This window comes from Phoenix dactylifera, chromosome 3 (assembly GCF_051530095.1).
Source record: "Phoenix dactylifera cultivar Ajwa chromosome 3, Ajwa_hap1_PhDact_Kaust_v1.1, whole genome shotgun sequence".
Classification (NCBI taxonomy): Eukaryota; Viridiplantae; Streptophyta; class Magnoliopsida; order Arecales; family Arecaceae; genus Phoenix; species Phoenix dactylifera.
In genome coordinates, this window is record NC_143192.1 from 36,413,513 (window position 1) to 36,474,460 (window position 60,948).

The 60,948-nt window shown below is 38.3% G+C and overlaps 3 protein-coding genes and 1 non-coding gene across 13 annotated transcripts in view; 2 read left to right on the forward strand and 2 right to left on the reverse strand.

The window, feature by feature from the left end:
* LOC103715460 (bet1-like SNARE 1-1) overlaps nt 1-4,820 on the forward strand; it is a 10,354-nt gene extending 5,534 nt beyond the window's left edge. For both annotated transcript variants that reach the window (XM_039123608.2, XM_008803078.4), the window contains exons 4-6: nt 4,122-4,178; nt 4,313-4,372; nt 4,447-4,820. In XM_039123608.2, coding sequence (XP_038979536.1) covers nt 4,122-4,178; nt 4,313-4,372; nt 4,447-4,536 — 207 coding nt within the window. In that variant the 3' untranslated portion in view covers nt 4,537-4,820. The remainder of the gene's footprint in view (nt 1-4,121; nt 4,179-4,312; nt 4,373-4,446) is intronic.
* A 4,207-nt stretch (nt 4,821-9,027) lies between these two features.
* On the forward strand, nt 9,028-10,787 carry LOC103715461 (AT-hook motif nuclear-localized protein 20-like). Its single transcript, XM_008803079.5, has one exon. The coding sequence runs from the start codon at nt 9,717-9,719 to the stop codon at nt 10,482-10,484; it is 768 nt and encodes a 255-aa protein (XP_008801301.4). The 5' UTR covers nt 9,028-9,716; the 3' UTR covers nt 10,485-10,787.
* A 30,825-nt stretch (nt 10,788-41,612) lies between these two features.
* Nucleotides 41,613-41,683, reverse strand: TRNAG-GCC (transfer RNA glycine (anticodon GCC)). Its single transcript has one exon. It is a non-coding gene; the product is annotated as a tRNA-Gly (tRNA).
* A 932-nt stretch (nt 41,684-42,615) lies between these two features.
* On the reverse strand, nt 42,616-59,854 carry LOC103715462 (Methyltransferase family protein). Of its 9 annotated transcripts, none has more exons than XR_003387236.3 (9): nt 59,462-59,854; nt 57,713-57,822; nt 55,806-56,017; nt 55,617-55,708; nt 53,995-54,097; nt 53,703-53,845; nt 47,697-47,827; nt 44,267-44,321; nt 42,616-42,849 (listed from the first exon to the last, which is right to left on the reverse strand). XR_003387236.3 is itself a non-coding variant. In XM_008803082.4 (8 exons), the coding sequence occupies exons 1-7, from the start codon at nt 59,648-59,650 to the stop codon at nt 47,729-47,731; spliced, it is 948 nt and encodes a 315-aa protein (XP_008801304.2). In that variant the 5' UTR covers nt 59,651-59,854; the 3' UTR covers nt 42,616-42,849; nt 47,697-47,728. The 9 variants fall into 9 exon arrangements, 7 of the variants coding, with proteins under 7 accessions (XP_008801304.2, XP_008801305.2, XP_038979534.1 ...); XR_605394.6 differs by lacking the exon at nt 42,616-42,849 and adding an exon at nt 43,657-44,162; XM_008803082.4 differs by lacking the exon at nt 44,267-44,321.
* Between the last annotated feature and the right edge of the window lie 1,094 nt (nt 59,855-60,948).

Genomic DNA, 60,948 nt, shown 5'->3' on the forward strand with positions numbered 1-60,948 from the left:
CATCTTACATTGCACAAAATTAAGTAAATATAGATATGTTGATTAACGAATTGGCAATCATTCCTAAATACAAGGTGAATCTGTAGCTACCACAGTCTTCCTCAAGGAGCTTCAAGAAAGCCTTAGTCTATTTATGATCCTAGGTAGACAAGATGGAACATAAGTTATATTGTCTTGACCCTTTGATACTTTATGCTCATTTCTGTCATAATTCACCTACCTGTGATGATTTTTGGTTGGGAAAACACCATTTGATCTTTACCTGAACATTGTGTAATGAACAGAAATCCTATTTAAAAAGTGGATTTTTGTTTTTGCAAACAAGAAGAGGTAGCAGGCTAAATATTGGTAATGGGGAAGTTAGAAGAAAGTATACAATGCTTCCATCCTAGCAACTCTGCAGGTTTACTTGTAAGAGGTGTAGGGATTTGGCACCAGAGCCAAGGATTTATGGAATTTGATCTTTGATGGAAAGTAGGAGGAAATTAACATTATTACAGAATTTTGGACATGGTGCTCTTTAGAGGAATGAGAAATGCTTTAAGTAACATGAAGGATTTGTTGGAAGCACCTGTTGTTATGTAGTAAAAGGATTGACAATGAAACTTTATAGATTGGCAATTTATGCATGATATAAGAGAATGTGTCAACGTTGAATGAATTAAGTAGCTGCAGAGTGACTTTAAAGCTAATGAGTTTGAAGGGCTGGAAGAGCTTCGTTAATCTTTCACCAGATTTTTCAGGTAAAATAGGTATATGAGGGGTATGAACCATGTTTCATCCATGAAATTTGTGCTTAAGTTTACAAGTGGTTGCTGGCATCTCCAAACTATTCTTTCTACTCAACAAAAGTAGGATGTTTATGTAGAGGGTTAATATGTTCTTTTTAATCTACATTCATTAAGAAGACTACTTCATGAGGAATATTGAAGAAAAAAGTAAATAAAACTTTTAACAACCAACCATGTAATGTGTGCAACAATGATTGAGAAATACTCAACTAAGCCTTAATCCCAAACTAGTTGGAGAAAAATGATCGAGAAGTCTAAACGATTTTATTTTCTAATGAGGTAGCGCAAAAACTTTCATCTTTTTATTAGTTATTCAATATGTCATATGCCTCCACAAACATATTGAGACATTAGCAATTTGTTGAATTTACTATGTAGGATTGTCTAGGAATGATTGGACTCATTAGAATTCCAATGGATTCCTAACCCTAGGGACCCCAAGAATCCTGTAATGAATGGATTATCTTGCTATCATCAAAGGAAATACTAAAGATTCGCATGGCACCTTAAAAAAATAAAATTTCTAAATAAAAAGAGGTGAAGCAATGTTTGTTTGGCTATCCAAATGTGAGGATTACCAAATGGTAGGAATTATACAATCTTGCATGATAGAAAAAGTCCTTTGAAGGACTTCTTTTGCAATGATCAGGCATCTCTCAAGTAACTTGTCTCTCCTGTCTCCATGGCATGCCATCTCACCTCTTTGCCTCGTCTTTATGGCCATTGCAGTGCTCCCTTAACCCAAGTTTGGTAGGCTATGACACCCTCCTCTCTTCTCTCCCCTACCTTTTATTCCACCATGACTATCCTGGGTCATCATTACCCAAGGTTTTTAAAGAAGCTAAGATATCGATCATCTTAGTAGGTTCTCAAGACCGAGATAAATTGAAATCGAGGTTTATCTTCCCAAGCTGGAAGGTGGGCATATTTGGAAAGATATGAGATGTTTTAGGATATCAACTGATATTTTAGGGTTGAGATACTATTAAATAAAGTAAAAAGGTAGCTGAAAAATATTGAATGATATAATGATTTTGTACTTATCTTGGAACTTATTAATTTGTGATCTTTAAGATGATCAGGGCTAAGAATTAGTTGTGTATTGTACTGATGGACCCGATATTGATGCAAATTGAGATATTTGCCATTACCTCCTTGTCACTCCACCTTTCCATTACCACTATTAACCCCAACTCAGTCTCTTTCCCCTCTCCCACCATCGCCATGGACCAACATTCACCACCATCTACCTCTCTCTCTTTCTGCACCCCTGCTTTTTGAGATTTATGTTGAAATTGTTAAGATATTTCTGGTTTGAACTTTTTCCTATAGCATGCTACTTCTTTAAATTGCATTTCTATACATGCAACTGTTATTTATGATACGACATCCCATTATAAGTCTGGATTGAAAACCTATCAAGTTTTTTTTTAATGACATTTTAGGTTCATCCCATAAGATGAAAGACTGAAATATTTAACCTTTTAATACTATAAAATTCTAACTGTCCAAATAGACCCTTAGTGGTATTTTGGAGGGTCATTTGGTATGAGTGAGAGTGAAATAAGAGATCTTTAGAGATGACACACTGTCCATGGGGAGGTGGGTGAGATATTAAAAAGATAATTAGACACATAATTCTGTAGGTGCATACTTTTTGAAGAAACATGATTTATCTATGCAATTATCAATTTTTATTAATAGGAAATGTGGTTCCTAGGTTTTGAGCGACTAGTCCTCTACTTAGGTGAATGCAAATATTTGGGAGTTAAATCTGATGGCTGTTTTGAAGGTAATATAGACTTTGCCAACATTGCTGGGGGTGCATGGTATGCCTTACCGATTGATATTGGTGCATATTAACCATACCATATTGTACTAATACTGAATTGGTACGGGGTCCGTCACCGAGAAGGCGAACATTGGGTGGGTGTCTTTTAAGAGGATGCTTATGGAAGGCTTTGAAGAATGGATTCTCGGAATTGCATATTGTGTCTGTTTTGGATGTGTACCGGATAGCAGTACTTGTTGGGTGCTTCTAGTACACTTGTTGGATACCTATTTCTAGGTACCCTATTTTTGAAATTAAAGGGCATTGGATATTTCGTAGGTACACTAGAGATACTTCCCCGATACCTTAAGATATGCGGGCTTTATTCTCTTTTTCGCTCTCTCTCAGTGAATTTTTACAGTTAATGATGAATGGTTAGCTTTGGAATTTGTGATGTTTATATTATCATATGAAGTATGACTCTGGTCTAAGTGATGGAGTTTATAGATGTTAATGTTGTTCTGTAAACTATGAACTTTGTTATTTTGATAACTTATTGTGCTTTATTTTTTTAACACATATATGTAGAAAATATAAATGTATTTATTGTCATAACCTAGCCATATTATACGCTACTTTTTCAAGAGTTCGCCTTATGGACGTACTTGTATCATGCTATGTAAGTATGTGTACCCATGTCCATGCTTCATATGAAAATGAACTGAAAGCAATTCAGAAGTGTCCACTGAAAACCAAGAATATTTACTTGTTATCATGATGCAATGAAAGGGAAATACCCTGATATCAACTTAAGCTAAACAACTGTAACTGAGAAATGCTTTTTATTTTTTCTGATTTTAAACAAAACGGGAAGGTTTCACTTGTGCTCGATTTCAGCCAAACAAATGCGAGAATTTCTGTTACAGGACTGGCTGATCAACTGTTCAACAACATACATAGTTGAATATAATAGTTCATGTGACTTGCTGTAATCTAGGGGTACTATCATGCACAGCCTCGTGATGTTTAATGTAAAACAAAGTAGAGAAAATGATTTTTTTTTTTTTTTTTTGGTTGTGTGCTTTAGTTAATTTTTTTAATAATATCATGATTCTGCATTTTCATGAAGCAAAATTTTCTGAAATGAGATCTTTATATCTTAAATACTACTGGACAAAGACTATCTGAGTTACTAGTTTGATGATTGGATCATGGGAATGTGATTCTTTAAATGAGAGTGCTGTTTTTTAATAAATCTTGAAGTCATCTTGCGCTTGTTTTGATGCTCTCCATGTTTTAGTTTGTTACCATGTTAATTATTTTCCTCTTTTTACTTTTAAAATACAACGAGTCCTACAATATTTTCTGCTTATAATAAGAATATTGAATGACCCTGTGATCTGACAAATATGAAAAGCCTGATTCACATTGACATTTGGAATTTGTGTTCTGTTTCTTTATGTTCTTTCTACATCTCATTTCATGTGCAACTAAGTGATCACAAAATGCATTGTCTTGAGTAATCTCCTAAATTGTCATTGAAATGCTTGGTGTGACAGTTGACGGGTGATATTCATGAAGAAGCTGAGACGCATAATCGCCTACTGGACAGAATGGTATTGCAGTGGAACTTCCACCTGCATCTCTCTCTTTCTCTCTCACTCACTCTCTCTCTGTCCCCATCCCTCCCTCCCTCTAATATATGTTCGTATGTAAGGATAATCAACTAATATTTTCTGGTCTATTTTAGGGCCGTAATATGGATGCTTCAAGAGGTGTTCTTTCTGGAACAGTTGATCGTTTCAAGATGGTAAATTAATTTGGCCTTATCCTATGCTTTGGTTCTTTTATCGGGTCACTGATGACATCAGTTCTCTAAATCAGGTTTTCGAGAGAAAATCGAGTTGCAGAATGGCTACACTTGTTGCATCCTTTTTGGCAGTCTTCTTGCTTATATACTACTTGACCAAGTAGGGTTCTGCGTGATCTGTTAGGCTACTACTGTTAGCTATACAATGACTTGAGAAAACTGTTGGTCCTACTGATGAGGTGTTGCAACAATAGCTTGTCTATATAATATTTTCCTTGCAAACTATATGTAAACATGTGAGATCTTAAAGGTTCAATGTCTTTCTGGTTGAAGATTGAGAAGTCTGGGCTGATCCATCATTCATCGTCTGTGGAACTGTAGCTACTGTTGTGAGAACTTAATCTGGTACTGATTATTGGCATACTAGTGACTTAAGATGTTTATTTCATCAAGTGGGAACAAGTGTAGCTTTGTGTATGACTCGCTGCTGAAGATTATCGAATCGAATCAGTCAGCATTCAATCAGTGGACTTATTGAATCTATTGCCTCTAATATTGTATTGCTGCTAACTATTCAGCAATTACTTTAGGACTCAATCGACCATTGCTGATGCAAGCATTGTGGTCTGGTGGTTGAACCACCAGGAAAACAGTATTCCTGGTCTAGAAAGCCATCAAAAATCTATGATGCAGACCATGGAAAAAACGGAAAGATCCACCCCAGATGCTTCTCTTTTTACTCACTACTTCTTGATATATTCTCTTCAAAATGTTTGAATAAACTATTGTTCTATTAAATTGTTTTGGAATATGTAAATGGTTCTAAAAAAGCACAAGCTCTGCCTTCCTTGTACTTGATTATTGGATGTTAATCCAATCAGGTATAGATTCTGAATATATATCGTTTCTTCTTCTACTACCATCTGTACACCAGATTTTTTCTTTTTAATTTCCAAAATACTTTCTACACTATGGATGACAGAAATGAGATGCTTGTTGCAGCGTGCCCCTTATATGTTCCAACTCTTTTCAATCCTCGAGTCTTGGAATCTTGGAATCTTGTAATCAAGGTCACAACTTTGATCGGTAATGACTGTTTCTCTGGTCGCTTCTGTTTGAGTTCGGCATTTGCCAATTGCCATTCCAAAGGAATTCTTGATAATAGACAAGGTTGAATATTCTATCCTTGAGTAACTTAACTTTGCATTCTATTTTTTAACCCATCTCCTGCCTGTCCTGCTAGCACTCTAGTTTAGATGCCCGTTGGATACTGTAAGAAGCTTACTTCTGCTTATGTCTGCACGCCATACAGATCAAATAATCTCAAAGCATCACGTTCATCGTTGTCGTTTATTCACTTAATTATTTTCCGAGAATGAGGTTGTGAGCAAGTGGGAATTGAATAAAGAGCATGAGGAAGTCTCTGTAATCGGAAAGCCGTTGTACCAGCCAGTTGCCATCAACCACCATTAATGTATTTCTCCTGGCCCCCATTCCTCTCTACTAATTGTATTATTTCATGTCTCATTAAACGATTTGGTGTTTCATGCGGTTCTTCCGTGATGATTCCCCTATTCCTGTTGACATGACCTCTCACCTGCAGGCCAAATGGATGCTTAGTCCTGGCCGAATGGTCTCCGAGAACTCCAAAAATGGGCAGAAGGTGGGTCCCTGCAACGGGCTCGCTCTCGATCATATTCATGGTATGGCGTTGCATTTCTCATGCTTTCTTCTGGATTTGTAGGCCTTCCCGGGTCTTTTAATCATAAGAAGCGGTGGGTCACCATGGAGACAGATCTAGTAAGTGAAGTTAACAAGGAAAACCCATATCTTGGGCCCATCCTGCCACCCAAGTCGTCTCCATTTTCATGTCCATCCTGTCCTAGAGCGATATCGCCCGTCCTCTCTCCGCTCAACAATAATTTGCTTTGTGATCGAATGGATTCAAGGTCACACATGTATGATAATGGACAACCGCTGTTTCGGGACATATCCGAGCTTTCAAGAAGATAAATAGCGCTGCTGACTAGGTCGCCTTCTTTGCTGGACAAGTCTAATCCGTTTCCTCTTTGTTAACTTTTTTTCTTACTTCATTGACTATACTCAGGCTGAGTCACCTTTGTATAAATAAAAATAAAAATAAAAAATAATTTGCTTTGTAATTATTGTAGCTAAATAGCAATTGCAGCTATTCATGCCCTACTGCTACCAATCAGTTTTAGTGGTGGAGTCCACCTCCAACCCAGCCCAGCTGCGAACACTATTGGTATGGTCCTACGTGATACAAAGCTGACGATTGAAGACTGCAACTCCTATGAAATTTAAGCCATAGGAAAGAACTAAAAACTTGATAAAAAAATAGGAAATAGCATATATCCACTATTTTTTAGTCCTCTTAATTCTTTGGCATGCAATTTAGCAGGCAATGGCTTCTCTGGGGATGCTAAATCTGCAAATGTTTTGAAAATCAGCTACTTGAGATGGGGTTCTCACACAAGCCAGATATGTCTGTGACGCACCGTGCTGCTGTTCTTTTATTCATTCATTCATCTATTTAATTACTCATGTATGCATGTGTTCATTTATTTATGCTTGTGTCCCTTGCAATGACGTGCACTTACATGCTCGTGTAGATCTCACATCACTCATTTGTCATGTGCTTGTGGTCCTCAACATTGAGAATTAGGTGTTTGTAAACACTAGGTCATGATCTATAATATCCAAGTGTTTCTAAAATATCATATGTTTAATTTAAATTTGTTATCCATGCATCAAGTAATAACTAAATGGACAATTCTTCGGTGTCATTCATTCTAGCATATGCCTAGAAGTATTCAAAGCACTTGGAATCTGGTTTTTATGCCTTTAAATATTTGACAATGAAGTGGATGATGCTAAACTAATAATTTATGATTCAAATTAGTGAATTTAAAATTTAACGATGATTCAAAAAACTGAGAATCAATTTTATTAACAGTAAAAAATGCCTTTAAAGTATAAGTGTTCGAAGTATCTAATTTGAGGCATCAAATGACTAGAAAAATTGATGGCCATATAATGCTGTGCGCTAGAATCGTACGAATTGAAAATCTACATTTCTAATCATAGCATTTGCCCCATGAAGAAAAAAAAAGAAAAATCACAAAATATGCATCTTAAAACATGGATACATCTTGGAAAAATATTACATCTTAAAACAATCATAAGTTAATTTTATACACTTGATTTGTAGGTAGGAAACCTCAAATATATCTGATTTTCTGATTTAAAGTACTTTTAATGTTGCCGATCATGACCGTGGGTTTAAGCATGTTTAATTAATATTGTAGATCAGTATGGATCTTCAGTTTGAGTGGGTCATTAATGATTTGACCTTCAATGCATAGTAACTCATATGCATGTTTACATCAAAAGCTTTGCGGAATTTGTGCACATCAAAGTTGAGAGAATATACTCTTTTTAACTTTTTTTGGTATGCACGTCTAAGTGATATCTATTTTAGTAACACTATGTAGAATTGCATTATTAGCTCTTTTGTCAACTAGAGCTCTAAATATCAATCAAGCCAATTCTAGATTCGCTTCATAATAGTCACTTGGACAAATGGTCTAAAAGTTAAGCTTGTATAAATGAACATTTGAGTATTTTATGAGCTAGTTTTAGCTAGTTGTGACTTAATCTAACTTCTTCATGAAATCTGCCACTAGAAAGACTAATCTATGCTTTTTTCATATTGTCCTCCATCATAAAAGACCTTGTTATATTTGAACCATGAATTTAACAGCAAGGACATTAATAACTGCATCTTTGATATTTTTTTGAGGAAGTACATATTCTTTTCTTAATTTTGATGGGTTATAGATGCACTTCATTTTTGCCCTTTTGTTTGGGTCCATATTTTTTGGCTCTTTTTTTTTTTCTTTTTTTTCTTTTTCCGAGAATGACCAATGTAAACTGATTCTTACAATAAATTGAGAAGCAACATGCATATAACATTTCCATGAGCAGATAACAAGTATGCATGCATATTTTCTATCAAACAACTTATTGGGTTGATCAGATCTTATAGTGCCATGTCCAAATCCAATTCAATTATTGATCAGGATATAAACTTGATTTCCTGCAGGCCTCCATTCCCAAATATCAACAAGTCCTGCAAATATATATATATATATATATATAATGCTCGTCAACCCCGCAGGAACGGCGCCAATCCCCTCCGTGGGCCGTAGCACGGTGTGCATCTTAAAGCGAGTTCCAAAATGGTTGCACTTGTGTGCCTGAGGAGACGGTCGAGGTACAGGAAATAGTAGGGAAAAAGGTGTTCTCCGGAGTCGAAATGATAGGATCCATCATCTTAAGCATCCTTCCATGAATAGAGTTAAGGCAGGGAAAATGAAAACAAAAGGGGAAAATAGAAAGGGGCCCCACATATCACCTCTCTGTTTCCGTAGTTGGGATGTCGGGGCCTGAGAAAGGGACGTGCCCCCCACCTCCCACGCGCACGCGGCCCTACAAAGAACCCTAATTTCCAAACACCCTCCTTCCCTTCTACTGTTTCATTTCTACGCCCCACCAAAGTGCCAAGCACCCATCATCTCCACAGTAGCAGCAACAAACTAAAATGACTTAACAGATATATTTTAATCAAATGTAAACCCAACGAATCCCTTCTTCTCTCTCTCTCTCGCTCGCTCTAAGTTGGTCTTGGCAACCATTCTCGTGGGTAGAACCGAAGTAGCCGGAGAATACCTATCTGCTACAGTACTGTCCTCTATTCTCTCCCGCATATAGACGCTGATAGAATAAAAGAGTTGAAAGAGATGGAGGAGCCGGGGGGGGCGGAGGGGAGACCGGGAGAGAGATCCTTCCTATCATAGTAGGCCTTCAGAGTTGTTTTCTTCTAGTCCAAGAAATAGAGTAATTCTTTCTACTTTTGATTCCTTATCTTGAACGTACTCAGCTGCTCCTGGCAAGGAAGAAGAGCAAAGCACCCATCTTCCTCCCATAGGGCAAATATAGAGATTTGTATATATGAGTGAATTTATAGGCAGAGATTAGAAAAGCCCCTCGTTTACTTGGGAGCTTCCTTTTATTATAATTATCTTGCTCTCTTGTTCTCCAAAGGTTCGGCTTCGCTTAAAATCTCAGACGTCTTTTGGGGTTTTTCTCTATGCATAAAGAGAAGAATGTTCATCTGATAGAAGTAGAAACGTAAGAAGAGGAGAAACGAGAAGTCACCATCGAGAAACTGGCGAATCGTTGGTGGACCGGGCACTTTGGGCTTCCCCGCGGGGTTGAACCGGCGTCCCCCGGTTCCTCCGGCCCCAGGGAGCTCAACCAGATGATGCCCCTAAAGGAAACCGATCCCGGCACCCGAGCTGATGGAGAGGAGGAGAGAGACAACAGCGACGAGCCGATGGAGGGCGCCATCGAGGTCGCGACCCGCCGGAGCCGTGGCCGCCCTCCAGGCTCCAAGAACAAGCCGAAGCCCCCCATCTTTGTCACCCGCGACAGCCCCAACGCCCTCCGGAGCCATGTGATGGAGGTGGCTGGTGGCGCCGACATAGCTGAGTGCATAGCACAGTTTGCACGCCGCCGGCAGCGCGGCGTCTGCGTCCTCAGCGGCACCGGTGCAGTAGCCAACGTCACGCTCCGGCAGCCAGCTGCGCCGGGAGCGGTCGTCGCGCTGCGCGGCCGCTTCGAGATTCTTTCACTCACCGGCACCTTCTTGCCTGGCCCAGCCCCGCCGGGGTCCAGCGGCCTGACGGTGTACCTGGCCGGTGGGCAGGGCCAGGTGGTGGGGGGAAGCGTCGTCGGTTCGCTCGTCACGTCGGGGCCTGTCATGGTGGTCGCTGCGACGTTCGCTAACGCCACCTACGAGCGGCTGCCGCTCGAGGAGGAGGTGGAGGAGGAGGAGGAGGAGGAGGAGGAGGAAGGGCCAGGCAGCAGCGGCGGACAGCTGCCCTGCAGGTCGCCGACGGCGATGGGGGCTGGATTGGCCGACCCATCTTCGCTCCCCATCTACAATTTTCCTCCAAATCTGCTCCCTAATGGCGCGCAGCTGGACCACGACGCCTTCGCATGGGCTCATGCTCGGCCCCCATACTAAAACCGAGGGAAATCAAAGGGAAGGAAAAGGAGAAGCAGGCAATCTCATGTCCAAGCCCCAGCTTTGTGTGCATGATACATAATGGGTCATGATGGAATACTCTTATGGTGAGCTTTTTATTTATATTTCCTTCGATAGCGTGATGTGCAGGAGTGGTGTTAATAATCAGTTTATTGCCCTTTGTGGCTGACATAAAGTAGCCGGATGTTAAAGATCCGATGTATCCTAGCTGTTGGAGATTTGAGTTTGCCTGTCTCAGCTCTTTCTTTTCATCATGTATATATTAATCAGTGAACCCTTAAATTTCCATCTCTACTCGATTACAAGCTGCGGCCACAACATGATACAAGCTCTACTGGAGATGCTTATAATCATGCATTTAGGTGGAATTGTATCATAGCTTGAAAAAAAAATGGAGGGGGAAATGTGTATTGAACTATCCTTTTAAAACCCTGAACATCGGCCTTTAACAGACTATAGTAGGCCTGCTGAATTTCAGCATTCTATGCATGAAATTCTTTAATTTTATAAAATATTCTGAAAGGGGGTCGTGAGTTAACTACTGCCCATGCTTGCTCATATTCAATTATTTCATCCCTAGCTATGACCTGGATAGAATCATTTGAATCCTACTCTGCAGTCTTAATAAAATTTATTCACTTATTAATTCGATTCACCGCGTGCGGTAACAAGTACTTGGAACCCTCTCAAATGACAATAGTGCTGGATGTCTTATTTTGCACATCACTGTACATTATTCATGCTGCACCAAAGTCTTACTATTCGCACTTGCACCGAAAACCTGATGGTAGCTAGAAGTCTGGTATACTGTTATTCGTCTTTAGTATATATTTTCGTGCCTATCGGAAATTGTAAACATTCATTTTTTCCCCTTATTTCTTATAAAAAGTTGAAACATAATTCATGCTGTCCAAAACATAGACGCGATGGATGGGAAACAATTTTCAAAGAATATGAATGGGCAATAGCAAAAATTTATTTATGACAAGTTGATCCATGGTAGGACACAAGGGCCAGATAGGACAGAATAATACCCTAATGTTGCAAAATCAGTAGAAGACACTGAACATGATCTCAGACATGCATTTATTTGCATCATGATCCCTGGAAAACCTTCCTTAGGATAAGATGCATGCATACCCAGGATGAAATACTCTGAGAGATGTTTCAACCATACCAAGTTCTGTGTGATGTTAATAAGGAATTTATTAGAGATGATAAATTCATTTTTCTCATTTTCACTATTATGTTTTCTAGTTAAAATAAACTAAGAAATCGTGAATTCATTGACCCAAAATCTTCTCTCTTCAATTTTTATATTCCATTATCTTAATGTTGAAATCAGACAACATAACAACTCTCAAATTGTTATTCAGCAACTTACACGTTCGTGTTTGATTATAAAAATATTGACAGATGTTGGTAGCGCTACAATACGACCGCAATTAAAAAAAAAAAAAGCATTAGCTCATGTATAGAGTATCAGTTACTCCTGTGTCATTGATTTGCTATATAGATCCTATTATAAACATATTTCAGATACCTATTTAACACACCATGCATAATTAGTTTGCCTCGTCCGTCCATCTTGGTTTTACTATAACCTCAGGCTGATACTCCTAATATCGTCAGTATCTGTCTTCTTTCTTGTACTAACTTAATGTTCATCGAAGGATGGATATGATAAGGTTTTAAGAGTAAATACAAATATGTCTATCTCATACTCCCATTATCCATCTCTGACTTTCCAGGCTTATGCTGTACATTGTAGCTTTTTATCATACTCATCTCGCTCTCAATTTCTTTATAGCAGCTTCCCTTTGATGATTGCATATGGTAACCTCACAGTACCACGATTAGGAGGTTTTTTGTTCCCTTTTCTTCTATCTAAAAATCCCTTCAACAGTCTTGTTAAATCGATTTACTTCTTTCTCGGTTGTTCTGAAGGTTCTCATGTATGTCAAGGCATCGATTGTGTGTCATTTATAAAGGGATAACATTCTCAATTTTGGTCACATAACAATTTCGTTTCATTGTGATTTTTTAATGTAGAAAAAGGGCACAATCCCTGTATTCAACTAGAAAATTCTTCATAAGTCTTCAGTAATTGTGTTATTTGCACCAGACTATGGTCTTCACTTTCCTTAAGATCCATCGATCGTGCTTTGGTTTGCACTGTTTTGGCAATCATCAAAAGAAAATCAGCTTGTGATGTTTGTTACAAAGCCAACTAATGTCTATTCTGATCAATAGGTAGTAGGAAATGCACAAACTGTTGATGAGGCTACCATCAAAATCAAATCTATGGACTTTGACAAGTTTGTTGATCATAATCTATTTTGCTAAATACTTCATAAGTTTTTGCTTTTCTGAGAATAATTTTCAAAAAATTTGGCAAGTTTTAACATACTTCCTGAGTATGGTGACAGCTCTAAGATTGCAATCAAATTCGGAGAGAGAATGATGGAAACAGAAAGATGAAAAGCTTGGGGCTATCTCACATCAAAAAAAAATTGATGGCCCGCTGATGATGCATGACATAGTCATGCTGCAAGTACAGAGAACCTGATCTGAACTCTTGATTAACTTAATTGAAGCTTGCATTTTTTTATTATATGACTTCCGAACTGTAAAGACTGCCATTGAAGAAGAGTTATGTTAATTATAAACACATAATATTGGCCTTGACAACACATACAAAAAAAAAAAAAAATCATATTGGCTAATCAAACAATACCTTCGGGCCAATCCTTTTAGATTATTACAAATGGGTGAGAGATTTTTTATTACCCTTTCAGATGTCTTTTGTAGAGGGTTCAGTTGAGTTAGTAGCATCCCTTACATTATTGTCGATGGAGTCCTCTTATGTGGTGAAGAATCCCAAGTTACCCCTATGTTCCTTGGTGAGCTTTTCTTGAAATTATTTTCTTTATTTTGAAGGAAATCTTGAAATTAGTTCAATTTTTCTTTTTTTAAACCTAAAACATTTCTTTATAAATTTAAAAAAAAAGAGGTTTAAAGTCACGGGTGAACATTAAGCCGTGACTTGGGTTATTTTTTGACAATTGCAGCATGACTTGATGGTGCTGGTAACTGATTCCATGCTTTGATGACAAAGCACGTTTTGGACACCATCAAGAAATGCCTAGATTCGTGAATCGATGGCGACGGTCTGATGAAGGCCAACAGAACAAGCTTAAGTTCTACGCCATGATAGCATGGAAGATTCACCAATCGGCAACTTGGAATGTGGAACCAATAATTTTCTGGGAATCGTCCACTTGAATAAATTATTTGATCGTAGGCCCTTTAGACGTTTATTTGTAGGGATCCAGATGTTCAACGCACCACATGTTAAGCTAACTAAATCTAATTACCTACGAAAGAAAGTGTCGTCCATAGAAGATGACTTCTAATGCCCCTTTCTCCTCTATCGAACTTGTAGGGGCCGGCTGGCTTCAAAAATCGTTACTTTCTCCTGTTTTCTTGGTTGAATTCAACCATGTGGACTTCGAGCCATGGGAAGGTAGCATTAGACAATTTTAAGCTCAAGCTTACATCACCACTGGTTTAGAGAAATGTCTCTCTTTATAATAATAATAATGTAAAGCTGCAGACAATCTTTAGGAAACCCACTGTAGTTATTAATATGATAAATTTAGGGCAAATGAGTTTAAGGGTGCATCATCTAGATATTGGTTTCTTTTTGCGGGTCTTAACGAAGGTCAGGTGTGTTGGCCATAGATGATAAGAAGTGAAAGGTGTTAGACTTCAGATTCGGAGCATGACATGGCCGTGCTACCGTAGGATATTATTGTCCACAACAAAAATTCATAGAATTATAAATTTAGTCCGATTTCATTACTAAATAAAGAGAAGCGGGAACAGAGCATCTAAATCCAACATTTGAATATTCAAGACTACATAACCCAAACTTAATTTACAGTCATAACTATATTTATTAATAGCTTGCAATTATGCTTCAAGCTTTATACTTTCATCCTTCATTCATTTATTCTTTTCCGTTCCTAGCAACCTTAATTATCTAAAAAAAATATAAAGAGACAAATGAGCTTTGCGTCTTAGTAAGTAACCATGCACCACTTACCGGATGAAGCATAAATTTTTACATGATTCAATGCATCATTTGGAAAGTAAATTTATATTATAAAATAAAATATTTCATAAAGATAATAACAAATTGTATCATAGCAAAGCAATTATGTACGCACAAATTATGCAAATTCGTAAAGCTACAAGTATAATTTAAAATATTTATAATCATCAAATATTTGCCATTTATCCATACTTTCAATTAGTGGCTCACAGATTTTTCGCGCTACGGTCACTATAATCCATAATTGGGTCGTCTTCGTAATCGACAAAATATCATAATTTCTGACTAGGAGATACTGCAACACAAATTTATTAGGGTTGACCACAGGCCGATCGTGGTGTTTGTGATTAGATTTAAATATATTTGAACCCTTAGCCTGATGAGGATGTCATGGCTTAAACAGAGGGAGTATGTGACGATATATGTGGACGTGTGTTTAGTCTCACATCGGTTATTCGCTGGGTAAATCTTGGATACTTATACAGAATTAAGAAATCCAAATAATACCTTCCGGCTAGCTATTTTGGATGAGGTCTTAGGTTGTTACAATACCAATCTGAGAGCTCATAAAAAATCTTATATTTTCTTAAAATATATTTTCTTAAATTTTATATGAATAAGATGCTAAATGACTTTACAGAGTTTGTAATTCATATATAATCTTTAACAATAAAACTATCATAAAATTATTTTCAGTAAATCAACTATTTTCATAAAAGTTTATAATTCATAATTAGACCCAATATGTATCACCTTCATAAAAAAATACACTTTTTCATAATTTTAGAAATCATCCATATATAAGTATCCATAAGACAAAAAATATGGATCATAAAACAATCATATACTTGATCCCAAATTGCAAAAAATCATATGAATATAATTTATATTTTTATAGTCCATTAAAATTGACCAATAATTCAAAATTAGTAAAGTTTGTGCTAGATCACTTATCTTTGTTCCCCCAAAAATCATTAGGTTTAGTTGGGCAAATCCATTGCACCTATCAGAACTATTTAATAAGAATAAATTACTTGCTATTCACTATTTAAAAAAAAATCTAAATATGAATTTAAAAACTCTAAGGAACCCGAAATGGAGAAAAGATGAACCAAGGATGAGACTTCTCTCTCAATTTATTTATTTATTTAATTATTCTCTCTTCCTTTTTTTTTCATTTTCATTTTTTCTTCCCTTTCTTCCTCTTCTTTCCTCTATTTGGGATCACCGTGCCCTGTCTTCGTGCCGCCAAAATCGTGGTCGCAGCACCTCCTCAGAGCCAAGGTAAGGTCCTTGTCTCCTCCTTTGTTCTTTCTTTTTCTGATCGACCCAGCAATGGTGGAAATCTGGCAAAGGTCATCGGATTTACACCAAAAAAAAAAGAGAGAATGCTTACTTGGTGGTCGATCCGCCATGCCGCCGATCCTTCACTATAGCCGCCGGTCCTCCGGCGGCCCAACGCCTGAAATTTCCTTCACCTCCAACCAGTCCAAAATCATGCATGTTTGAAGGCCACCCTGTTGGTCTTAATTGAATTTTGATGGCATTCCACAAACTACGGGCAAAGAAGCATTTGGTACATAAATGAGTAATAGACTCTTTCCTTGAGCCATATAGAACACAACCTTGACTTACTTTATAAGAAAATAATTCTAATACATTAGGTCAATTGCAATTATTAGAAAGAACTGGCTTAATCATTGATATCTTTTTCTATTAAAAAAATATAGTTCATATTCCCTCCCAAGGACAAACACTGGCTTGCTGGGCTAATGTTAATTAAAAGTATAATGGAGTCCAGACTGCAAGAACTTGCACATCGGTAGAGGTCCCCATCTTCACATGGATTTTGCTTATCCTAACTTATAACTAAGCTGTGGTTACTTGAAGCTAACACTCCAATGGTAAAACCTCAATTCCATGAAACTTACTAGTGAAATTATTGCATCCACTAATAATCAAATCTCTTTTATCCACCAGAATGGTGATCCCCCTTTTTACATCACCTGCCTTTCCAAGCTCAGCATCATCAGCACTTCATACTTTGAGCCAAAGGAACCAATCAAATTAGAGACTAAAAAAGTATCCTCTAAACATGTTTCTATATTAATAAAATGTGTACTGCATTAAGCAATAAACTAATAGGTAAGGTTCCATGGCTAATCCCAGCCTGTCTTCCAAGAAAGAAAAAAAGAAAAAAAGTAAAGTGGACCATCTTAACAGTTCTTAGTATATATAAAATATTAAGACCTACTAGTGGAGAGGTGTGCATCACTAGAAGTCGTCTTGGAGGACATACTTATTAATGGAGCCATAGTCCATCGCTGAGGATATGCACCACCTGCACCTAATTAGCTAACAATCCAGTTGACTTCAGATATCAATATCCAAACGTCTAACTTGAGTTTGGAAGTTATCTTGATGGATCAGTGCAGGCCTGATTCAAGTTAGATTTAGTCCATCCTACATACAAATATTTTTGAATGTGTTGCTGAAATTTAGACCCGGAGGTGACCGCGGACCGAGGAGGAGGAGCTCCGGATGGCGGTGCGGCGGCTGTCAGCTGTCTCTGGCAGACTTTCAAGAAGCCTGTGGCCGGGGGTTCTGGCGCAGGCCCTCCGATGCTTAAGTCAGAGAGGAATTTTTATGGAGAGAATTAATGGAGAGGAATGATATAAGGATGTATTTTTGGCCGGAGAGGAAGAAGATAATTTCCTGCCTAGAGCTCTCTCCCCTTTTTATAGGAAGGGGTGTAGTGGTTACATGTGATCGGGCGTGATTGTGCGAATCAATAAGTTATCATAAACGATCCGAGATTTCGGGCTAGGTGGCGATCTGTTGAGATCGTGTGCATTCAAATGTGGACAGCTGTTGAGGCGGAGATCACAGGATTTGATCCCGGATATGGAGGGCTTGACTTTCGATGTAGTGGGGAGGTTTACTTCTCCCTTTGACGGGGTTTTTCTTGGCCATGAGGTCGATCGGGCTCAACTCTGTCGAGACCGTGCCTGCCAAGGTCATGCCGAGATCGAGGTCGTGAGCTCTGTGGTTGTCGATGCCGAGCGCTTTGAGGTCGGGCGTTCTGAGGTCGGGCACTCTGAGAGTATACTTGTTGTCGTTACGTTCGTCATCAAGTGCCAGCGATTTGACCACATGCTTTGAGTGATCCATTTTTTCTCCAACACTACCCTCCGACTTCCGAGTTCGAGCCATTCACGAGCTCGGGCAAAGAAAGTAGCCATTTTTATTATGCTGGCGAGATCAGACGGCTTTAAATTGTTCCGTTGTTTTGAGCGCTTTGGGGGCGTCTTCAATGAGAGCACGAGGTGGCGGTTTTTTGCTTTTCGAGGTGGTTTTGAGCCGTGGGTTCATGATAAGGCTCCAGTATTCGACGAGACGCTGCTTTGATTCTACTTTTAAAGCGGCGATCCGATGTTGATACGCTGGTTCGGTTTCTGAGGTTAGCACATGGCGCGATCTGGATGGGAGGCGCGGCTTGGCCTTGTCGATCTGAACCGTCGGGAGGGCCTATATAAATCCTGACCTGGCCCTAAAAATCTTTATTTGGTCGCCGTAGCTCTTGCCTTCTTCCTCTTTCACCTTCTTCGTTTTGCTTCTTTCTGGTTCTTGTTCACATTTTCCGGAGGTGCCTCTGAGTATTTTCTGAAGGTTTTTCCCCTCCATTTCTAGTCGCTGGTGCTTTCGACGGGGACCACGGTAGGTTTTCCGCCCACGCTTGCTCGGAGGCTTGTTCTCTTCTCTTCGTTTTCTTCCTCGGTTTTCTTTTTCTTCTTCTTCATTTGTGAGCGGAGAGGATGTCTAATGGTGCCTCATCTCCTGCTGGGGCTTCTTCTCGTGGGAAGGAGGTCGGGCCGGAGGTGAGCCATGGCCCGGATGGGGTCGGGTCAACCCTGACCTTGGGAGAATTGGATGCACTTCGAGCCGAATTCCCATTTCCACGTGGGTTCCCTTAAGTTCACAAGGCTGTGGGATAGAGTCACGAACCCCCCTCCAGGTCGGGTCGGAGAATACGTGGACATACTTCGAGCCGGCCTGAGGTGCCCTCTGCATGGGTTTGTGAACGAGATCCTGGAGACGTATCGTCTCGTCCCAGCGCAACTCGCTCCGAACTTGTGGAGGGTAATAATTGGTTTCCTATCCCTCTGCCTTGCTCACGGCATACTAACTTCGGTCAATGTCTTTCGCAGGTGTTACATGTTAAAGTCTAACCCCGCAGACGGAGAATGGTTGTACTTTTGCCCTTCGGAGAGGTAGACCACTCTTCCAAGGTGCTCCTTCTTCCAATAATAGAGCTCCTGAACTAACCGAGGGCGAGCAGAGAATCCGACGTGGGGCCAGCCGATTATCAAGGCCAATAATAGAGCTTCTAAACTAACCGAGGGCGAGCAGAGAATCATTCAAGCTCTTTGGTGTTTAAGGGGGGATATCCTTTTGAATGATCTCCTAAGCGAGGAGATCTTAATAAATGTCGGCCTGAGCTCGGCGCGCCCTGAGGGTAAGGGCGGTTGTGCGTCATTCATTTATTTTTGTTTCGCTTCTTGCTCTTCTTCTTCTCTCTCTCTCTCTCTCTCTCTCTTTTTGAGTTGATCTCAGACTTGCGCTCTTTCTTTTCTTTTCCAGAGACTGCAGGGATGGTGTCGAGCAACGAAGCGCTGCTCACCCGATACCAAAAGAGAGCGGCCGAGGCCGGCAGAGCTCGTCCTATGCCGAAGAAGCCAAGGACCACCCGACTTCTGCTCCCATTGAAGTCGAAGATCTTGAGGTTGAAACTCCTTAGTTTGTTCGAAAGAACAGCCGAAAGAAGGTAGGGGAGCCTGGACCAGAGGAGGCTCCCCCTACCGAGCGCGCCATTTCCGTCGAGCGCGCGATTTCTGCCAAGGTCGCGGAGGAGCCGTCGGCTCGTGCTTTCCCGACCTCGGGCCTTTCTAGGGCCCGCAAGGTCATCCATCTCGGCGCTTAGGACCCAAGGTAGGGAGCGGCCTTGAGGTCCCGAGCTCTTCCCGAGTTCCTTTACCGGGTCCTTCGAGGCCTGATGTCCCGAGCTCCTCAAGGGTTGAGGATCGCCCCGAGAGAAAGCTCTATTTTCCCGAGTGGGCAATCTTCGAGGATGACTCTGCGCTCCATAACAGCAAAATCGCTTGCCAAGTCATCCGTTGCGCGCTGCTTCCGACTGACCGTGCCGAGGTTGATGCCATCGGGGTCAGTGATTTTGTTGATCAGGCCTACTGCTCGGCCATCCGGATAAGTTTTTTTTTTTGCTGCTCTTTCATTCTCATGCCCTGCCGGATTTTTAATCTTGGTTGATCTTTACTTGTTCTTGTTGCAGCACCTCCATGATATCGACATGCTAGTCTCCACGGCGGCTGACTACTAGGCTCGGGCTCGGAGGAGCTAGAGAGGGGAGGAGGTTACGGTGAAGAAGCTCGCCGAGGGCGAGGCCAGGTGGAAAGAATCAACTGTGAAGGTGGAAGCTCTTGAATCCGAGCTCAAGCTCATGGCTGAGCGTTTTCAAGAGGTGGAAGCTTCGCACACCCTCACTAGGTTAACCCTTCACGCGGCCGAGGCCCGCTTGGCTGATGCCCAGTCTGAGCTCTCGGACCTATAGCATGAAGCGGGAGTTCTCCGGCTGAGGATCGAGCAACTCGAAGCTCGAGAGATGAGGACATCAGAGCGAGCCTGGAACGCTGTGCAGATCTTCTGCGAGTCAGCCGAGTTCCAGGACCTAATGGAGGAAGAGGCTGTTGACAGGCTCATCCGCGGCTTCGAGGATTGCCGGTCCCAAGTTTGGAAGTTTTGCCCCAAGCTCGACCTCAGCGGTCTCCAACCTCGTCTAGGGATTGCTGAGGACAACAGCGCACCCGGAAGCTCTGAGGATGATGACCTGCTTGACAGCGTGCTCGAGAGTCCGGATGCCGAGATCGAGCGTGTCGTCGTCGAGGCCGAGGCCGGGGCGGCTGAGCAAGTTGCCCGTGAGGTCCCCTCTGGAGAAGTGAGTCCTGAGTCTGCTCCCGAGGTCACACCTGAAGTTGCTCCCGAGATCGCGCCTGAGGCCGCTCCTAAGGTCACACCTGAGGTTGCTCCCGTGGTCGTTCCTGATGTCGGCTCTACTTCAGAGCCAGCCTGATCTTCTTTTTCTTCTTCTCCTGTTTGTATTTTTCATTTTGCCAGTGAGGTTGGCCGCTAAAAGCATTGTACGAGCCAACCTTAATTTTTTGTACTTAGCCTCAGGGCTTTCCATTAATGAAAGCAATATGTTTTCCAATTTTGTTGTGCTTCTAAACTTGCTTCTGCTTGCTTTTTGAACGAACCCTTGTCTTTGACAGTTTAGGTTGAACCTCGTGCATCATCGGTTTTCGCAGGTGATTCTGACGTTTTGTTGGAGAATTCCACTAAGTCATCATGCTTGGATTTTTGAAGAATTTCACTAAGTCTTTAGACTCGGATTCAGTTGTAGTGTGAGTCGAGGCTAGGTTGCTATTCGGCCGTCGAAACTTGAGTGCTTCTTGACCCGTAGTCGAATCTTCGTTAGATAGTTCTCGAGATCGGAGGAGCCTTTAGCTCGCAGTTGGCTTGGCTGGGCGTCTCGAACTTGGTCGGAACGTCTTTAGGTTGTACTCGAGGTTGTTGTAACAGGTTATCTTGAACTTGGTCGAGACGTCGTTAGACAAGACTCAAGGTCGAGAGAGACTGAGCTCGCGGTCGACACAGCGGGGCGTCCCGAACTTGGTCAGGACGTCATTAGATAGGACTCGAGGTCGTCACAGCGGGTTATCTCGAATTTGGTCGAGGTATCCCGAGCTTGGTCGAGGCATCCCAAACTTGGTCGGGGCATCTCGAGCTTGATCGGGGCATTATTGGAGATACATACAGGAGACCGACCTCATCCGTTGAAGATCGTGCATCCCCACTCGGAGCGAGGCGATGTTGGAGATGGAGATATCTGTAGGTTGTCTTTTGTATCCTCCGACCTGAAAATAGGTAAAATATTGAAATTATTTAAAGCCAAAGTGGCGTCTCGTACTTTTTGGAGATATTTTGATGGCTCCCGAGCTTCGAAGTCCCTCAGAACTTGGCTCAGCACCGACCTTCTAAGGTCGGCCTTCTAAGCTCGACCTTCTGGAAGAGGTGTTCTGAGCTCGACCTTCTGGAGGAGGCCTTCTGAGCTCGACCTTCTAAAGTCATGCCTGCCGAGGTCGTCCTTCCGAGCTCGGTAGGAGCTTCGGTGATGGCGACGCTCTATGAGAGAGCGACGTCGCGAGCACCGTCCTGAGGACTTACACCCATGAGGAGGGAGTATATGCCGGTCTCTTACTTGCTGCAGGCCTTGAACGGCCGCAGTGAGTGCTTGGACTTGTTGCACCAACATGTCAAACTGTTCAAGATGGATCCGCGGAGCTTGATCTACCGGAGGCATCGTGATACGCCCTTTGAACCCACCAGACCGCAATGGGTTCGAAGACCCAACCTCCGCTACCTGATGGCGTTGGACCAGGGCCCTAACACACGATCCACCACGACGGAGTCCCAGGCATGCAGAGGAGTCTGTTACAAGGGAGCTGAGTTTTCGTCGAGGATTCTGTTGTGAAGATGGGGGGAGCGGGATGGCATGCAGAACGGGGAAGATGGCATGCAGAACGGGAAGGAAGAAGAGAGTAACCACGTCGAGGAAAGCATTCGATTTAGATGGAAGATGTTGGAGGGAGAGGAACTCGAGTGTCGACGCGACAGCCTTTTATTTCGCTAGTCAGTTGTTAAGGGATCCATATTTGAGAGAACGAGCTAAGGAAAAGGCAGCGTGAGAATAGAAGTGGTGTTTGGGTTAACTCTCGCCCGAAGAAGAGTCCTACGTGCATGGATTTGCTCTCACCCAAAGAGAGGTTTGAATAAAATATTTCATTCCCATCGTTCTCTTCTTCTTCTTCTCCACAGCTGGGACCTACTACATCGGTGGTGGATTCTGGATTGAGCGGCCAGGACTTGACGCACGATGCTTGGAGGCATTAGAAGCTCCTCTGCTTCTGAGTCTCATGATTACGACTCGGGCCCTTCCTCTAGTGCCAACTGTTGCTGGAATTTGGACTCGGGGCTGACCGTGGACCGAGGAGGAGGAGCTCTGAATGGCGGTGCGGTGGCTGTCGGTTGTCTCCGGCGAACCTGTAAGAAGCATGTGGTCGGAGGTTCCGGCACAGGCTCTCCGATGCTTAAGTCAGAGAGGAGTTTTTATGGAGAGAAGTAATGAAGATGAATGATATAAGAATGTATTTTTGGCTGGAGAGGAAGAAGAATCCCCTGCCTAGAGCTCTCCCCTCTTTTTATAGGAGGGGGTGTAGCGGTTACCTGTGATCGGGCGTGATTGTGCGAATCAATTAGTTACCATAAACGACCCGAGATTTTGGGCTAGCTGGCGATCTATTGAAATCGTGTGCATTCAAATGTGGACAGCCATTGAGGCGAAGATCACGGAATTTGATCCCAGATATGGAAGGCTTGACTTTTGGTGTAGTGGGGAGGTTTACTTCTTCCTTTAACTGGGTTTTTCTTGGCCATGAGGTCGATCGGGCTCAACTCTGCCGAGACCATGCCTGCCAAGGTTATGCCGAGATCGAGGTCGTGAACTCTGTGGTTGTCGATGCCGAGCGCTCTGAGGTCGGGCGCTCTGAGAGTGTGCTTGCTGTCGTCACATTCGTCATCAAGTGCCAACGATTTGACTACGTGCTTAATTTGAGTGATCCATTTTCCCCCCAACAAAATGCTTTCCAATATTTAAGGTCCGCTTCATGGACAACTCGCGTGATGATTAGAACTGATAGTTGTCATTACTATTTCTTTAAGTACCATAAGAAAGTGCGTTTGTAATTCAATTCATTATCATACTTTTTGAAAGCACAATGCCTAATGTCTGAAGCATTCTTTTTAGCGGCATCAGTTATGATCTTAACTCTTTTCTTATCTAGAAGAGCACAGTGAGGACGAATGCAGTCTGATATGTCACTAATTGAGTAAAAGAAAAAAGCCTTAACGACAGAGCCCTAAGTTCTATTTTCAATTTGATCTCCAATTTAGACTCAAGTAAAGAAGGAAAAAAAAAAGAGAAACAAAACAGATATTACGGGGATATTAATGTAGAAAATTTGGGTAAGGGGGATCCTTATTGGTTTGGATTTCAGTTAAGAAATGTGACAGAGCTTTCTTCTCATACACACATAGCTTAACATCAACAATTCTTGTTGGCTTCCAAAAATTTCATTTGCCATTTCTGTAAGAAAAATGATAGATGGAGAGAAGGAAGAACTTATCAGTTGAGGCGTGATTTCACTGTCCTTAAGAATAGATCGCGCCCCTCGGAGAATGAATCTCGGTGTAGCAGGTAATGGCGGCCTATCCTCCAGGATACAACAACTGGATCACTCCAAGCGCACACTCGCAGATGCAGTGATCTTGTCGAACAGCCCAGAAGCGCTCAGAACAGAGGAGAGTATCCTCTCGGAAACAGAACAGAGGAGAGTATCCTCTCGGGAACAGAACAGAGGAACAGTGAGAGAGAGAGGCTTTTTGATTGATTAACTCTATCGGATCTGATAGGGTTTAAAAAGAAATGAAGAGGCGTATTTAAAAGACATGTCGTTTTACGAAAGAGGTGCGACGTTTTAAAGACGCGACGTCGGGGGGGGGGGGGGGTCCCCCTGCGCGTGATAATCGCAACGCGCCCGGTTAAACGTTTCCGGATCGGATTCGCCAATTTTGGTTTGGACCTCCATTGGGCTCATGCGCGCGTGGGCTACTTTCTTTCTTTGCTTCACCAAGTTAAAAGGTTGAATACTATATAAAGATCTTTTGAGTTTTGTTCCTTTCCAATGTGGGACTAAAAGAAAGTACACTAGACAAAAAGACAAAAGACAAAGAAGGGCAGACTCGGAATTTTGAAATATTCCAACAATCCCCCACATATTTTAAAATTCAATAATAAGTTAACGAGCGCGAGAGTTCAATGCATCAAATTGGTGTCTTTGAGACTATGAACCATTTTTTTAGGACTAGTAAGTATGACTTACAGAACTTTTGGTGAAACATGAAATTTCTATGAACCAAAAGTCCTTTATGTAAATCAGTGACTCATAGCCCACATTGACCTCTCAAGTTCTGGGCTTGTTCTAAACGGGTTGGTGCAAATAGGCCATGCACCTTACCTGGATATTCATGAGTGCTTTAGAGAACTGCCTAATTCTCATAGGAAGCGGCCCCACTTCCACACCCATATAGGTGGATCCATCAAGTGTGTACTGCAGGTATACACACCATCCTAAAGGATTATGGTATCCATTAAGAGCTTTACCTCATCCTTATCTACTACAGTTTGCACTATCTACACCATAGGGATGGATTTTCAAAATTAAATACGATAGTGTACTCACAGTCAACTAGCGACTTGTTATTACCCATATGAACATGCTTCATGGGATCTCCAATCACACATGTTGGGTTTCTGTTGTTATTGACTTTGATATAGGCATTAGTCCCATCCCCCTCGATGTTTCACTCACTAGTTTTCTACCTAGTGGTTTTGTCAAAGGATCGGCCAAATTCAACTCTGACTTTACAAACTCAAGAGATATAATCCCATCATCAAGCAGCTGCCTTACAATATTATGTCTCAACCTTATGTGTCTATTCTTTCCATTATAAACTTTATTCTTAGCTCGATATATAGCAGCTTGGTTATCACAAAGAATAGACACAGAAGGTGTTGGTTTATTCCATAATGGAATATCTCCCACAAGATTTCTAAGCCATTCAGCTTCAGAACCTGCCTTTTCTAAGGCAATAAACTCGGACTCCATTGTAGACCGAGCGATGCATGTTTGCTTGGATGATTTCCAAGATACTGCACCCCCACCAAGAGTAAAGATATATCCACTCGTGGATTTCATCTCATCTGAATCAGAGATCCAATTTGCATCACTATACCCTTCTAGTACAGCTGGAAATCCACGATATAACAAACCATAATTAATGGTTCCTTTCAAGTACCTTAGTACTCTATGAACAGCACTCCAATGGTCCTTACTAGGATTATGAGTATACCTACTTAATCTTCCTACTGCATAAGCAATATCAGGACGAGTGCAGTTAACTAAAAACATTAAACTACCAATGATGCGAGCATATTCTATTTGTAAAATACCATTATCTTTATTTTTCCTTAAATGTATACTAGCATCATATGGAGTAGATACGGGTTTACTATCATAATGCTCAAATTTTCTTAAAATTTTTTCAATATAGTGTTCTTGTGATAGCATAAGTCCATTAGAACTTCTTGTTATTTTAATCCCAAGAATTACATCAGCTTCACCCATATCTTTCATATCAAAATTTGAAGCTAAAAATTTCTTAGTATCTATAACTATATTCAAATCAGTTCCCATTATAAGCATATCATCAACATACAAACATATGATCACAACAACATTATTAACAACCTTACTATAAACACACTTATCAGCCTCATTAATTAGAAAGCCATTAGATACCAATACTTTATCAAATTTTTCATGCCATTGTTTAGGTGCTTGTTTTAATCCATATAAGGATTTTACTAATTTACAAACTTTGTGCTCATTACCAGGAACAATACAACCTTCAGGTTGTTCCATGTAAATTTCTTCATCTAATTCTCCATTCAAGAATGCAGTTTTTACATCCATTTGGTGAATTACTAAATTATGAATGGATGCTAATGCAATGAGTACTCTAATAGATGAAATTCTAGAAACTGGTGCAAAGGTGTCAAAATAATCAATATCTTTTCTTTGTGAGTATCCTTTTGCTACTAATCTTGCTTTAAACTTATCAATTGAATTATCTGGTTTTAACTTTCTTTTAAAAATCCACTTACAACCAATTGATTTAGCACCTGGAGGCAAATCAACTAAGGTCCATGTATGATTAGACATAATAGACTCTATTTCATTATTAATAGCCTCCTTCTAAAAAGGTGCATCAGCTGAAGTTATTGCTTCTTTATAAGTTTGAGGTTCATTATCAACAAGAAAGGTGTAAAAATCATTTCCAAAATTTTTCTCTTTTCTAGTTCTTTTACTTCTTCTTAAATCAATTTCATAATTTTCATGTGCCTCCTTTTCTTGTTTATTATGAGACTGAGAGTCAATTTTTTCTTTACCTAGTTTCATAGGAAAGATATGTTCAAAGAAATCAGCATTTTTAGATTCTACTATAGTGTTGGGTTCCATAATATTAGATTCACATTTTAATACCAAGAATCTATAAGCAGCACTATTTAATGCATAACCAATAAATAAGCAATCAAAGGTTTTAGGTCCCAACTTTCTTTTCTTTGGTTCAGGTAATAGAACTTTGGCCAAACACCCCCACACTTTAAGATATGTAAGGTTAGGTACATGACCTTCCCATAACTCATAGGGTGTCTTACCAATTTTCTTATAAGGTATTCTATTTTGAATGTGACAAGCGGAGAGAATAGCTTCCCCCCACAAATAAAGAGGTACTCCTGAGCTTATTAACATAGCATTCATCATTTCTTTTAGAGTTCTATTTTTACGTTCAGCAACTCCATTAGATTCAGGAGAATATGGTGGGGTAATCTCATGGATTATACCTTTATCTTCACAAAATTTATTGAAGAGATTATACTCATATTCTCCTCCTCTATCAGTCCTTATTCTTTTAATTTTCTTATTAAATTTATTTTCTACTTCAGTAACATATTGCTGAAATTTTTCAAAAGTTTCATCTTTAGTCCTAAGTAGATATACCTTAGTGTATTTAGAATAATCATCAATAAAAGTTATGTAAAATCTTTTTCCTCCTCTAGTTGGAGTGTTTTTCAAATCTCCTAAATCAGAATGTATTAATCCAAGTAATTCAGTTTCTCTTTCTATTGACTTATGACTCTTTTTAGTAGATTTAGATTCTACACACACTTCACATTTATCATTCACATTTCCAAAGGTAATATTATTTAACAAGCCTAGGTCTTTCATTTTCTTGATATAAGAAAAATTAACATGTCCTAATCTACCATGCCATACATCAACAGAATCAATCAAATAAGCAAAAGATGATGCATTTTCATTCATAGTTTCGGTTACATTCAAGACAAATAAACCCTGGTTACAATAACCCTTCCCAATGAAAACATTGTTCTTAGTCATTACAATTTTATCAGACTCAAAATACACTTTAATTCCAGCCTTTCCTAATAAAGATACAGATACTAAGTTCCAACGGATATTAGGAACATGCAGCACATCATTCAGGGAAAGGACTTTTCCTGATGTTAGCTTGAGGAGTATTTTTCCTTTGCCAACCACTGGCGAGGGTCTCGAATCACCCATGAACACTTGTTCTTCGCCTTCATTTAATGGAGTGTAGGAAGTATATGCACTCCTATTGCCACAAATATGTCTGGTAGCCCCAGAATCTACCACCCAGTCCTTTGCTGCCATAACCATGTTGGTTTCAGACACAACTGCTGCAATAATATCTGTCTCTACCAAGTTAGCATTTGGTTTAACAGATATATCATTCCTTTTTCTAAACCTGCATTGATTAGCATAATGTCCAGATTTTCCACAAACAAAACAAGTTCCCTTTCTTTTAAAACCAAGACCTTGGAACTTAGGTTTCTTATCATTTTTGAGATAAGGCTTCTTGAACTTTGAACGAGACCCACCTGGTTTGCTGACTATTACATTGGCTTTGGAAGTCATTTCCTTGGCCAATTGTTCTCGGTCTCTGACTCGATTTTGTTCTTCAATTCTAATATGAACAATAACATCTTCAAGACTCATATGTTTCCTTTTGTGCTTCATGCTGTTTTTATAATTTTTCCAAGACTCAGGTAATTTTTCAATCAAACAGCCGGCTAGGAAAACTTCTTGAAGCATTATATCTTCATTTTTAAGATCAGTGACTAACCTATGAAAATCATGTATTTGGGATGACACATCCCTATCCTCGGACATTTGAAAGTGCAGAAAATTTCCTATAGCATATTTCTGTACTCCAGCATCTTCTAACACATATTTTTTATTCAAATTTTCCCAAATTTCTGCAGCTTCTTTGTATGAACAGTAGACATCAAAAAGTTCATTGGACAGTGTACTCAGAATTGTGTGTCTACAGATTTTATTTCCATGTTCCCACTCTTTGAATTTAGTGTCAAAATCTTCAGACCCTTCTATCGGTTTTGACTGATTTAAATACTGAGCAAAATTAAGCATATCCAATGCAGAATAAACACGTTCTTGCCATCTCTTAAAATACATACCATTGAAACTCTCAATTTTAGAAGTATCAGGAATTGATCTAGCAGTAATCATAGCAGAATCCATGCCGAACTATTCTTAAGATTGTAAGAAAAATGATAGATGGAGAGAAGGAAGAACTTATCAGTTGAGGCGTGATTTCACTGTCCTTAAGAATAGATCGCGCCCCTCGGAGAATGAATCTCGGTGTAGCAGGTAATGGCGGCCTATCCTCCAGGATACAACAACTGGATCACTCCAAGCGCACACTCGCAGATGCAGTGATCTTGTCGAACAGCCCAGAAGCGCTCAGAACAGAGGAGAGTATCCTCTCGGAAACAGAACAGAGGAGAGTATCCTCTCGGGAACAGAATAGAGGAACAGTGAGAGAGAGAGGCTTTTTGATTGATTAACTCTATCGGATCTGATAGGGTTTAAAAAGAAATGAAGAGGCGTATTTAAAAGACATGTCGTTTTACGAAAGAGGTGCGACGTTTTAAAGACGCGACGTCGGGGGGGGGGGGGGGGGGGTCCCCCTGCGCGTGATAATCGCAACGCGCCCGGTTAAACGTTTCCGGATCGGATTCGCCAATTTTGGTTTGGACCTCCATTGGGCTCATGCGCGCGTGGGCTACTTTCTTTCTTTGCTTCACCAAGTTAAAAGGTTGAATACTATATAAAGATCTTTTGAGTTTTGTTCCTTTCCAATGTGAGACTAAAAGAAAGTACACTAGACAAAAAGACAAAAGACAAAGAAGGGCAGACTCGGAATTTTGAAATATTCCAACAATTTCAGAGTGCAAAAATAAGAATGCTATCATAAGCACATCATTTTAAGTGGTTAATGCTGCTCAAAGCACTGTAGCAGCCATGTTTTATGATATAGTTGCTCAGATAAGCATACCGAAAGGATAACCAGAGAAGATAGTCAATCTGAGAATTGCTATTCATGATATGTCGGTTCACCACAGCTAGAAACCTACATCTCTTAGTGTGACAAGGCTCTTGAAATGTGTCCTCACCATACTGTTCAAGAGGAAAGAAAGGAAAACCTATGCTTTAATTGCAAATGCCTTTGCATAAATCATGGTTGATTGATATTCTAGGAAAGGTATTAATATATAAGAAACATTGTGTCTTCATGAAAATTCTGCCACATAATAATATATCTGACTACAAACATCCTCCATATATAGTGTTGCAATTATGTCAAAATGATTGGTGAATTAAAAAACCCATGATACGTTAGCATGTTTTAAGTCTTTATTGTCTTATGGTGGCAAGATCAAAACTTTTAGTTTTCATGATCAGAGTGATCATGTACATTTTATCAGTACATATAATGAGAGCCTGTGTGGACCTGTATGAGAGTGTCTTTAGTCTCCTATTGACTATACGATGGGAAGATCTTGGACACTTATATAGTGCCAAGGAATCCAAATAATATCTTTTGCAAGAGGTAGATGGGACCTGCTAAACCTTGGTGTGCCTAGATCCTGGGCATAGAGTCACCAATTTGCAGTTCTAGGCCTACCACCCCTTCTAGGAGGATTCGAGGATGTTATGTGAGCATTTGCTTGTATATGTATAGAGTCCTATATTGGATATGCACTGGGGAGATCTGGAATACTTATACAAGGCCAAAGAACCCAAATAATATCTTATGGCTAGCCTTTTATGTAAAGTTCTGAAGTTACAAAGCCTTGATTGGTCAATTTGGTGTGAGTGCACAATCTAGAGATGGTTTAATAATCCTTGTAATTGTTTTGAATTTTTCTTAGTGCTTGTAGTACTTAATGGGATTTTATTTATAAGGAGATCTGGAGCCCTATGTACAACCTCGATCTAGGTTAAGAGTTATACACTGACTTGTAAATTTACATAAACACCCAAGTGGCTTTTAATAAAAGACTTTTGCTACTTCATTGAACCAGGCAATCTGTTGACCTGAAAGTCTAAAGTGCTAATCTCACTTTATCTGATGCTCCTTTCATTCTTCAATCATCCTGGCTTTTTCTTTGTACGACCTTGACTTATTGAGGCAATAAATGAATTAATATGCTAATGTCATTCCTTGGACAATCATGATAGAATATTCTTTCCTTTTTTGGGAGTTATTGGCGGTCCATGTATTTACTATGTAAGGCCTTATGTATTAGTTTCTATGACACACCCACCGTATAGAAATGCTTAAGATTAAGCTCACAATCATTTATTCATATCTTGAAGCTTATGAAGATTGTAAAGCTACACTTTTTCTTAATTGGGTAGATGAGACTATATGGATTTTGGACTATACATATTTTGTTTTCTTGTATTCAACTATTGTTGGATGCACATACATGCTCCAAACCTATTTCTGCATTCTAATTCACCAAGTAGAATCTAATGAGCAATTCCACTATTGGGTTATAGTTCACAAGATGACTATAATCTGTGTTATTTATCTACTAGGATAACTTGCCATATCCATATTTACTTCATCTAAGCATTGAATTTCTTTGCTTTTTCTTTTTTTTTAAATGAACTCTTTCATGAGCCATCTCCTTGTCTTTCTCAGGATTTCTTTTCCTTTTTCTTTTATGAGAAAAGGAAGGCACACCTACTTGGACAATAATTACACAAATCTGGTTTTTAAGGAATGCATTCACCATCCAAGAATATTAGACCCAAAACCTCTGGTTGTTGAGCAAAAGGGGTCTAACCATAAGGGAAAGCACCTATTCACATCAAATCTATTCATTTGTACATGGCCCAAGCTATACGGATATATACTAATTGGTGTGGACCAAAAATGACCCCACCTCAAGAGTCGTGCTAAGACCAAAGGAGCACAGGGAAGCCTAAATTGATGGCCGAGCACAGTCATGTCATGGCACTTGACTCATAGGTGCTCAAAGAGCTTAAACTTTTGCAATGATATATGTGTTGTAGGAACCAATATTTTCAAAAATTCACCAAAAATAGCATGGGTAAAATTTCGGGACAAGGCTACTTTTAGTCGAGTAAGCTTTCAATGCAAGTTAAATTACATCAATTGGAAGTCTAATGACAAAGTTCCGACCACAAGGTTGAACTTGTATAAATACAGTCCGAGTCTATATCAATGGAGAAAACCTTACTATTAGAAGATATATGGCAGTAATAAGAGCATTGTTGGAATAGTCACCATTAGAATCTTGTCTTCCGTTGGTCTTTAAGTCTGAGTCAATTTTTAGGAGTCATTAAACATCATCAGTATGTTGTTCGATCAAATCTGATGGTATTTAAGTCACCATCAAATAGTTTTTCGTTCAAAGCACCTTTAATGTATGAGGAAGTGTTTCAGATGACTGGCAAAGAAATTTGAGTCCTAGTTAACTTCTAGAGGCACCCATGAGTTCTGGTCATTGTAACGAGCCCTAACACACAATAATAACTCCTATAACTCTCTCTTTTGATATAGAATGAATTGATTGAATTTTGAAGCTCTATTAATTTAACTATTTCTTTGGTGGTGTGACTCCAATGTGCTGTGCTGCAACTCCATAGCAGCTTTCATGCAACTTAAAAGGATCTCTTTTATCTGCTGTGACACTAGAAGGCCCTGTTTGAAGTTGGGGCGATGTCGATACATTCATAGGAAGCCCAAATAAAAATCGTGTAATTTTAGTTAGATCAAAAGGTTCAATAAGTGAGATCTTGGCTAGTTATCCTTTACATTACTTTCTTCTCCTTGTTGCCCTTTATTTTATATTGCTTCTACAAATATTGTGACAATTTTAAAAAGAATGCAGGTTATTATTCTGTTTTATTAGAAAATTCTAAATCCAATCTAGGTAAGAGAGGCCTTACTGGTCTTGCTAGGTTTGTTCTAGTGGTGTTGAATACCACGTTTATCTCTTATAGGCATCCTTACCAAATTGCTTCCATATTCCCACTTAGGTTAACCCCTTTCCTTCCATGTGTTCCATATGTGATCATGCATAGCCGAATCCCTGCTTCTCTCAGTCCCCAACCTACATTACTAGTTAACTCCACCCCTGAGTGCATTGGTTTCTCTATGTCATGTAAAATATGTTTTTCTTAAGTAATCCAACACATATAATAGATAATGCTTCTTCTTTCTTGAACCATTGTTATATGGTACATTCATGCAATGTAAGATGAGCTACACCATTATATTTGGATGAAAGATGAGTTACACCATTATTTTTTTTACTAACCTCCTTTTCTTTTAGGCTTTCCTTGACTGCCAAAGTTTTATTAAGCAACTTTATCTAAAGCTATGTCTAAAAAACAGAAATGCCTAACTAGATATCATGTATATTTTGCGCGCGGAGTATCACTTAATGAACTACTAGCAAAATCCCTCTGCTATGTGGGGGAAAGAAAATAAACATATAACTATAGTAAAAATAAATAGAATAATGTAATTGAGAATAAGTACAAAATTAAACTCGATCTAATCTGCACCAAATGGACTTGATTAAATTTAATAAAAAGATTTCAAAGAAGTTTGTGCACTCCCATAAATTTCGACACAAACCCGCTCCAGAAGTAAACCTGGCCTAATTTTTTATCCAAAAAAGAGTTTGGAAGGCCATTGTAATCCTGTACCATATTTAAAAGTTCAGTAGATGTTGGTTTATAGTGCGTATCTCTCTATGTAGCTGAGAGCATTCTGTTCCTGCAAATCCAATCATATAACTCTCAAAAGTACAACAATTACGAAAGGAGAAATATCATTAAAAAAAACCTTTATATTAGATGATCAAGTCAAGAATGAGAAACAAACATTAAACTTCAGCCATTTTTCTCGATATTTAACGATATTTAAAAAAAGAGCAATGCTACGTTAACTCAAAAAAATCACTAAACCGTCTTCCACCATACATGTTGCTTCATTTCGTGGCACAATTTGTTGTATTTATTAATGATTAAATGTTTTATATTATTACAATCCTTTGGTGGTATGGTTGGTTTGTGTGTGGGGTTTGTTCTCACAAGATTGTGAGTTCGAGTCCTGAGTCCTTCTTCCCACCGTTTCGGTTTTTTTTTAGTATCCCTCTTGCTGCTTTTACGACCGTGCAAGTTTTGCACGAACGTAAAAGCAAGACGCGCCTTGCACGAACGTAAAAGCAAGTGTTTTTACGACCGTGCAAAAAGGGAGGCGCAGCAACGCGCTTCCACGCGAAGGATCGCGCCCGTCCACGCGAAAGATCGCGCCCATCGCGCCCACGAGGACGTCGCGCCCGTCCACACGAAGGTTTCGCGCCTCACGGAAAAGGACGCGCCCTGTAGCCATACGTCTGTAGAAGTCTATAAATAGAAGGCCTCTACAGATTAGAAAAGAACAATTCTTTTTCACTCTCTACTCTCTATTCCCACCAGTTAAAATACTCTCTATTCCCACCAGTTAAAATATTTCTTTCAAAATTGTTTAACGGGCTTGAAGCATATTGATTCTGGGTTCAAAGCCTTCTTTGATCCGTGCAAATCATCGAGGTAGAAGAAACGAGAGGCTGTTGTATCTCAGGAGTAGAACGCCATCCAAGCCTAGTGCACTGTAAGGCGGCGAAATCTACTTCAAGAAAAGTGACCAACATACCACGCCTCAGCATCTCGGGTTCCATTTTTCCTACTTTTACTTTTAATTTTTTATTTTAGCTTATTACTGACTATTATTTATTGAAGTAGAATAGTTTAGTTTTATTTCTGCTTCAAATTTATTGCCAACAATCTTGAAGTAGATTTCTACGTATAATAGGCTAGTAATTAGAGTTACCCCAATGGCCAATGCAAGTGACCCGGTTCCTCCTGAAAAGTTTAATGGAACTAATTTTAAGCGTTGGAGAGAGAAAATGGAAATCTTCTTAACCACGCTTGGATTATTTTCCATAATTTTTGACTCTCCTCCAAATGAGGATGAGAATGAACCGGCGAGGACTTGTAATTTAGAGGAATTTAGGAAGAAAGACTACCTGTGTAGGGGTAGGATTTTGTCCTATCTTTCTGATCCCCTCTTTGATGTCTATTGCACTTTGAAAACCTCTAAGGAGATTTGGGATGATCTTAATAAAAAAATATGGTATCCAAGATGCCGGAATGGACAAATATACTGCTAGTCAATTTTTGTCTTATAAGATGGTAGACACAAAGCCCATAGTTGACCAAGCCCATGAGCTAACAGTGATTTATCATGAATTAGGCTTAAGAGGAATGGGTATAACTGAGAGCCTTCAAGTTGCTTGTACCATTGACAAGCTTCCACCTTCTTGGAAAGAATTTGGGTTGTCTCTAAAACATAAGACCAAAGAAATGAGCATGAAAACCCTACTATCTGCCATTAGGATCCAAGAGCAACATCTTGAGAAAGACAATGAGCAAATTATGAACCCTGAGTTTCTAACTAAGGTGAATTTTGTGGAAGGCCAGAATAAAACTTATAGGTTCAAAAACTCCAAATTTGAAAAGGGTGGACCTAAGAACAAAGGAAAATCCATGAAGCCAAAACACCAGATCAATAAGAATGATCGGAGGCCGATTTGCTACAATTGTAGAAAATCCGGTCATATGGCACGAGTATGCCGGATGAAGAAGAAGAAGTATCAGAACTATGAACATGCACCTCCTCAACCTGCCAATCCACAAACCAACATGGTGTTATCCAGTACTGGTCCTTCTAGTACTGATGATCGGTATGTAACTTTAAGTCCAGAGTTAAATTTGGCAATTCATTCTACCGATTGGTTAGTGGATACAGGTGCGAATGTTCATATGTGTACTGATCGTACCCTTTTTACTGTTTATCAGGTCCGGAGCGGCCTAACAGTGACTATGGAAAATTCTACCTCGGCACGAGTACTTGGAACTGGGAAAGTACTTCTAAGGCTTACATCTGGGAATGTACTTTCTCTATTTAATGTGTACCATGTACCCGAAGGAAGGAGGAATCTGATCAGTGGATCTCTTCTGATAAGGAGTGGCTATTCTTTGTTATTTCAATCTAAGAAAGTGATTATAACAAAGAATGGAACATTTGTAGGCAAAGGCTATGAGTGTGATGGCTTATATGTAATTAATAAAATGAATGATGTACCTTTGGATATTCCTTCTTATAGTAATAATAAAGTTATTCTTTCAGTATGTTCTTCATTTCTTTGGCATGCTAGATTAGGACATGTGAATAATAATACTATTAAAAGAATGATTAGTTCTGGTTTATTGCCTAATGTTTCATTAGATGAAAAAGAAAAGTGTCTAATTTGTGTTCAGTCTAAGCAACCTAGAAAACCATTTAAAATGGTAAATAGAAATTCCACCTTATTAGAATTAATTCATTCGGATGTATGTGAACTAAATGGAACTTTGACTAAAGGGGGAAGAAGGTATTTCATAACCTTCATAGATGATTATTCTAAGTATTGTCAAGTTTATTTGATGAAAACTAAAGATGAAGTAATTGAGATATTTAAGTTTTATAAATCTTTAGTAGAAAATCAACTTGACAAGAGAATAAAGATTCTCAGGTCAGATAGAGGAGGAGAATACACCTCTAATGACTTGAATGAATTCTGTAGAATTAATGGAATTCTACATGAAGTAACACCTCCCTATTCACCTCAGTCTAATGGAGTGGCTGAAAGGAAAAATAGGACTTTGCAAGATATGGTAAGATCTTTGCTTGCCAACTCAGGTTTACCTGAGGTTTGGTGGGGGGAAGCAGTGCTTACTGCATGTTTCTTGCTTAATAGAGTTCCATTTAAAAGTTCTAATGAATCTCCTTATGAACTTTGGAAAGGAAGAAAACATAACCTAAGCTTCCTAAAAGTTTGGGGTTGTTTGGCTAAGGTTAATATTCCTTTAATTAAGAAAAGAAAATTAGGACCTAATACTTTTGATGCTATATTTCTTGGTTATTCTCTTAATAGTGCTACTTATAGATTCTTAGTCATTAGTTCTGATATTAATGGCATAGACAAGAATACTATAATTGAATCTAAAGATGCTTCTTTCTTTGAAGATGTTTTTCCTTTTAAGAATAAAATAGAAACGCATATAATAGATAGATCTAATAATGCATCTTGTAGTTCACCTTCTAATGAAAATGAAAATGAACTTATTGATGTTAATGAACTTGGTAGAAGCAAAAGAATTAGGAAAAAGAAAGATTTTGGATCTGATTTTTATACCTTTATGGTTGAAGATGATCCTAAAACATATAAAGATGCCATGAACTCATTAGATTCTATGTTTTGGAAGGAAGCTATTAATAGCGAAATGAATTCACTTATGACTAATGAAACATGGTTTCTTACTGATTTACCACCTGGTAGTAAGGCTTTAGGTTGTAAATGGATCTTTAAAAGGAAATTAAGACCTGATGGTTCAATTGAAAAATATAAAGCAAGATTAGTTGCTAAGGGCTTTTCTCAGAAAGAGGGTATTGACTACTTTGATACGTATTCTCCTGTGACTAGGATAACTACTATCCGTACTTTAATTGCACTGGCTTCAATCCATAATTTGATTATCCATCAGATGGATGTCAAGACTGCCTTCCTCAATGGTAATTTAGAGGAAGAGATTTATATGGAACAGCTAGAGGGATATGTGGCTCAGGGACAGGAAAGAAAAGTTTGTAGGTTAGTCAAATCCCTTTATGGTTTAAAACAAGCTCCTAAGCAATGGCATAGAAAATTTGATGAAATAATTGTTTCTTATGGCTTTAAAGTAAATGAATCTGATAAATGCTTATATTCTAAGTTAGAAAATGATTCATGTGTTATCTTATGTTTATATGTTGATGATATCTTAATTTTTGGTACTGATATAAATATTGTAACTGATATCAAGAATTTTTTATCTAATAATTTTGATATGAAAGATTTAGGTCAGGCAGAGGTAATTCTTGGTAACAGAATTACCAGAATACCTAATGGTATAATCTTTGATCAATCACAATATATTGAGAAAATTTTGAAGAAATTTGATAAGTACAACTGTAAACCAGTGAGTACACCTTATGAGCACGGTTTGAACTTGAAGTGCAACAAAGGTGATCCAGTAGCCCAAGAAAAATATGCTCAGATTATTGGGACGCTGATGTATATTGCAAATACAAGTAGACCTGACATTTCCTATGCTATAGGAAAGCTCAGTAGGTTTAATAGTTGCCCTAGTCTTAGTCACTGGGAAGCACTGGACAGAGTACTTAGATACTTGAGAGGTACCATGTCTTATGGTTTACATTACTCAAGATTTCTCACTGTACTTGAAGGATACAGTGATGCTAGTTGGATCACTGATTCAATGAACCGAAAAGGAACTAGTGGATACATATTCATGTTGGGTGGTGCAGCTGTTGCTTGGAGATCATCCAAACAAACTGTGATCACCAGATCCACTATGGAGGCTGAGATTGTAGCCTTGGATTCTGCATCTCAAGAAGCAGAATGGTTTAAGAATCTTATGTCAGAAATTCCTATTATGGAAAAGCCTATGCCTGCTATCTCTTTGTTATGTGACAATGAAGCTGCAATTAATACTTGTAGAAATACTGAATATAACAAAAGAAACAGAAGATACATTAGTGTGAGACATAAGACAATTAGATACCTAATTAAAAATGGTATCGTGACTTTGGAATTTGTTAGATCTGAAGGTAACCTAGCAGATCCTTTGACTAAAGGACTAGCTAGAAGCAAAGTCATAGAAACATCAAGGGGGATGGGACTGAAACCCATAAAGAATCATTGACAATGGCAACCCAACCTATTCTGACTGGAGATCCCAAGACGAAAGGTTCAACGGGAAAAACAAGTTGTTTAATGATTAGTTAGCACTATTATTAAAATGACTTTATGTCATTTGGTCTCTCCCTATGATGTGAGTGCTAAATACAGCAGAGGTATACGGAAGAGTTTAAAACTCTGAATGAGTCCGAGTCTATGACAAGGTGCTGTGCTGCGAGCACCCTTGGAGGATTCACCTATGTGAGTGTGACTGTGTGGCCGCAGTCTATGGGGATAAGGGTTTAACCCCTAGAGCGCTCATGAAACTGAGATATTGGTGCATGAGGCCAAAAAGCACCACCTATGATGAACCCAGTATTTGCATTTGTTATGAGTGAAGTATATGGAAATTTGAACTAAAGGATTTGGTTCAAAGTTTTTTAGCTACCACTATTCCTTTCAGATGAAAGTATACTTTCACTAGGTAAAGGTTCAAAGCCGCAAGCTACCTTTATTGAAGTCGTAACATAAAAGCCCGGTATGACTATTTTTATAAAATCTTGAAAACATTTTAATCAGGTGGGGGATTGTTGTATTTATTAATGATTAAATGTTTTATATTATTACAATCCTTTGGTGGTATGGTTGGTTTGTGTGTGGGGTTTGTTCTCACAAGATTGTGAGTTCGAGTCCTGAGTCCTTAAGGGAGGCGCAGCAACGCGCTTCCACGCGAAGAATCGCGCCCGTCCACGCGAAAGATCGCGCCCATCGCGCCCACGAGGACGTCGCGCCCGTCCACGCGAAGGTTTCGCGCCTCACGGAAAAGGACGCGCCCTGTAGCCATACGTCTGTAGAAGTCTATAAATAGAAGGCCTCTACAGATTAGAAAAGAACAATTCTTTTTCACTCTCTACTCTCTATTCCCACCAGTTAAAATACTCTCTATTCCCACCAGTTAAAATATTTCTTTCAAAATTGTTTAACGGGCTTGAAGCATATTGATTCTGGGTTCAAAGCCTTCTTTGATCCGTGCAAATCATCGAGGCAGAAGGAACGAGAGGCTGTTGTATCTCAGGAGTAGAACGCCATCCAAGCCTAGTGCACTGTAAGGCGGCGAAATCTACTTCAAGGAAAGTGACCAACATACCACGCCTCAGCATCTCGGGTTCCATTTTTCCTACTTTTACTTTTAATTTTTTATTTTAGCCTATTACTGACTATTATTTATTGAAGTAGAATAGTTTAGTTTTATTTCTGCTTCAAATTTATTGCCAACACAATTCACAACCCAAATAGAAAGGGAGCAATTAGAATGCAACACACTGGCTGAGTGACTTTTCGAGTTATGTCTTTGAGTTACTAAAGCATTTTTCTAAAAGGAAAAAGGATGATGCGGCCACTGAATGGAATTAGTTTTTGATTCACTTTCTATCAAATTTTTGATGAATTTTAAATAGGGGATGGCTTCTCTCTCTCTCTCTCTCTCTCTCTCCCCTATTCATTTAAATTAAAAACATATATCACTCGATTGGTTTGACGAACAGTATTTATAATGTAAACCATTCAAATTGTGTTTAGGATCTGCCTTCTGAGGTGGAGGTTCCCAGTAGGTTCTCAATGAGGTAATTTTAATGGAACTTCCAAGCATTTAGTCAAGACCTGGTGCAAGTGGCGAGACCTGGCTTGAGCTTTAGTCAAGACATGGTGGTGCTTGCTACACTAACTGCTAGGCCATGAGAATGAACCAGTATCGAGATACCTTTTACCAGTCTAATATAGTAATCGGTCAGAGAGGAAAACATCCCATAGAGTTTGCACTGTGCATGTAAAAGAAGAAAAAAATATTTGTCATCTTAGTGTCTTGTTCTATCTTTACAACAAAGTTGTTTCTTTCTCTTTTTTTTCCTTTAATAATTGAAAGAACTCCTTCAAACCTAGCATTTGCAAAGATAAAACATTATATTTTTTTCTTGTTGTAAAGATAAAAACATTGTCATCTCAATGCCTTGTTTTTTTTTTTTTACTTTAAATTTGTTTCTTTCTCGTTTTATCTTTACAACAAACTTCCTCTAGAGTTTGGAATTTGCAAATAAAAGAAGAAAAAATTATTTGTCATCTCAATGTCTTGTTTTATCTTTACAACAAAGTTGTTGCTTTCTTTTTTGTCTTTAATAATTCAAAGAATTCCTTCAAGCCTCAGCACACCGGCAGACCTACTAGGAATTGCGCGAGTTCTGAAAATCAGCTACACAAGTTTGCAAGAACTCGACTCCAAAATTTAGGCTAAGTAAGTTTGTTAAAAAAAAAAAATCTAAATTTTCTTTACATATGTTCTGAATATATGTTGTATACAATTCTTTAACTATTAAACTGCGAGAATGGGTGGGAAATCCAACACGGAAAAGTAAGGCTCATGGCTGAGCGGTTCTTTAGTTGCCGGTCCTCCTCCCTCTGGTGCTTAATTTGTCGACTGAAAGTACCGCCAAATTTAGTAAAGAATCCAGAGGCTTTTAGTGGATCCCCGATGAAGGCGACACGGGACCTAAAAACCAGTGTTAAAGTCCATGGAATCAGAACAGGCTTTTTTTAAAAGCTAAAAGAAAAAGGGAGAGAGAGGATGGAAGGCGGAAAAGAAAAGAATGGCGAGGATGGGTTTCCACTCCGAAAGAGGAGCGTGGGTTCCGCGCCACCTTTCCCTGCGGGCAACTAACGAAAGGAGAACGCGGGAAAAGCCACTATTCGTCCACGTTTCGGAAGTGGCTCCTTCCTGTTTTGTCGCCCGGGAAAGGCCACTATTCGTCCACGTGTTCAAAGTGGCTCCTTCCTTGCTGTCCTGTGGCCTCGTCATGGTTTAAAAAACAAGCAGCAGCTGATGTTTTCTTTGAAAAAGAGAGAAGAATACGGTTATACGGCAAGAGAGATGGAAAGCGATATTTTAACCCAAAAAAAAAAGAAACAAAATGATTGCACCAGCCGGGAATCGAACCCGGGTCTGTACCGTGGCAGGGTACTATTCTACCACTAGACCACTGGTGCGTTTGATGAAAGTTTTTCTTTTTTTGCTTTGAAGGGCGAGTATAGGTCAATGGGAGAAGAACCCCTCATTAGCCTTCGTTTGTTTTCTGAAAAATTTGGACAAGCGAGCGGCTAGTTTCTGATGGTGGATCCTATTAACATAAGACAAATGTTAAGGCAAACTACCGTAGAAACTTGATCATGTAATCAAATCAATGCGGCCTTCCTCCTAGAAAACGATAGCACTCATAGAAAATTCTCTAAATAAATTTCCTTTGGAAAACAATGCACTCATAGAAAATTCTATTTTAGCTTTCAAGCACCGAACACAGCCATGGACCTTCCACTCCTTAACAATAGCAGGAATTCTCTAAATTTTGGGAATAATAGTCAAAGTTAATCTCAAACACCCTTTGGATCCGACGGAAGCTATAGAAATATTATATGCTTGGGACAAAAATATTTTCAACCATCAGGAGCAAAATAAAAAGATAAAAATGAAGCAGTCCCAATATAGGAAGCAAACTCACGGGCATGGGTGAAAATGATGGCATGAGCTGTTCATTGTCGAGTAGCTTTTAATCTTACCGTAGGTGATTTAGGTACCTCTTGTTTCTTTGTAGATCTGATGGACCAACCAAATTCGTGATACTTTGTCCTTGGTTATAGGGTTAAACATGTTGTAATAGAAAAGATGGACTTATTTTAGCATGACTAACAATATGATGAGCCCCATATCTATCTAAATTAAGCAGAAAGGGAACCCTTCATTGCTACATTACTCAATAATTAGTTCCGCACTAGATAGGATTCCCGGCTATTCTTTTGATAAAGGTGTGGTTGGAGGGTTGTTTAGTTGTCACGTCTGTTCTCTTCTAGCCAAACAACTTAGCTAAAGAATACAAAAAGTTATATTCTGTGAGAAGAAAGATTAAAGGGTGCAATAACATGTCTGATAATGGGTAAAGACGTATTGGGGCTGCAATAAATTATATAGATTACAACTTGCAAGTCAATTGGTTGAAGAGTTTGGGGGCCGAGAATAAGTAACAAACTTATGAGCTGTAGATAAAAACTTGTGGTGCACCAGAAAGATAAAATTTTTCCCTTCATTGCTGGCACAGAAGAATCCATTCGTAGGTCCTTCCATCTAGCAAAACTTCAGGCAGAAAACCCGATCTGATCTTCTGTTGATTAGGAGGAAAACACTCTATGTGAGGGCACAGAGTACAGATATCTGAAAAATGTGATGAGACCTCTCCAGCTTCCACAATTAGGTGGCAATTCATGATTTACTTCTGATCGACTAATGGACAGGAAATTAATGAATTTACAGCACAAACAAAGGCAAAGCAGAAATCATAAAGAACTCATGTATATGTATTGCTAAGTACATCATCAACTACTTGAATACCATCCTTTCTGCATGATACAGTACTGATACCATTTTACTTCCATTTGAAAATTAATCACGGTAGGAACATCATATTTCTCACATGTATGCTGTACTTGCAGCCACACATGATCAGTATGCTGCTGTCCTTAACATTAATGATTAAACAATTCATATTATAGAATGCCCCAGAATTGGGCCCTCTATATCGATATCGTGTTTGAATGGAAAAACATGGAGGAATGATGATGGAGAAAGTTTAATGGCATTGGCACATGGTTGGTATTAATACTTGTTTGAATGGAGAACTAGGAGGAATGATGACAGAAAAAAGTTTGATGAGGTGTCATCAATCACTGATTGCAAAATATATGCAAAGAATAAGCATTATACTAGAAAGAATCTAATCACTTGGGGTGAAGCATGAAGGTAAACAGACTACATGATCGATTAAGAAAAAAATGAATTATTTGACTTTGTCACATTCTGTCAAGATAAAAATAGGTCTCCATGCTTATCTCCTTACTCAAGGTAGACTTCAATGATGAATGATATCTCAAGTTTCCAAACTCACCTAGTAAAATATATTGAAGGAATCTGCTTCCAAATTATAAGTTGCCTAAAAATAAGCATATAAAACCTGTATCAAAAATATTCATTTACGAATAAATGTTTGAGTCAACCTAACAAGCAGTTTCCAAATCGCCTGTCATCCAAGGAGCCTTACTACTTGCATGTTTTTGATTTTATCAAGAAAATCACCATGTGTGTTCAATTCTGCTTAGCATTCCATGGACATCTGGGTACCTCCATAATCTCAATGCTTGAACTCTTTCTTTTGACTCTCACCCACAGGAAAACACAGAAAACAAACATCACCCCTCTGACACAGCAGAATAATGGATTGAAGCAGTGGTTGCTTCGACTCATCAACTACTTCTTACCAAAACTTATGTTACCGCATCACATAACTGTTATCATGGTCACCTCTTGGTGCAGGTAAAACAGAACGCCACATTAGAAAGTCATTCTAACAGAAAAGTAGCTGATTTGTTTGTACAATTGAACCAGTGAACCATCAAGAAACAGCTCTCTGCACTATTTTACCTACTCAAAAAGATAATATGAATTACTACATACAATACCAATAAATCAATCTGTACGGCCTAACCATTCAGGTGGAAAAGTTATAGACTACAAGTGATGCTTACCTCTTTAATTGGGCCACAGCAGAAAAGAACCCTCCACAATTTCTTTCTACTCAACCTACAAACATTTTAATTGCAAGCAATATTGTCCTCAGATCCAATCCCTTAAGTAGCAAAATAATATATGGTTTGTGTATATGATCACATCAATACCACAATGTTCATTAATTGGCGGTGCACAATTTCAATGTCTCTCCTAGTACTGTTGCTAGGATCATGAAGCTGGTCAACATGATAGTGCATAAGTGGAATGATCTATTGCAAGTCTATCTAGCTTTACTTTCAATAATTTAGAAGCTCGAAACATATCAGGAAAGCTTCTTCCAGTGATGCACACCATTTTCTTTAATTCATTTTATTGTGTAGGGACTCCCTACAGTTCCAACTTCCAAAATTTTAAAATATCAACATCATATCATTTTTACATGAAATTACTCCATAAAAGTCATTCAGTTGTTCAATGTTCAGGGTCTGGGAATGAAATAGAGGATCACTTTTCAAGAATGATGTTCTATTCCAGTTTTTTAGGAATTGAATGGCACATAACCATCTCACTACTTCTATTCCAGTATCTAGGAATGATGCTTGCCTATAATAAGTTCATACTCCGGTGCATACGCCACAACAAAATAAAGACTTAGAATCTCTTTATTAACCAAAGTCAACCAAGAATAATCAATCTATTGGTGCCATATCATTCAGTACACTAATAAAAATTTGAAAATGATAAATGCTACTCACGGGAGATTTCCAACATCCTGTATCATGCACCTCCTTGATCTTGTTGCTTGGTAAAAAGAGAATAGAGGGTAAGCTAAAAAATTGCAATCCATAGTCCCAATAAATCTTCAAGAGCTTGAATCAACTAATGTGTTTGGTCTCATCTAGAATATGCAAGCATTTGTTGATCATGCATCAAAACGCTTGGAATCAAGGTTTTAAAAACCAATACTAGAGGTGGAAACAGTTTTTTGCTGCATCGGCACAGACCCTGTCCGTCCTGTACCGACACATCAATGGGGCAACATCCTTGTCCTGTAGGGATGCCTAAAAGTCCCTTTTTCTTGTAAATTGTTTTTAAATTGTTACTTCTTTTATATACTTCAAGTAAAACATCTGCCTCTTTTGAATGTATCTCCTCCCTTGCCATAAGGAAGACCCATGCACACAGGTGCAAGGGTTCAAATCCCTTGTGCAATATTAATTTTACCCCCCAACCCCCAACAAAAATAATAAATGTTCTATATTTGTATCCTCACTATAAATAATTTCTGCACAAAAAAATAATAATATATTTATATCCTTACAGTTTATATATATTTTCCACACAAAAATATTGTATATCATTAAAAGTTGTTATATATATTGGAATTTTTGTTCAAGAAATGAGTACATTCATGTCACTCACAAAAACTTTAATGATATGCCTTTTCTTAAATATTATGTATACTTTTCTGATTCATGAAATTATTACATAATAAACAGAAGTTTCAGTAAATAATAATTTAACTATACATAATTGTTATTGCCCCTTTTTTAAAAAATCCATCAAAAAATAATGATGACAAAAACACATTAATGATTCATCCAGATAGTAAAATAATAATTTTTTGACAAAAAATAGCTCATCCAAATAGGAAAAAAAATCACTATAACTTTTGATGGCATGTAGAAAGCTATTGGCAAATATCTTTTTTGAGATGGCACAGAAAAAAAAAAGAAAACATGCAAAAATGTTTAAATTCATCCAAAAAGAAATATTTCAAATGATGACAAAGACAATTTTAATGATTCATCCAAACAATTTTGTCATGTAAAATAATTAATCAAGACAATAAAAATATTTATTATAATTTTAATGATCGCATAAACCTCCAACCATGTGTTTTCAAAGCAAACATAAATCTCCAACCACCAGGACAAATGTCCAATATTGTAATGATTTGGTATGTTATTTTTTACCAACACCGCCTCCACCACCAATGTCATCACCACTGCTGACACTGCAAATATTGCTGCTATCATACCACCACTGCCAGCATTATTATATTCACCACATTGTCAACATCTCTGCTACCAACACCACCGCCACCATGACTGCTATAGTTGCCTCCGCCTCATCAATTGGCCTACCCCCACCATCCCACCATTGACATCATCACCATTATCGCCACCATCACACCACCATTTTCATTGTCTCCACCTCTACCATACTGCTATCAATCCCACCACCAACACCATTGCCTTTCCATTGCCTCCTCTACTACTACCACCACCTTCATCACCCTTCCATATTCATTTTTAAAACTAACAGACTACATCAAACATATTTATATTTTTTAAAAAAATTAAATAATAGAAATAATTTTTTTATTTCTGAAATAGACAAATGGAAGTGATGCTAAATAATAACTTATTCCTTTGCTCCCTTAACATTACACCATAGCCCCAACTCCGCTCCTCTCATCTATTCCCCTCCTTAAGGACCTCTGTTGTTGTTCATAACACCTTTGTGACCGTGCCACAACACCAACACCATGGTTGCCGTCTCCTCTCAAGTTTTGGCAAGTACCCTTCTCATATTTTCTCCCTCTCTCGAATTCTCATCCCTCATCTCTCTATGATCTTAGTGTTGGGACCCCAGAACACTCGATATTGCCCCCCACCATCCATACCAGCTCTATACTAGTGGTTGCTGAACTAACTTGGCTGGGACACTCATGTTTTATGTATTTTGACAACTTAGGGGCATCCTGATGCTAGAATCCTATTGAAACAGTATGGTATTAATTGTACGATCTCATTCTAACAGTATCTAAAGCCATGCTTAGAACCATCCATCGGGTAAAGCCATGCTTTAAATAGTTAAAAGATTAATTGACCAGCATATGTATCTCATAATTACACTTTATGATATCTCATTATCAACATAAATGGAATCTACACGCATGCCCATGAGAAGCCTTTTCTTATTTTCATATCTAAATGATTTTGCACCCTTTGAGGTTTTCATACAAGTAATGGCTATCTTGCCATTACTTTTGATTAAAGATCATAGAATTAAATTTGTATTCATATTGTCTAAAAAGCAAGTCCCCAACTATTAAAGCACTAAAGCAAAAGCCTATTTATCTTTTATGTGTCCTTATATTGAAGCAAAAACTATCACATGATTTGTCATTATGATAATTTTTAAGTCCTCAATTGACCTGCTTTTTTCCAAAAAATTGATATTCCAGAATTAAATTAGGAAAATGCATACAAACAATCATGTTATTGATTAGATATCCAAATATCATCTAGAAAATATCTATAAAACCTATAATCCTATTTCAACTCCAAACTTACTAGCATGGCTACTCAAATAATTTTCATAAATAAGCCTGAAGAAAAGGAAAGAAAACAATCCTACATTCTTTTCATAATAAACTACCTTGAGCAGATGTTAAAATGAAGTAGGAAGCATTATGAGGGTTTTTGGAACTTTCCATGAACCCAAACCCTTTGCATCTTCTTCCCATTACGGCGATTCACTGACCTTACACAACAATATTCAAGCTCCAACTGCATGTACATAAACAGAGTCCCCAGTTATTTGGATGATGAAATCTTTGTATCCTTCTCCAACCACATTATAACTCTTAGAAAAAGAACCATTTTAACTGAATTTTTAAAATGATATGTGAAATAATTGCATGATATCAAAAACCAAGTATAAACTAAATTCAGCGGTTGAGCCAAAAGAACAGAAAAATGCTAAGATACAGAAGCGTGTTTTCAAGGAATGGGAGTAACTAGATAAAGTTTATGAGATCACCACAATATCTAGCATGTCATATAAGACGAGCATCAATAATATATTAGGGTGATCTTATTCAAAAAGCATAATGATGATGCAGATGTAATGGTGAAAATGCAGCAATGCTAGAAAAGGAATCCTAAATTACGTTCAAAAGAAGAAAAATTTGGGAAGACTGATACAACGTTCACCAAAAGGAACCAACAACCCAATACATTAAAATAAACCACACCCTCAGGCTTCTTCAGAGCTGGAAGTTCTCAACTCTGTCCACTTCTTGCTTAATGTTTGGATCAATTTGCTCCATTGAAATTACAAAATATTTCCCTCTCCATTCTCTAGCTTCTCTCTTTTGTTTCATTCTCCTTTTATTCTCTGCCTCTTTTCCTTTGCACTTTTTGGCTCTTTTATAAACTTTTCTGTCTCTCCCTTACATTATTGATTACTTTCCTTTTCTCCTTGCATTTTCTTAATGAAAGAAATTAGGAAAGGTTCTAAAAGTAGCTACAATATGCATGCACCCACACCAATGCAGTAAACTCAACCAGCCACATCTGCTTGACTAAGAGGCATATGCGACTGCTTGAACCACAATTTAATATGCTGTGATTAGGCTTACCTCATCTTTCCCTCAAAACAAACGAACTGTGTGCTCTTTGACAAACTTATCACATAAAAATCCATTAGTATTTTTGACACGCCATTCATAAGTTTAGAAAGATCATAACCATTTTTTCCTTAGAAATCAGCAATTTAAATATCAGAAATAGAAAAACGAAATAAAACCAGAAAATAAATAATGAAGGAAAAGTATTTTAGTACATTTAAGAAAATATTACATAATATTTCATTGGTTTGCTTTGTCCTTTGTATTTAGTCCATCCGAAGGGAAGTAACATTTCAGATCTATAAAAAGCATTTTCCTAGGATATTAATCTGCACAGGAATCCATCCCAGTCTTCCATTTTCTGTTTAAAAGCCATCTTAGGCAACCCAAGATCTTGGCTTTGGTTCTAGAAGTTGAATCTCATTAGCTATTGGGACTGGTTTAGATCCTAAAGTCAGATCCAAAATCTCATTGGGTACAGCTATAAGCACGGGTAATCTAAACCCAACTACCAGACTACCTAAGAACTGATCAGGAGGTCATATGATCAATTTGTTCTTGTTTATCCAGATTTCCCTTTTAGATATTTACCTGCTCTTTTGCAATTTTGGTCCATAATGTTGGAAAAGACTTGTGAATCATTACACTTTGGTTTATGGTCCCCTGGGCAAATATTTCAATCCATCCAATTGTCAAAAAGCTAGCCCAACTTATCAACACAGCATAGCAGTGTGAACATTCAAGCTCTGTATAACACATACTATTGTACGTTCATCCATACCAACATAGAGCTATGCAGTATACATTGATCTAGCCTTGTACTGAGCAGGGAAGGCTTATATCTTGCTTCTCCATTTTAAACAGTATTTGACCATAGCAAACAATTATTTCATTTTTATGGTACCGGTAGGGTCAATATGTACCAACACCTCGGAATCAACAAATGAAAAGTAACCAGTACAAAATGGCATGAATTGGCATATCAGTACCAATTGGTACAGACCATAGAGAGCAGTATGGTCACTACATGCTAGTCAAGTCGATTTTGGCATCTTAAGGGTCAATGCTGGTTTTCCATAGGAACAATATGTTGCCGGTTATACCATCCCATTCCGATGGTATTGAGTTCTTATTTATACTTAAGATGGTCTAGACATCTTTCTCACTTTTTTTTTTTTTGAATTTTCTTCATAAGAATGTCTGCATTACAGATTGCACGTATTCATAACAAAAAAAAAACATTGACACTGAACAAAAGTTAAAATTCACGATATTCCATATTGTCTTAGTTTTCTTTCCAATGGTAATGGTTGTGTACTTGTGTATATACAATACTTAGGGCATTAATATGTCAACATAGTGACATGTCCCTTCTTAAGTGATCAACATGATTTCTAATTTTATGTGTTATTACTATGTAACGTACCAGTGTACTGTTAAGTTGTAAATCTGAAGTTATGCAGTGCATTGTTATTAATAGATAGCATAGATTAAATACTTCAAGCCACCAGAAAGAAAAAACTGAATTACATTTTTTCAAGTTTTACCAATAGGGAAAAAAATAATTATGACATCTTCAACCTGCTTGAAGTAACTCATGAATTTAAAGGGTCCCAATATTTAATTTCTAGGTATAAAAATAAACATACATACTAAGATCCGTCGTACCGGTACCAGTCAGTGTACCGGTCCCATATCGGTCCGTACCGGTATGGCGTGGGATCCGGCACCGATTTCTGCCCGGACCGATTCGTACCGGCCCATACCGGCTGGTACGACATACCTGATAAATACTATAAGTATAATTTATCATGAACATAAATCAATCTTGTAAAATGTCTCATTCTTTGAATACTTATGCTGGTCAAAGGATCAAACCCATGCTCCAGCTTTTGAAGGTAGAATTTTTATATAATAACAAAATGAATACTTAATTCAAAAACTGAGTTTCTCAAAATCCACCCAAGTCACCCATTTTCTTAAATTCTGCTAAGTTTATCCTGGTTTGCACAGGGTCACAAGCATGTCCATTCCGATTATGAACCCAGACCAGATAGGTGGCCACTTCACTGATTCTCCTGTCTGACCAGCTGGTCCAATGCATGTTTGATAACTATCTTGGATTTGGGGTCCAGGGATTCAAAAGATTATGATATGAATAAAATGGATACATGTAACTAGGAAGGTTTAAATAGTTATTGAGAAAAAATAAGTAAAATGTGGAACTCTAGTTAAATTCATGATGCCAGTTAACACATGTATTTCTTCTTCTATCTATTGTAATCTCCTTTTCTATGAAATAATTTGTTTCCTATTTTTCCCTGTCGAATCAAGATTTTAACCAAACCTAGTTACACTACTTTCATTGAATTTATCAATGTATACATTTCGTTCAACAGTTAAACATCTTTTTGTTTTTTGGCCTGCTAAAACAAACTAGGAAATTGTTTTTTTTTTAACCCTAGGTAGATCAAACAAGACAGACTTAATAAAAAGCATATAATTTTGGAAGCAAACAATAAAGAATGGGTTGTATATGTAATATCTTGATATTTCCCTCGCCAATTATAAATACAGAATTTGTAACGCCAGTAGCACATTTTCCTAATATACTTGCTTTTTAAAGCAAATTCCATTATTGTTTCCAAAGTACCAACATTTGAAACATTAAGAGGTTCAGCATGCACCACTCGGTGCATACCCTACTAAGATCTCCTCAATACAGGGGAGTCTAATCCGCACAAGGACCACATGAACTGTCAAAACTGAGGTTAGAACAAGCAGTTTAGAGAACGATCAAGATTGTTTAGCATCAAACTGACCCAGACCATTCCCGTACAAAGCAATAGCCTGGGTACTACTAAAAAGTGGGTGAAAAGGTGATTCTCTCACTTTCCACCTTAGAAGGTGGAACTAAGAGGAAGAAAGAGGAGCAAGTTGCTACAGTATTTTCATATGAATTTTATTTTTGTTTATTATATTTATTAAATAATTAAAAATATATATCTAGAAACCATTGTTAAATTACCTAAAAAAGACAAGACAAATCGATAAGTGCAAGTTCAAGTCGCACTATAGAAATTTTGAAAAATTAAAACCTGATAAAACTATACAGTTAAGCTATTGCCTAATACATGATCCTTGATTATAGTAGTGATATTTTGAATGGTTTTACATTGCATGTGCTAGTGTTGTTAAATAAAATTATAAATGTCTTCTTTATTTCATTACTTGCATTTTAGTTAATTGCTAATTTTAACACATCCTTTAGATATATTTTTGCGTTATGTAATGTTATGGCGAACATTGTGATATTTATGCATGTTAAATTATTAATGATTTCAGCACCTATAGAAAAACTTCGAGTTAGGGCATGGGCATCTAACTTGATACTCCCATATTATTTCTTGCAAAAACATAGAATTTAGATAAGAAAATAAACGAAAACCAATCAAAAAGCCATATAAAGGGTGAATGGAGTGTGCCAATGCATACCCCTTGATACTTGTTATCAGCATAATCCATGATATGGTGCATGCTGCACCCATCCTTGGTTGATAAAGTATCAATCAAGGGCATTCCAAACCTTGCTTCAAACCCATGTAATATATTTGAATGATGCTAAATGGTAGTATAGGCCTAAAAACCAATCGCACCATGGAGTATACTGCATCATACCACATTATGTACCATGTCATACCACCCATTTCAGCAAACCAGTGTATAAATATAGGGAGATGATTTCAACCCCTCCCATGATCACCCTTTGTTGCACCATGGTGAATGAATTCTTTGATTCTGCACCTCACTTTTCACGCATCTCACGCTCCATGGAAGGTAACCAATCAGTTGCCATTTCACTAATCTGGCCACCACAATTGGTTCACCTATCATGTGTGCTAGCAAATTTCCCCATAAGCTTATTTATTAAGCAACTGTAGATGCTCGTGGACATATCATGTTCCTTCTTCTTAGGGCGCCCTCCCCCCACCCCAACTACCAAAAAGGTAAACATGGGGGCATAATACAATATGCATGAAGGGTTGAGGACCAGGTTCATTTCGACGATACCATACCATACTGGTTCGACGATACCATACCATATTGGATAAAGACCCGGTTTTGGGGATCTCAAGTCTGGACTGAGGCAAATAGAGGATCGAGACTGATGCATCCCCGCACTTGGGATGGCATAGCATCCCAAGACACTATTTCTTTAATTTATTTAATTATCTTTATCTGTTTTCTCTTCATACTTGTCTATAATGATTGTTCCAGTCCATCCTGATCTGTCCTGATACCGAACTAACTTGGGTTTAGACTTCAAAGGAATGAGCCCTAGTACTGGTATTTAAACCCTCATATGCACCATATCAATATATTGCCAATATGCCCCCATGCTACGGTATTTCAAATCTTCACTAAGAAAAACAACTTATTTGGAGAGATGCATTGCATACTTTAGCAATGAAGTTAACAATTACTTCCACATGGTTGAGTGTCAAGAGTAGTGATTATATGAACATATAGATTGATGTCAAGCATACACCATGTAGGCATCAATCTTCAAGCGCATCTATGAGCAAAAAATTGTTGACTCCACCGCCAGACATAAGAAACTTGTAGCCAATTTTAAATTTATTCTTAACTTTTTCTTCTTTATTATTTACTTGCATTGGCCAAAATCACTTACAACAACAAAATATGTGCTTCAGAACTTTAAAAGAAAAAAAAAATCCTTGATTAGGCTACTTGCAATATCAAAAACATACTCCGTCAATGATTTAATTTTGACAACTCCTTGAGAATAGGTACCATGGAAGATGCAATGCCTTTGGGACAACAAGACAGCAGGTTTCAGTCTTGCTAAACATGCAAATTATCACCGTTAATTACCTGGACCTACTCATATTCTGCATATCTGAACTCAAAACAGAATGAGGTTTTTCTTTAAATCTAGCACATCTATAACTCATATATGCTATAAGCACAGAAGTATGTGATATTGGTGATGTTTATAAAGTACACTGTACCTCAATGAAGCCAGCACCAAGGAAGAGATCCCTTACAATATCCAGTGAGAAAAAATATGAAAGAGTGCCATCTGATCTCATGTACACATTGCACCCCACTCTCTGCTCCGGCAAAAATCGAAGCATTGTCATGTCATAAAGGCCTGACACATGCAGGCTAATCATTAGCTAACATCCAAATATCACCAAGAAATAGTAATCATTTGAAGGAACTGACTATTGCAGTTACCATCCCAGATAAGAATAATTAATTAAATTTACTACTCTAAAATGATCCATCAGGGTATATTACCATAATCTCTGAATAAGAGCAAACCCCCAGGTTTTAAAACAGAGAAACAATTATCAGCAACAAATGACATCTTTTGAAGCGGTACCGCTGACATGGTAAAAATCTGTAAATTAGCAACAGGATATAGTGTTAAATTCCATGAAAAAAAATAACTAAGTTATATATTAAATGACATCGAGATTCAATATCTCGTTACCGAACCCTATACCAGTACCACACTGGTACAGTCGGTACGCCCGGTACGGGGTCGGTTCAGCGTACTAAGACTTCGTATGCAACCCCCCCCCCCCCCCCCCCCCCGCCCCGCTGCGTACCGAGTCTCGGTTTGGTGCCACCATATATGGTATGCCCTGTATACGGCGGTGCATACCAGTACGGCGAACCAAGAATTGCATAAGTTACTTTACATGAACATGTAGTTGTCCCGGAAGAATCTACTGTTTGTATAGTTTACAAATCAAAAATAATGAACCAGCTGCTAAAGTCAAGAACCAAAATATGGAAAAGCAACTTTCTGTTTCCTGTATCATGACTACACAAGATCCATCCTATTCTTCTACAAGTGAATTGATATGAAAGCAAGGTTATACAAAAGATGAATAAATGAAAATGAAGAATCTCTCTATAAATTCACAAAAAGCTGCAGAAAAAAAACTCTCTTTCAACAGGTCAACATGAGAAGTTTGAATAAATTAATGCTTTCAGATAAATTTTATAATTTAAGTTCTAGTATAGATGGCCTAAGAACAAATATAAACACCAAAAATCAAATGGATATATATTATACAGAGATAATGGTGTTGGTGAAGAATAGGAACATAAATACTAAAAGAACAAAGTTAAACATGTAAATAGTCTGCACATTTACCTTGAAAAGGAAATTCATAGTTTTATAAAAAGGAACAAAAATTTCAAATCCATTTATCCGCGTACGTGCCTGGGCAGCCCCACTGCCTTGACACCTGGTGCTTTCCAAGTTGTCACATGGGCAGCTGCCAAGGCACCTAGGTTGGTGCCTAGGAAGGCACCTAGGTTGGTGCCTAGGCAGGCACCTGATTGCCTGCAGGCTGCTTTTTCACAAGGCCGGCGCCCATTTATGATATTATTCATCGCCTTAAATTCCAGCTTTTTTTCTTCATATATGTTATGATGTTTTCACAATCTAATAACTATATTAATATTAATTAGCCCTAGCATGTACTTATCAAAGTACATTATACACTAACCCATTTCAGTTTTAAACTCCAGGCACCAACCTAGGCATTTCAAGGGGCCGCTGCCTAGGACCACCTAAGCATTTTGATAATCTTGGTCATCTTTATGCATACAACTACACCATAAATCATTGTCAAATTGCACACCCATGGCACTTTTGATAACAGAAAGAACAGTGCATTAACAGGAGAAACTTTGAAACTCTGAATTTTAAATATTTGACAGACCTTCAGTTACATAGAAAGATAAAGAGGAAAGAGCATTATGTGACAGTTCATTGACGAAAAAGCAATTTGTGAGAACGGACAAAAGCATAACAAGTTTTTCATGTCACACATCAAGTATTCTTCAGGAATTCACATGTTTGATGATGAAATATTGAATAGAGTTGAAAAGGCCACACTTACCAAAGTAATAAAATCAACTCCACCAATACAACATCTATCTTCTCGCAAGAAGGATAAATCATTCAATGTTGTTGATTCGTTTTCTTTAAAATCTAGGATAAAAGACCAAAGAAGGACCATAACATCAAGATCATGCATGGCAAAATAAAAAATAGATGCAAAATAGGATCAGAAGTCAAAAACAGCAACCTGATGGGAAGTTTAAAGGCTTTGCCAAGGAATTCTTTTGACAAGAAGCGCAGAACAACCAATTTGGAAAGCCACCTACAGAAAAGTCAAGTAAAAATGGATGGAACCGTTGTTCAAGTGAGACTGCATTAGCAGTAGCTAAAATCTCCTTTGCCTTTTCAAGGACCTCCTCGCTGCAGTCACAAGCATATACAAGAATATTCTGTTTTGCACTGAACAAGACAAACTCTTGTTATAATAAGCAGTTAAAAATAATATAATATGGAGAAATAGAAGTTCTTAAGATAAATTATAATATGGGCAGGAGCATGTATCAAAGTCCTGCATTTAAAAACACAAGAAAAACTTAACATGTTAAAGATAATCAGGATCTCTTTTTTCCACAGGTCAGGAAGAATTTTCTCATAAATACAATGACAATACTCCAGAAGAAATGTTACATGGTTCTGCGGCAGAAAAAACAAGAATCTATAGTCTCCTATGACCGCTATTTAGCAAGTATGACTGCAAGCTCACTTGTCATCGCATGTATGCAGTACAAGTAACTTTCCATAAGGAACCAATGGACAGAACTTAGCATTCACAATGATAATGTTAAACAAGTACTAGAATCACCATCCTCAATAAGGATACTATTAAAAAATACTAAAACAAACTCAAACTTCTAATATATCATGATGATATTTGTACAACTAACTCCAGCAGAATAACTGCTCCATTGCTTGAGCCAAAATATTATTAGCATAAACTAGGTCAGATTTGCAAATCCAGTAATCGAAAGGTTGAAAATGTCTAAGATAAAGGGCCTGTTTGGCTGCTCATTTTAGTTATCCATAGGACTACCAGATAAAGGCAACCCTTTTTTTGGGGAGAGGGGGGGGGGGAACCTTAAGCATTACAGAGAACAAGAGTTTTTCTCAAGGAATGCAAAATCCTTAAAAGCGGGGACAACATAAATCACCCCTTCAACGGGATCTGTAATCCCTAATTTTTTGGGATATTTGATGGACATCTCCAGATAGGCACATTTCTTCTTTCCTGGTGCACAAAGGATTTATCCACCAAAAAGCTCATACAGGCATCTTAATAGGCCCAGATGACATTTTGCATCGACAGCTAGAGGTAAAGAGAGGTATGCAAGTTTTAATAATATTACTCAAAAAAGAAGAGAAGTAACATTACAAAGACATGTATGAAAATCACAAAAGACATTTTAACAAGCTTGCTATGAGAGTAGATGGCCTACAAAGGGGGAAAATGACGAACTACAATATCTAAAGTACATAGCATAGATGAGGAAAGGATCTTAGTTACCGAAAGTTTGAAAAAAGGTGCAACGGTACAGAAGCAAAACACTGAAACGATATTGGTTACATAAGCACCTATGTAGAATAAGAAGAATTTTGCAAAAAACAAAAAATGATATATAAAATTATTGCAGTTTCAAATAATATATTAGATATTGAAATTACAAAAAGGAAAAATACGCATGAGAAAAGTGCACTAATAATGGGACTGGATTGATATTTAGTATGCATTAGGACTTTAGGAGAGCTATGATATAACCAATTTGGAATTACTACCAAAGCCATTAAGAAACACAAACAGGAATGAGATTTTGGAGTGGCAACAACAACCTAGGAAGAACTCATTTAATTAGATAAAAAAAAATAATGCTTAAAAGGATGATTAGTTCCTTGTCTTAGTTCTATAGCTTGTTGTGTTTCTTTTATCTCCTATGTTGGTCCCTCTCCTTTTTCCTCTTTAATTGTTTCCTTCTAGATTTTCCTTTTACATGTCCATGTTCTTCTTTTTTGGTCATCTTTTAAAAAAATCCGGCATGAGATTTCGGAGCAGATGTGGCAGAATTGATATAGGATAAAAATGGATACCAATACAAAAATTACCGTAAGATGGGAAGAACTGTGCTTCCATTTCCACATCCCACCTCCAAAAGATTGGTGAAATCATCACAATAAACTAATTCTGGAAATTCCTTCAACAAGTAGCGCCTTTCCTGCAGTAACAAAAGTATGCATGTTACAAAAAATTTCTCCTGGGGGAAGACGTGCTGGAAGATTTAACAGAGTTGAGCTATTGAAATTATCCATTCTTTGGTCATTGATATATTATATATCTAAATTTGCTATCGAGAATTTTTTTTGTCAACAGACTGAAAACTTTGCTATCAAATTTAATTCAAAAAAGGCATCCCTCTATCTTATAATTTGTTTGTAAAAACCCAAAGCATTTATGCATTTTCATCAACTCCTGGACATTTATTATTAATCATTAGAAAAGATGGTATTTTGTGCCTGTGGGAGCATTGTTTATCGCTTTATAATCAAAAAATAATAATAAAGCTTGAGCAATTATCATAGAATTAAACTAAAGTAGGCACGTCATGAACTAAGAGGGTGGTGTAATAAAAATAATTCCCTCATACAATTGTTTTCCTTCGTGTGATAAATACCACACATGGTTATTAGCAACATATAAAGGGTGCAAATCATGTTATTGCCCCCAACAACGGTTAGCGGTCCATGCTAACCTGTAGTCTTGGATTTATAAAATGAAGAGAAAGAGGTTGGAAACTTATCAAACTCAACTTCTATTTAGCAAAACCAACCTAAATTCAATTTTGCTAATTGTAACCAAAACCATTAAGCCTTTTCCAAATACTTGGGAACAGTGTTATGAATCCACAGCCCTTATCTTCTAAATGTTTTCTTCTACAAATCTAATTTAGTTTTGGCCTTGTTCTTTTATCATCAATCAACACTAATATCAAGATACATTTTCCTGGATAATAGTAGTAAGTTCATCTAAACCTAAAATTTCACCTTAACCATTCACAAGCCATATAAAGGGTTGGATCGACAAACTCTGAGATTTAGACAGATAAATGTTTTTCCTTTTTCTTTTTTTTTTTTGCTTGGGGCACAGGGTGAGGGTGCCTTTACAACTGAAAACCCATAACCTGAAAACCACGAATTATCATTTTCATTACTTTATCAGTTGATTTTCCCCATCGGATCAATTTATGTATTGTGTAATGGATATTTTGTTGGTTCATAAATTACAACCCAAAGCCCTATCAATCATCCATTCAAACTAACTCAAGACCCTACAAATTCTAACCATACATCTCCTTAACTAATCCTAATCCCTTCTTTTTGCACTTCTCTAAATTCTGCAAATGAATTGGTTGTCTTTTTAATCCCTCGTTTTTGTTATGAACCCTATCCTAGCTTTACCCGATACCCCAAAAAACTAGAATTAACGTGTTCATTAATTGATTTTGCTCATCAAATCATTTAAAACATATGTTGAGGACAACAAACTTTTTTATTGATTTCATATATTTTTAGCCTTCGAATTAGTCTTGTAGACACTAGTTTTACATCGAAAAACATCAGATCAAACCATTTCATACTATGCACTGATCTCTCTATACAATTAAAGAGCCATGCCTAAAGCTTGCATTTATACTGCACTATTTCTCCACTCTATAGGGGTGGGCATCTCTGCGATAACATTTATGCCAACCCTCCTACCATGTAAACTACAACAGAAAAGAGCCGACGATAGAAATCATCATCATCATCAGGAGGAGGAGGAGGAGGAAGAGAAGAGATTCGGGTGGAAAACAGAACCTTGAAAAATCTTCCAGTGGAATGGCGCCGGTGGAAGCGCCTCCAGGCGTCCACGTCGCTCGGATGGGGAGAAGAGGAGGGGAAAGGGGCGAGGTGGTGACGGAGAGAGGGGTCTCGCTCCACCTCTTCTCGGAGCTCCTCCCATTGGAAATCTTTGGAGTAGTACTGCGCCTCTTTCTCTTCCACCATTCCACCGCCCTTCTTCTTCCTCGATATTTTTATCAGCCACCTCACCGAAGCAGGGAGAACGAGCGGGCGGAGGAGCGGTGGTCTGTCGCCGGCTAGGGGCACGGCCGCGAACGAAAAACGTGGTATAAACGGAGGAGGAGAGGCGAGCGGTGGAGGATAGTAGAGGCGGATGAGGAGAGGGGCGTGCGGAGAGAGTCCGGGTGGGGCTTCAAGAGCTAGAACAATTTTTTAAAGCAATTTATTAAAAAGTAACAAACGGGCCGGGCCTGATTAAGCCGGAAAAGCCCACCGTGGTGAGGATATCAGCCTCGGTTCTTTTGATGAGTTTTGCACCTAGGTATGACCATCTAAAGATAAATTTTGATAATAGTCTGCCAGTTGGTGGAGCCTACACTGGTGTTACCTTTGTGGTTAGGGATTACGAGTCTAAGTTGATTGTGGCGGGAGGACGGCGCATCTTCGAAACATCAGTTTCGGGGGCGGAACTTAGAGTCGCCTGGAAGGAAGTCTCCTATGCGAGACAAATACTAGAGGCTGGGAGCATCATCTTGAAGGGAGACTCAGTAGAGATGATTGAGCGGATTCTACAGAAGAGGCCACGGGTGTCCAACCATCCGCTTCTAGAATACATCCGGAGGCTGCTGAAAGAGTAATGCTTTTTAGATTGTGCATGTGTTACGGAAAGTGAACAAAGCTGTTGATTGGGTCGCCTCCTTTATTGTTCACCATTTTAGAAAGATTTTCTGGACCCATTTTGCATGTATTTCTCCATCTCTATGGAGTATTTTGTCCTTTGACTCAAATAGCAATGCTCACGTAAGACTAGTGTGAGCTACTAATGTAACCGAAAAAAAAAAAAGGTTAAGATTCATTGGAACTGTATGTAATCATAATTCAATAGTACGTGTTAGCATCCTATTCTAACTTTTTTTTGTTATATAAAGAGAATTTCTAGGGTTAGAATGCGAAGTTAAATTGCAGAAAAGTGAAGCCTCTGCTGCATCCTCTTGTTTCTCTCCTCTTTTACGAATAAACACCCCTCCAAAACGTACTCAGTCCCCTATTTTTAATACCTGCATGCACGCATGTGCAAGGACTAGTGCCAGATAAGCGCAACGCCTCTAATTTATTAGAAACAATATACATTTAGTGAAAAATTACGATGCTCTATATATATATATATATATATATATATATATATATATATATATATGGAAAAGTGCACTGGGGGGAGAAAGGGACGGAGAAAAAGAAGGGCGAGCGAGATCTCAATGGGGTTTAACAAAATGGAGAATTTA

Coding starts and splice junctions, on each gene's coding strand:
- LOC103715461 (XM_008803079.5), top strand. CDS start 9,717: ATGATGCCCCTAAAGGAAACCGATCCCGGCACCCGAGCTGATGGAGAG.
- LOC103715462 (XM_088718161.2), bottom strand. CDS start 59,650: ATGGTGGAAGAGAAAGAGGCGCAGTACTACTCCAAAGATTTCCAATGG. Junction 57,823..59,461: donor CCACTGGAAGATTTTTCAAG/GTTCTGTTTTCC, acceptor TTGTTACTGCAG/GAAAGGCGCTACTTGTTGAA. Junction 56,018..57,712: donor ACAGTTCTTCCCATCTTACG/GTAATTTTTGTA, acceptor TGTCTTGTTCAG/TGCAAAACAGAATATTCTTG.